The sequence below is a fragment of the Raphanus sativus genome, chromosome 2, assembly GCF_000801105.2.
Source record: "Raphanus sativus cultivar WK10039 chromosome 2, ASM80110v3, whole genome shotgun sequence".
Lineage (NCBI taxonomy): Eukaryota > Viridiplantae > Streptophyta > Magnoliopsida > Brassicales > Brassicaceae > Raphanus > Raphanus sativus.
Window position 1 is genome coordinate 9,040,793 of NC_079512.1, and position 55,842 is coordinate 9,096,634.

Genomic DNA, 55,842 nt, shown 5'->3' on the forward strand with positions numbered 1-55,842 from the left:
CATCCTGTCCAGCCCTGGAGATTTCTCCGGATTAATCGCAAAAACAGCATCTTTAATTTCCGTATCCGAGACCGGTGCCAGCAGTAAATCATTCATTTCTCCCGTCACTGTCTCTTTGACATCTCGGATACTCTCCTCATACGATGAGGGATGTGATGTTTCAAATAGGTTTGCAAAATACTCTACTGCGACCTGTTCAATCTCTTCTTCTGTTTATATCCAGTTACCCATCGAGTTTCTGAGACGCGTGATCCGGTTCCGAGCCCGCCTCTGTTTGGTCTTTGCATGAAAATATTTTGTGTTCCGGTCACCTTCTTTTAGCCATATGGCCCGGCTCTTCTGTCTCCAATAGATCTCTTTCTCTCTATATGCCGCGCATAATTTCCATTTCAGCTCAAGTTCTTCCTCGCTTGATATATTATCATCATTTTGCGCTTGATCAATCTTCTCTTTCAATTGCTCTATCAACTTCTTATTATTTGATGGATTACTTCTCTTCCAATAGGCTATAGCTTTCCGGCATCGACCTATCTTCTCCACCAGGTCTCCTTGCTGGTACCGACTATCACCTCTTCCCCATCCATTTTTCACGGTCTCAGCGAAGCCTTCTTTCCCAAACCATCTTTTGTCAAATCTGAAGTTGCGACGGGGTCTAGAGACCCGTGTCTGAATTCGAGCCAAAACCGGCCGATGATCAGATCCCCATCTCAATAAATACTCCACATTAGTGTGGGAAAATATGTCATGCCAGTCTTCATTAGCAACAGCTCGATCTAGTCTACATTGAACTCGTCCATTTCTCCTCCTACCTGCCCATGACATAGCATTACCTTTAAAGGGAAATTCGATCATACCACAATCTGCCAGCATTGTTTTGAAGGGGATAAATGATGTTTCCGATCTCTTACGGCCTCCTTTTTTCTCAGCATTACTCGTAATTTCATTAAAGTCCCCGATCATCATCCATGCTCCTGTTCTTGTGGTACTGATCCTGGTAAGTCTCTCCCACACTTTTTCGCGGTGTTCCACCACCGGATCTCCATACACAAAAGTGATATACACTTTTTGTCCTTCAATCTGCGCTTCCACATCAATCATACGATCGTTTGAATAAGCAATTTTAACCGCAGAATCCTCCATATAAAACAAAGCCAAACCACCGCTTCTACCCGAGGGTTCCACGGTGAATAATTTATCATAACCAAAATCAACTTGTAAGTCTTGCATAAAAGAAAAAGAATTTTTAGTTTCAGAAAGAAAAAGAAAACTTGGATTGTAGCAGCGAAGTAGCTCTCTCAAGTGCTGCTTAGTCAAGTAGGCGCCGGCCCCTTGACAATTCCATGCGATTGCATTCATATACGCTTACTGGGTGGTTTCTGGGACACCACCGAACCTGATACACTGGTGTTTTCCACCTCATATACGCTTACTGGGTGGTTTCTGGGACACCACCGAACCTGATACACTGGATTTTCCACAAGGAACGAGACACTTAAGTACGTAACTGCCTCGACGCCTTACTTTTCGGGGAAGATCGTCCCCGCACAGCCATTTTCTTTGACGCCGCCGAGCCTTTCACATCTGGGCTCCGAGACCCCTTTTTCCTTCTTGCTGCAGCTGCTTGTGTTCCTCCGGTGCTTACATTACCTTCCATGTTTGTCTTCTCTGCCGTGCCTGCTCGAATAGGCTGGTTTTGCTGGCTCTGGGTCGCCTTCTTCCCCAACTCTGCGATCCCACTTTCTCTTAGCTGTGACTCTCCTTGCTCTGGGAGCTTCTTCTCGCCTTCTTGTACTTTTTCCTTTGTTTTCCTTTCCAGCTCCATAGCTTGTTCTTCTTCGAGAAGATCATCTACTTCATCCACATTCAACATTTCTTCATCAGACATCTGTCTTGTATCGCTGTATAATTCCACCATCTTATCAAAATCCTCAGCGTTCATTAACTCTTCATCCTCATCTTCTATGTTTTCAATGGTTCCTGGACCTGTAGGGAGTGTCTCTGAATCCTTCCCAATCTTCACCCCATCTGTGGCAGCTCTTACCACCAATTTCTCTCCTGCCATATCCCCTACTTGAGCCGGCATATCAGAACCCTGTTCTCGAGTCTGCAAATCTCTACTCACCGGTTCACGGATAATGAGCTTCCCTCTCTCTCTCTGTTCTCTCTCAGTAGCAGGTGAGTGATCTTGAACAATGGCTTTCCCTTTTAGTCTTCTAATTCTCTCATCTTCCGTCTCTCTCATCGTCGAGTTGCCCATCTCACTCCTTTGGTCTCCAACTTGCGAGTGAGGACTTAGTTGTCTCCATTCTCTTGTGTATCGCTTTGGAGAGGAGCAAAAAATTCTCTCGTGTATTCCTCCTTACTCGGTATTGGTCTATAGGAGCAGATATCGTGCGCTGTGAATCCGGAGAGTAACATCATCGGGGACTATAACTTCTCCCACTCTGTGGCTCAACGGTGACGCTTTTGTTCTGGGAGTTCCCCTCAACTGGTTTCCAGGTTAAGTGCTGTTGTTTAGTTTGAAGCCTTCCATGAGTTATATTATCCTCCTTATAGACCTGAGTCCGCTCTCTCTGATAAGGATGGAATCTCTCCCGATCTCGGGGATAGTATACATCATTGTTCCTGTCAAGTCTGTTCCATACATTCTTGCTCTGCGTCTCTCGGCGTTCCGTTATCTTCTCTCTCAAATCGTTCCTTCTACTAACACTGCCTGAGTAATCCGTTCTTCTCGTATCATATGGAACCTCCCTTCGAAAGGATCTAGCAGGTACCGTTTTAGATACTGGAGATCTCTCTCTTCCAGGAGCTTGACGATCAGTTAGAGAGAATGTTTCTCTTGTTGCTCTTTCCTCCTTTTCCCTTTGAGCGATTCGGTCAAGCCTATTCCTCTCTTTTTGCTCTTCTGATAGCTCAGGACAGGTTCTCTCCTCGTGAGAAATCATCTTACACGTGAAGCAGTATCTATGCAGGTTCTCGTAATTTAATGAGACTCTGATAACATATCCATTCGCAGAGCCAGCCCTGCTCGTGAATTGCAGTGGCTCATCCACATTTACTTGGACTTGTACTCTTCCTCCATCTACATCAACATCTCCTACCGATCCCAGAGCTTTTCCAATGTTACGATAAGTTTCGTCTTTTTATAGTGATTTGGGACTCCAGAGATCTCTATCCAGAACATCATAGAATTAGGGAAGTCCTCACGGATCGTAGGAGTCCATCTTTCCAGGGAAAAGCTCCATTTGTTGAAGTGGCATGGTCTTCTTTGTAGAACCTTCTGAAGATCCTGTTCTGAATTAAAATCAAATTGGAATTTATTATTCCCTAAGTTTGATCCTCTGACTTTGCCTTCCATATCACATATATGTTTTTTTGGCATATGTTTGATTAGAGCATCCATGCTTCTTCCATCAATATGAAACATATGACCCACCAGCGTGAGTTTGTGTTTCTCAATAAGATATGTATAATCAAATTCTGGAATAGGGATGATCTCGTCTTCTTCACACTGTTTCCAACGAGTAGACCTTGGAGCTTCTCCGCCCCGCCGTTCTTCATACCTTCAACTCATCTAAAGCCCGAGATTCGGTAAATACCTACCACAAAACTGCTTCGAGCCTCTCTCTCAAACACCCTATTCAGGGGAAACAAGACCTTCTAGAGAATTACACGTAAATCGTTAAACTTGGGGATCACGTAAACGATTTCTAGGGTTGGGGAGTACAAACTGTTACACCACTGCAAGGGGCAGGATAAACCTTAGGCTGAGATGAGTGTAGGATAGTCTCCCTCTCTCCTAGGCCACTGGAGAACAGTAGATTTTACGCCGTCGTCGATGTCGCGGTAGCTCTGAAAATCGCCCACAATCGCCTAAACCCTAGCGCTGCACTCCTAATGTTTATTGTAAGATTAAGCGTGTTTCTATTATAAAGAATTCTATAAAAGAAGAAAGGCGAAACCGAAATTAAAAGAAAAAAATGTGCATTTATGTCTGAGAGAAATTGTCAAGTGGACATCTAATCTATAATTAGTGGGTCCTACTGATTACCATTTAATTTTGTTTTAGTTAGTAAATAGAGATAAGAGGAGATAAAGTAAAAAAAAAGTGTCTAAGGAGTTGAAAGTGACTTAGAGTGTTATTAAAACTCATAAAGTGATTTATTATGTAAATCACTTATTCCAATGTGATTTTAGTTTCTCATTTTTGTTCTCTGTTTATGTTTGTGATTTATTCAAATCAGCGCTTGTTTTTCGCAATCAAACTGAACCTATTTTTTTCTAAATCCAACGAGATAATATTTGGTTTCATTTTGTCTCTAATTATATTATAGATGTATATATAGGTAGTGAATTGTAACTTGCAAAAGGGCGGATTTCAAGTGCGTCTTTTTAAAAAACGATATTATTTACCAATCAAGCAATTTGTATTCAATTCGCGTTTTCCAAAAAGGAATATGAAACAGTTGTTTGCATTTTTCTTTGTAAAGCAATTATTCTTAGACCGCATTTTTACCAGCCCTCTACAATTATCTAGCAGAATTGCATCAATTCTGCACTGAATTGAAAATTAAATTATTATTTTTTCTTCATATTTCTTTTATTTTGTAAATTTCTTTGTTTTTTTAATTTTAAGTTAAATTAAAACTTAATATGCACGCCTGTGCCGGTATTCATTTTACTTTTTGTATATAAATATTTATATTGTATAAAATATAGTTTATAGAATAATTTTGTTTTGGTTTTCAAAACATTAACTGTATCATTCATATATTTAGAATATGAATCACGCACAAATATATTTTTATTTTTTGTATGGATCAAATTTGTAATGTATAATAAAATGGTTATACATATTATTTAAATTTGGTGTTATATATTTTATACTCTTCCTTATTTATCATATTTAATTTGCACTAGACTATTATTTATATGAAAATATACATAAAATTCTGTATTTTCGTTTATGCGGGTTTGCTTATATAAATCAATTATTTCTTTGTTTTAACTATGTTATGTATCAAAGGTATCTGAAAATGGAAATAAATATACTTGAGTGATGTATATTATCATATCTATACTATTATTTACGAAGTGATTTGATTTATGTGTCAAGTTCTCCATAGTTTTAGGTTTGGTTGTTACACGATATAGTGGTAATTTCGATGCTGAGACTTACACTATTGCGGTGCCATCGTTACAGAGGCTAACCATAGACGAGGATAGTTGCGCAGATGTAGATGGTGGCACCATCTTTGAAATACTTGAACATCCGATTTCTCAGTTTTGTTGACTTCTTTCTGATGGAGAATGCGCCACAGCTTGTGGAAGCAGAGATCTTTAACATTCCTCATATAGCCAATGAGAAAATTCTTGAATCTCTAACTTCAGCCAAGCGTCTTTCCTTATACTTATCCTAAGAGGTAAAAGTTAACAATGTTTTTTTTATCTATATTATTGTTTTGTTAGTGATAATGCTTAACCATCAACAGATTAAGTTTCCTACCGGTAGCATCTTCTATCAGCTGGTGTTTTTGGACCTACGTATGAATGAAACAAATAGGTGGAATCTACTTTCGTTAATGCTCGATAGCTCTCCTAAATTGCAATCCCTCAAACTCAACAGCGTAATCAATTACTCTTGCTTACTCTGGAGCTTCTTTTTTTCATATATTTTGATGATCTAATATCATACTAAGTGCGTTGTTGTTGTCAGCCATATCATGAAGATTGTCCGGTGGGCTGGGAATGGAATCAGCCGAAATGTGTACCAGAATGTCTGTTGCTCCATCTGGAGACGCTTGTGTTGACAAATTACAAATGCAAACGAGAAGAAGAGAAACAAGTGGCCACATACATCCTCAAGAATGCTAGACAGTTGAAGAAAGCAACTTTCTCTCCAATGTACATCGATCCAAGAGAGCTGGAACAGTTGGAAAAGAGGCGAGAGATGCTCAACGAGTTGGCTAGTGTGATCAGAGCGTCGACCTCATGTCACCTTGTGTTCGAATCCAGATGATCTCTAGAATGTTCACTGATATTTTGGCAAATTGGAAATTCTCAACTTCTTGAATCTTTCAAGAAGTCGAAGTGGATTTTTAAGTGGTAAGAGTCTGATGCATTTTGATGATTATCTACTCTATTAATTTAGAGTCCTATTTAAAATTACCATGGTATGTTTTAATTTTGGACTTATTGATCATGTTGTGTCTAATTTAAAAGACACGCTTCTTATATCCATCTTATACGTTGACCTATAAATTAAATTAATTAAATACAATTATACAACATTCTTTTAATCATCACATCTACAGCCAATAACCTAAATTTGTTTCCGTATGTTCTGTGTTTCTCTCGCCTCTGCTTCGTACAAAACTATGCCAATACCATGTATATGGTAAGATTTTTTTTTTTAATCTTCGTCTCTATCTCTTCTCCTGATCTAACTGTGATTTCCCCTGTGAGAACTCTCATGTCAACAGAAAAACCTTGAATACCGATAGTTGGTGAAATCATGTGATTCAGATTTGAGTAATGTATGTTTATAATTCAAAATTGAGTTAGGGTTATTGCTCCTTTCAATATCTACGTTTTATGAAATTTCCAAATATATATACATTAATCTGTTCACTTAATTGTTTAAATTCTCATACTGCCAATGTATTTATGCCATGTATTAAGACGGTGCTTGGAAACGTGTTTGACTTGGTTTATGGGTTTCTTGTGTGCTAAGACAGTTCGGACTTTCTGGAGACACAACATCTGGAACTGTTAAGAACCATTATAATAGGTGCTCGCTGTGTATGTCTTCATCACCACACTAGACTTTTTTTTTATGGAACCTGAAGTGATCCTCCTGGTACGTAATAGGAATCCTATTTTTGCCTCACTATATGGGTCTTCTGGTGTAACTGTTGATATTTGGACACTCTATGCTGCACGTATAATGGTTATTTCGGCTGTTATGTTCATCTTTGACCAGCTTCCGCAGATGTTGGACTCCACTTTTGGAAAACATTTGGCCGTGTTGATTGCTCTAATCCTCTCTGTTTTATGTTTATATATTACTGTGTATCATGTAAAACATAAAACTTAGAACTAAAATTCTGGAATCTAGCCACTAGACTGGTTTTGGGAAGACTTTTTGATGATGAATGACAACTTGATGAAAATGTTATTTCAACGGAAGTGACGGAGATGGCAAATTTTAAAGACTTATTTTGGTCCATTGTAGTTCTGAGGTGGATTTAGGAATGGTTGTCCAATCTCTTCGTCCCGATAAGAAAGATGGGGCACTTTGATGAGATAACAAACAAGCTTTTGTTTTACAGTTTCATATTGTGTTGTCTTTTGTTTTCACTTGAACGTGTTTATGAGTTATATTTTATATATATTTGGAAATTTCAGATTTTTGTTACATGTTACAATATATTTATAATGTTTTTAAATATTGTAACTAATTATGTGGCCATATTAAATATAGATATTTAGTTTTAAAATTATCAAATATCTAAAAATACTACTTATAAAGCCGATCACTTTATTGTCTTTTATACAAAATATTAAATTTTACCTGATTTGTTATATTTTTATCCAAAAGATCGAGATGTGATTTTGAACCAGAAAATCAGAAACCACGGCCAAATTGAGACCAAACCTAATTTTTTTTAAAAATGAAATATGAACTGAATACGAATGTCTATATATACGAGTTGATATATTTTTCAAACAAAAATAATACCGCGCTTTCAAAGCGCGGGTTGTATTCTAGTTAGACGTTATTGCGTTGTTGGTAAATGACTGTTGTGACATCTATTTAAGGTTTTGGTAATTTGGGAATGGATTATGGAACTGAGGGTTATGTAAAGTGAACATTTACACTACTAGTTATTCATATAAAACATAACAGTAACAAATAACTTTTATTTTTCAAAAGATATTCATTAATGCTCCCGTAATTATAGGCCTCTTGTTATATTTTTGGAAAGTATTTTCGTATATAAACAATTTTTTTTTTGAATAATCAGGAGGTGATCCGGCGGCCGTGGCCAACCGACTAATCCCCCTGAGCCTGGAACCAGCCTGCATCTATACCTTCAAGGGGCTTAAGTCATTCTGTGGCCAGCGCGTATCGAATCCGGGTCCATATTGGAGCCTTTGGCTTCCTCAAGACCACTAGGCCAACTTGCGCTGGTTAAGTATAAACAATGGTAAACTGATTTTCCTGAATAATAAAATAGATTAAAAAGATTAATACCGGCACATACTTTAACACGTTTGTCAATAGTTTTCATAATGATACTACCTTCATACGTGTGATTTATGATCTTTATTCTAACTGCATTTATCTAAAACATTTAATATTTATTTTATTAGTTGGTACAGTTACGTACTAATATGTATTCAAAATATTATAATTAATATATAATTAACTAAATGAAATTGGATTTCTGGATTTTTAGATTTTTAGATTCATCTTTCTTATGTCCCATTCTAACATTTTATGTATTTAAAAATAACTGTGTGATAAATATTTTATTTAATTAAAGTTTCTAACAGTTCTCACAAATAAATTCTTTTAAATTTGTTTTTAGAGGAAAAAACTTAGCATCATTTTTATAAACTACAATAATTAGTTTTAGTCAAAAGCATATTATAAAAATAGAAATTTTAATATTTAGAGTAATTAAATTTTGAACTTTTATTTCATATATATTCCAATATTAGAAATTATAAAATATATATAATATAATGACTAAACAGAAAATAGTTTAAATTATACTAATATTTTTTTTTATTAAAACCGCATTGTTCCTCTATCAAAACCGCAATACTTTTTCTTTATCAAAACCGTATTTGTCCCGTAAACCACACGAACCGCAGTTGAACCGTATCGTAATTCAATTTCGTCCTGCTTATATTATCAATTCCACCGTAACCATTCGGATTTATATGTTGATGAATACTGTATTTCTAGAACAAAATTGATGAAAATAAAGATTTAAAATATATTACATCTCATGTTATCTCTTAGACAACACTCAAATCCATTGAATGACCAATGGTCAAATTCAAATGCATAGTCTAGTAAGTCATGATTGCTAAGGGAGAGCAAAAAGAAAATCAAATTCTTTTTTTTTAATTAGCGCCTCCTTTTGGATATGCCGATACTAAGAGTTCTCTCACTACCAACCAGCAGACATCATCTGGTTGGGTCTTGTCGGTATCAACAACGAGAAAAAACAACCAAATGGAAACAGCAACTACCTATGACTCTGGGCCCAGACAACGTCCTAGGAGTAGTCGCGGGTGTCGAAAGAATGAGGGAATCAATGCTGTCAATCGGAACAACTGGTTGGGCTACTCCTTGTTTGAGGAGTTAGTTTCTTGATTATCTCCGGTATCTGCTCTAGAAAGAGTTTCAGTGCAAACTCTTCTCATACTATCAAGCCGGAATAACTCGACTGTAAGGAGAGGTTTAAATAACTCGTGAACGTGGGTTGGAGGAGAATGTATGTTATCCTTCTTGTGTTCATGTTTTTTTTTTCCTTTTTCTTTACTCTGTGATTCTCTAACTTTCTGCTATTAGGGAAGCAATATCAAAACGAATTTTATTTTCTGTTGAATGTTGTATCATTTTGTGCTTTTCATATGAATTATATGATTTGAAGATAATAAATGGATGTGATATCCTTAAGTTCTTATCCTTTAAATATAAATAAAATTTAATAAAAAATATACAAATAATTACACAGAACATTTTTCACTTCTTTCATACAAAACTAAATATTTACCTGACATTAGCGCAATTTTGCTTTTTATTTTGAGATAAAAAAATATTCATGCCCTCCTATAACTTTTTTTGTAACGGAAACTAACTACTAAACTATAGACTTTATTGAATCTGAATCTTCTATTACTATAAAGAAGGGTGTATCCCTCCCGTTGCGACAGCTAGGACGACACGTCATAAATAGAGCCTGTGCGACGCCGACACCTGTCCACCTATTGAAAACACACCGTTTCATTAATCGTTATTGATTTGGGCTTCTGGTGACTAACATTCCGACGCTTTCATGGTCTTAAGCCTAAGAGCCCAACAAAGTAAACCCTAATCGTGTTCTAGGCAAAGACATCAAAGTGTTTGTCTCTCTTCTCTGTTCAGCGGCGACCTTTGAATTTCAACACTGAATCTGAAACGGTCAGAGTTATGTGTTTTCCGTGTGGTGTTAAAGCCTTATTAATCCAATCTACCACGATGAAGTTTTGAATTCGGGCTTAGCTTTGCTGAATCGGTGACCTGCGAGTATAAATATGTCAGTTTTCCTCTTACTGAACTCATCCTCTCTTCAGGTCTTTTACTAAACTTACTAATCCGTGATATGACTACTCTCTGATTTGAAAACCGGCAGGTGTCCCGCTGTCGTCGAATTTAGGTTGCTCCTTTCTCGGAGACCAGAAATGTGAGGCGCTGTGGAGAGCTCATGTAGGTTGATCCTCTTGATAAAATGTATGAATTTAGAGAGTAGTTGTGGTGATTTAACAAGAATAGTGTGAGAATCAAAGTGATAAACCAAGAGAGAGAGAGAGAGAGAGAGAGAGTTTGCAAGATAAGAGAGAAGTGAGGAATTATATTTCCTTAAGTTAATTTGTTCATACAAATACAATATAAATAGACTCAGATCTAGATCTAAATCTGAAATTTGAATTTCAAATTTCAAACAACCCAACCACTGCTTCTTCTTCCTCCAAAACACTGTTTGGGCGAGTTACTGTTTGCTATATTTCTCAAGTCTGCCTAACTTCCCAAGTCCAGCAGTTACTTCTCAAGTCTGGCACTCAAGTCTGGCACTCAAGTCTGCCTAACTTCTCAAGTCCAGCAGTTACTTCTCAAGTCTGGCACTCAAGTCTGGCACTCAAGTCTCAAGTCTGCCAGCTTAATTCTACTTCATGTCAACACTTATTCTTACTCTTTTATTCTCTTCATGTCAACACTCCCCCTCAAGCTTGACCATATGAAACAAGTCAAGCTTGGAAGCCATGAAGCAATCCCTCATTAAAACCTTAGCTAGGCAAAACCCAATGGGATAAAATCCAAGCCGAGGAAAAAGAGTAGATCACTTCATGGAGGAGAGATCAGTGACATGAGATATCTATGAGTCCCATCCTTGGATGGATGGACTCACACACCTTAGTACTTGCTGCCTTTGTGAAGATATCAGCTAGCTGGTCTTCACTTCTTGTGTAGCATGGAAGAATCACTTGCTGCTCCACTGCTTGTCTCACCTTGTGGCAGTCTACTTCTATATGTTTTGTCCTCTCATGGAAGACTGAGTTGGATGCAATGTGTATTGCAGCCTGGTTGTCACAGTGCATAGTCATTGGTGTGTTGATCTCGATCCCCAAGTCTTTCAGCAGCCCTTTGATCCATATCAGCTCACTTGTAAGCTTCCTCATTGATCTATATTCTGCCTCAGCACTTGAACATGACACCACCTTCTGCTTCTTGCTCTTCCATGTGACCAGGTTCCCTCCAATAAAGGTGCAATAGCCTGTGGTTGATCTTCTATCAACTCTGTCTCCAGCCCAATCAGCATCACAATACCCAACCACTTCAGTGCTCTTGTTACATGCCATCCATACTCCTTGACCAGGTGCCTCTCTTAGGTATCTTAAGATCCTCTCCACCATGTTCCAGTGATGCACCTTAGGAGATCCCATGTGTTGGCTTACTTGATTCACAGCAAAGCACACATCAGGTCTGGTGATGGTTAGATATATGAGCTTGCCAACCATTCTTCTATACTTCTTGACATCTTTGAATGGAGTAGCTTCATACTCCCCCTCTCGCAGCACTTTGTAGCCCTCTTCCAATGGTGTTTTGGCTTGTCTACTTCCAAGGTTTCCTGCCTCATTTAAAATGTCAAGTGTGTACTTCCTTTGAGATAAGAAGAGCCCCTCTTTAGAGCGGCATATTTCAATCCCAAGGAAGTACTTCAATTCTCCCAAATCCTTAATATCAAAGGCATTTTTAAGAAAAGATTTAGTTGAGAGGATACCTTCCTTGTTGCTACCAGTGATGATAATATCATTAACATATACTAGGATCACCACAATACCTTGCTGGCTGGTTAGAGTGAAGAGAGTGTGATCAGCCTCTGATTTTACAAATCCTCTCCCATTGAGAGTGGTGCTCAGCTTGTGATACCAGGCTCTTGGAGATTGTTTCAAGCCATAGATGGCTTTCTTTAGTCTCAAAACATTTCCTGGTTTCACCATGTCTTCTAGGCCAGGAGGTGGTCTCATATACACTTCATCCTCCAACTCTCCTTGTAAGAAAGCATTCTTCACATCCATCTGCCACAGATCCCACTCCAAGTTGACAGCAAGTGATAGAACAACTCTTATGGTATGCAGCTTGGCCACTGGTGCAAATGTGTCTAGGTAGTCTTCACCATACACTTGAGTATATCCCCTTGCAACCAGTCTTGTTTTCCTCCTTTCTGGCTTCCCATTAGCTCCATACTTGATGGTAAACAAGAGACGACTTGTCACTGCCTTCTTGCCCTTGGGAAGTTCAGTCTCAAACCATGTATTATTCCTGATCATAGCTCCCATCTCATCACCAACTGATGCTCCCCATTCTTCATGTAGCATAGCCTCTTCATATGTCTTTGGGATGTACTCCTGATCAAGCTCACTGATAAAGACTTGATGGTCCTCTGGATATTGTGCAAGTGAGCACACGGCACTGATAGGATGAGCTACTGCCTCAGCATTGAAGTATACTCTTGGTTTCCTTACTCTTGTACTCCTTCTAGGTTGTATCTGCTCAGGTTGTACTCGTGTACTCCTTCTAGGTTGTATATGCTCAGGTTCAGCTTCATTGACTCCACTCGGCTCTCCCATTTGTACCTCAGCTTCTGATCTCTCATCTAGATCATGAGATACTGAGCTCTCTTCAGGTTGAACTTGCGTAGGCTGCTCAGTTCTATCACCCCCTTCATGATCAAGATGAGTGATCTCAACATCCTCCACTGTTTCTTCTACAGCTTGTGTTGGAACCTCTTTGACCGGGGCTGGTGAGTTTGGTAAACTGATTCCAAGCCTCTCCATAATAACTCTAAGGTTATTAGCTCTGTCTGAGGCAGATTGAGACAAATTCTTTAGTTCTTCCCAACTCCTTTCAGCATAATACCCTTTTGATTCCAGGAACTTAACATCCTTTGATACTAGGACCCTCCTTGTCTCTGGAACATAGCACTTGTATCCTTTCTGATGTGTAGAGTAGCCAATGAACATTGCCTTTGTGCTTTTAGCTTCTAGCTTGTTTCTTAGCTCTCCTGGAACAAAAACAAAACACACACACCCAAATACCCGCAAATGGTCTATAGATGGTTTGTTTTTGTTTAGTACCTCATATGGTGTGGAATCAAGAAGGACTCTTGTAGGTGTGCGGTTGATCAAGTAAGTAGCAGTAACCACTGCATCTCCCCATAATCTTTTAGGGACATTGGCGTGAAACATGATACTCCTGGCCACCTCCATAAGATGTCTATTCTTTCTTTCAGCTACACCATTTTGTTGTGGAGTGTAAGGGCAGCTAGTTTGTTGTATAATCCCATGTGCAGCTAAGTGTTGTTTGAAAGCTGTGCTAGTATATTCACCACCATTATCTGATCTAAGAATTTTCATCTTGACATTGAAATGGTTAGTAATATAATTTTGGAAATTCTTAAAAGCTTCTAGCACCCTATCTTTAGATTGTAACAATGTGATCCAAGTATACTTAGATTTTTCATCTATGAATGTCACAAAATATTTATGATGATCTCTTGATGCACATGGGGCAGTCCACACATCAGAATGTATTAAATCAAAGCAATTATCATAGATAGTCTTGGATTTAGGAAAAACACTTCTACAATGTTTTCCTAAGATACAAGCTTCACAATCACTTTTAAAATTAATACTAGGCAACATGATGTTCAAAGCATGAGAGTGAGGATGTCCTAATCTAGCATGCCACATTACATCTTTAGGAAATTCAGAAACAGAAACAAAAGCACTAGATAAATCAGAAGTTGGTCTCGTATCCTCAAGCAAGTACAAGTCTCCCTTGGTAACACCTTTTCCAAGCAACTTACTAGAATCAATATCCTGAAAATACACACTGTTAGGAGTGAAAGTAATTTGACAATTCAAATCAGTAGTGACTCTCTTAACAGATAACAGGTTTGAGGCAAATGTAGGCATGTAGAAAGCTTTAGAATCTTTATCAAATAGCCTAAGATCTCCTACACCTTTTATTGGGATTTTGTCACCATTTGCTATCATCACATTACCTATCACCGGTTCTATGTTTTTAATCAGATTCAAATCACTAATCATATGATGAGAAGCACCAGAGTCTATTATCAAAGGTTTAACTGATTTTAAAACATTTAAAATATCACCAGCAGTGTGAGAAGCATTAAGAGAGATCCCAAGGGTTCTAGAGATACCAGATTCTTTTAGGGCCTTGATGAGAGTTTCCAAGTCAGATTTCTTGAAGAATTCATCTAGGTTGGTCCTTGGTGTGGTGTACACTGATGTTGAAGCCATAGCACTTCCTCCACCATGATTGTTGTTGGAGCAGACTGAGTTTGGAGTTGTTGGCTCAACTCCATCTGCTGAGAAGTTGGCTCTTGCAGCCTGGTACTGAGTTCTTGTCTCCTTGAACTTGTTTGGCTTCAGGTGGGGATGTAGGATCCAACACTTGTCTTTTAGATGACCCTTCTTCTTGCAGTGGTCACAGATCAAGGACTTTCTATCTTCTTGTTTGTAAGCAGCTTTGTTGGCGACCACTTCTTCAGCTTGATGAGCCATGCTCAAGTCTCCCTTGCTTCCAAATAGGCTTACAGACCCCTCTTCCTTCTGGATTTGAGCACAAACATCATCTAGATCAGGAAGCTTATCAGCCCTTAGGATATGTTTGATGAGACCTCCATAGGATGAGTTGAGTGTGAGCAGCATCCCAAAGACTTTATCTTCTTCACGCCTGGCTAAGAGGATATCCGAGTCCACAGTGTGAGGTCTTAATATCTCCAGCTCTGCCCAAAGAGATCTGAACTTGCCAAAGTGGGGCTGAAACTCCACATCTCCTTGACTGAGACCATTGAGGGCTTTCTTTACTTCAAAGACCTTGGTCAGGTTAGAGACATTCCCATAAACCTTGTAGAGAGTATCCCACAGTTGCTTGGTAGTCTCACAGTATGAGTAAGACTCCATAATTGCTGGTTCAAGTGAGCTAAGGAGGACTGAAAGCACCATGAGATCTTCTTGTTCCCATTTATCTTCATCAGCTACCACCATCTTCTTTCCATCTTCTCCTTGGACATTTTGTTTTGGAGCTGCTGCTGTTGTAGCATACTTCCATAAACCTTTTCCTCCAAGGACTCTCTTCACCATCCTGGCCCAGAAGAGATAGTTAATCCCTTTCAAGGTCACAGGTATGTTGAGATGTTTGTTGTTGTTGCTGTTTTCTTCCATCTCTCTTTCAAATCACCAAGAACAGGAGAGAGAAAGTTAAGAACAGAGATGAATTGAAACAAGAACAGAGTTTGCGGAAGTAAAAATAGGTTTCAAGAGCTTTGTTGCTCTGATACCATGATAAAATGTATGAATTTAGAGAGTAGTTGTGGTGATTTAACAAGAATAGTGTGAGAATCAAAGTGATAAACCAAGAGAGAGAGAGAGAGAGAGAGAGAGAGAGTTTGCAAGATAAGAGAGAAGTGAGGAATTATATTTCCTTAAGTTAATTTGTTCATACAAATACAATATAAATAGACTCAGATCTAGATCTAAATCTGAAATTTGAATTTCAAATTTCAAACAACCCAACCACTGCTTCTTCTTCCTCCAAAACACTGTTTGGGCGAGTTACTGTTTGCTATATTTCTCAAGTCTGCCTAACTTCTCAAGTCCAGCAGTTACTTCTCAAGTCTGGCACTCAAGTCTGGCACTCAAGTCTGCCTAACTTCTCAAGTCCAGCAGTTACTTCTCAAGTCTGGCACTCAAGTCTGGCACTCAAGTCTCAAGTCTGCCAGCTTAATTCTACTTCATGTCAACACTTATTCTTACTCTTTTATTCTCTTCATGTCAACACCTCTCATGGTGGATGTAAATGTAAGTTAATTTTTCCGATCTTGACAATTGTGTATTCAAATAAATGGTCGGTTTGGGCAATCACAGGAAAAGTTCCATGGCCCCCGTTTCATTCAATACCTTATCCTCCATCAATCATCAATCATCTTCGCCACCGTTAGCTTTCAGAAGTATCTTCTGATTAGCCAATTATAGCAGTGGATCTCCCAGATTCCTTTTATCTATGTACGTTCCTATTTGTTCGTTCCCACAAATCTACTTCTACTTCCTGTCTCGATATGTTTTTGTTGATCTTACGGATCCTTTGTTAAATTATGTCATAAGGAATTGATCTTTTCTTCTTATTGAAGACATCACTAAGTATATATATTTACTATATCTTTACCAATGTGAGCACATGTATATATCTGATCTTATTGTCTTGTGTCGATCTGTTCTTATGGCTCGATTGCTAATTGAAATCCGAAACGTCACACTTTGTCCTCTTCATCTGTTGTTGTACTCTTGATCTGATCTGAGTTTATTTTTATTTTTTAGACCAATTGAAGTCGGGTTCTTTTGATGGGAAAATCAGGAACCTAGGGAGAATGAGAAGCTATATTGCCTTATACCAGCACCTAAAGAATATGTTACGCCTCTCTCTTGGCCCAAGAGTATAGATTATGTGCCTTACGCTAATGCCCCGAACAAGGCTATTCAGGGATGGATTTAGTATGAGAGGGACGTTTTTAGATTCCTGAGTGGTGGAACTCATTAAGGTGGTAGGACTGCTCTGGACACTGGTTGTGAGATAATGTCTTATGTTTGCTTCTGTTTATATTCTTCGAGTCTCATATTCTTCATTAGTGACGTTGTGGGATTATATGTTTGTAGTTGCTTTATTTCAGTTTTACCACACCTGAATTACCTGCTGAGAAGATGTATACGAAAAACAAGAGAGGGTTAACATACATGGTTCATGCGAAGCACTTATATACAGTTATGATTTCGTACCAAATAAACCACATCATAGAATAGTTTCGTTGGGCTTATTAAAATTCAAAAGTATCTATGACCGAGCTGTTGGGATTACATTGTTGAAACAAAGTTACTGTACAAAGGACCCCGTAGATCAAGATTCTCAATTTTTTTGTTTTTACTCAAACAGCTAGCAATGTATCAAAAGAAGTTACACAGTTTGTATACATCACTTGAAGCTTCTATTTCTGTTATTCTGTCTGAACTTTGATAACTATTACACAGCCATTTATACGTATTAACCAGCTGAAATATTAAATACTATATATAGATTCTCACAGTACGATGCCTTCATCCCACCAGGTCATGTGACATTACATTATATATAAAAACAAAACGACTACATAATATATAAAAACAAAACGACCCCAAAAACTAAGTTATAATATAATGAATGCATACAACAGCTACAATAGCTACAATAGCTTCAATGTTGCCAAAAAAAAAAGCTATAATTCACTTACTAAACATTACTCTCTCCGTTTTCTTTTATAAGTCGTTTTAAAATCTTACACATAGAAAAAGAAAAACATAAATTTCTTATATTTTCTAGACAAAAACATCATTAATTATTTACATAACCACAAATCAACCAATGAAAAAATAAAAGACATATTATCATTGGTCATATTGTAAAAAATAAAATATCATAAACTTTTTATATTTTATCTTCAATAGTATAAAATTTTAATTAGTATTTTATAAAAAGGATAAATTAATACTATAATCTGGATAACATTATAAAATCATATTAAATTTTATTTTCAATAGTGAATAATAATTAACAAAAATGCATATTAAAAATCTAATACTACTAAATGTATCAAACATAAAATAATTTTTTTATATTTTATTTTATAATATAGTTAAAATTATATCACAAACTAATACAAAATTTTATTAAATAAATATATTATTTTGTTATGTGCTTTTGATATTTAATAGTCTGTAATTTTGAATATAACTAATATTTTATTAATATATACATAAAATATAATATTGTTAAAACAAAAATATAAATGTAAATAAATTTTATAAAACATCAAAGTACAAAAATTTAATATCTAAATTTCACAAAATAATTATTTGTTAATCACATATAATAAAAATATAAACATTAATACTAAAATTGAAAATATCAAATAATATAATATTATTTCTGGTGTAGAATTTAGTGTTATTGTTGGAAATGACAAAAACAAATTTGATACCAAAACATTACACCAAATTTGATATCATTGTTAGAGATTCCCTAAGTGTTTCTATCTTCTGATTTTAGCCGGTCATCTTCAAATATGACATAAATAGTGTTTCTAACTTCTGGTTTTAACCGATCATTTTCAAGAATGACATAAATATCAAAAACAATAACAATTGTTAAAAACAAATAATACTGAAATTTTAAGCACTTCACTCTCCCTATATTAAATACCCCCAATCAAAAGAGCGAAACCCATAAAAATACTTAAGAAACAAAATCTCATATAAATTAGATCGATTTATGAGTGTTATAACAATATACAATAATACACAATACCGAGAATGTCCTCATATTATTTAAGCTTATTTATTTGGGATGTGGTATTGACAAAACTAATCATTTCACATACTTGCATTCACAGCCAACTGAAATAGAGATAAATTTACAATGATTTTATGTTTATATTATCGGAACACCAAATCCCGCGCGTAGCGCGGACTCGCCCTAGTTAGATATATATGATGACATAAAATTTATGGTGGATTATTTGAAGATTTTTTTTTTCAAAGTAAAAGTTCGACGAGTATAAGAACATACTAGGTTTTGACCCGCGCTTTCAAAGCGCGGGATTGTCTATTTTGAAATATATTTTCAACATATTATATTTATATCATTTTTAGTAAGAGTTTTATGTTATATGTGTAGTAGTTGTTTTATATAATGAGAATGATAAGTATTGGTATATAAATGTAATATAATATATATATTATAAATGTATTTATTTATAATTGAGAAGTTTTGAAAGAGTTCAAATATTAATTGGTTTCATTTTTTGTATATTCTCAGACAAATTTTACTATCACAACTAATAAACTAATATATGAATCAAATTTTCTAAATTTGTAATAATTAATAACTATATATGCAATTTTATAACATGTATATTATAACTATATATTTTATACTTGTAGTTGTTGAAACTAAGACAATACTATTAAATTTAAATTATTACAAACTTAATACAATAATTTCCTATTGATTTTCTTCAAAATAATTATAACTAATAACTCTTTTATAATTAACAACGTTAATGTAAGTTTTATGAATTTTAAAATCAGTGGATATTTATTTACTTATATTATAAAATGTATTGTTTCTTAAACTAATGAAATAATATAGATATAACTAATTTTAAATTAAGTTTAATTAATTATTAATGTAAATGAAATGGGCCTTTGTTAGATTTACATTCTATTAAACAATATGGGCTTTTGTTGGATCCAACAGCACAAAAAAAATTCGGCCACTTTTTCCAATTCAAATGAAAATAGAAAATGAAATGAGAAAAAAAAACAGATCCAATCTATGAGATGAAAATCGAAATCGATGGTGATATTCAGAGTTCTACAACATATATTTGAGAAAGACAAAGTCAGAATTAATAAATACAAAGGTATTGATTCCTTATTAGTTGTTTCGATTTCTTTTACAAAGAGTTGAAGTTTTTTTTTTTTTATCACAGATCCTTATGAAAAAGTTTACTTTTCACAGATGAAGAGTTTCTTAGATCTGAATTTTTTTAAAGAAAACAGACGAATTCAACTGTATCAAATGTTGGAGACTTTAAAACATCTGAAGAATGTTGGTAACCATTATCAAAGCTTCTCCTATAATTTTTATAAACTCTTGAGTTTTTGATTAATTTTCAGTAACGTCATTTAGGGTAATAAATGATTACCATCGCCGTGTTAGATTCAGAGGGAAGTTCGGATAAATCTAAGCCTGAAGGACAACTCAACCTTTTGTTAATATATTCGGCCATAATACAGTGAATATAAACCATCAAAACCACCTCCGATTAAATTTGGTATATTTATTTGTCTTGAACTAAGTTTACAATAAAATTACTAAATTAGTTGTTGTTTTGCAGTTAAATCAGACATGCAATCAAAGTTCAGATGTAATGGTGGTGCAGCACCATGGAGATACAAATAGCTGAAGAAAGAAGGTTTATACGAAGTGTAGAAAGGTTAGCAATGCTAAGAATATAAAAAATCCTAATAATTCTTATAAACCCTTTATTTATAATTCGTCAGCGCTCATGTGATTGCTTTGTATTTGACAATTAAAATCACAATATGAACATACTTGTTTTAGTTTCAGTTCTAGGTGGTTGAATGAATAAGGAATATTGATTGTATGCTTTGACTTCCAGATAGGAAGGGATTGAACGTGAACCAATCCTACCACCCAAAAAGATAAGTATCTTTTTATACTTTATAAGAATCTTTAAATATTCCAGTAACTTACTGTTATGTTCCTTTGACAGGACAATATGCGTATTACATGGTACATTTGAATTAAGAAGCAAGACAGCTACTATTAACACAACTTTCTTCTGTGCATTTACTCAGTTAGTTACTATTACTCATTTGTAATGTTTTAGAATTTAGAAATGGATGCGATTATCGGTAGTTAGGACTGAAACCGTAGTTTGATTGATTTGTGTTATTACTTGAAATAGTCAAAATATATTGCTTACCGTATTCTTTAGAACTTTAACTAAATTTCAGTTTTATAAATAAGATATAAACGACAAAGAAAACATATTTGAAAAAAATAAGTAGAAAGTTGGGATTGCTTACATTCTCATCCACCAAGATGAATTCCATAGTTTCCCCTGATAGTTGAATGTTTTTGTTTCCAATAGTGTAAAACCTTCACATGAATAAACTAATTGTTTTTCCATGGCCTCAAGTCGTTCATGCCGGTGACTTTTTCATTAGAAGCAGTTGATGTTTTGATTTACATATTAGAAGCCACTTGTTAGTTTGACGGTGTGAGTTTGATTAGGAAGGGGCGTTGTTATTTATAATAGGAAGGGGCTAGGGAGAGAAGTGTTTAGGTTTTTGGAAAAACTTGTGGCATACTCTAAATCTCACGAGATTTTCTAGTTAATATTAGGAAATTCAGTTACTAATTTGAAACCCAAGATATTCTGTGTGAGTGTATTGGACATGCAATATGATTAGATTGAATATTTGAACCGTGATTGTTGCTAAATGTATAATCTTCTTTTTCTATATATTGATTTAAATTTATTATAGGATATCAAATAGCGAATATTATGTTGTTAATATTAGGAATACTCGCTATAATCTAGGAATACCTTACGATTTTTTAAAATTGAACACGAAAATTATGGAATGAGTTAAAGAATATACTTCCAATAGAATTTGTATCCAAGCTATATATAAATTACTTGTTGTTTAAAATATAAATAGATTTTTAAAAAATATTTTGTATATATAAATTACTTCTTGTTTAAAATATAAATAGATTTTTAAAAAATATTACATAAATGGATATCTGAAATAACATATAGGTAGGTCGAATGAACTAAAAATAAGCATTTGAACATTGATTTATACATCATATTTAGTGGATAGTGACATAGTGTTTTTATAGTTTAGAATTATTATGTTATGGAATTGGGTTTGTTTAGAGTTTTAACCCCGAAACCTTTTCTTTTTCAGGTATAAGGTTAGATTATCGTGATGATCTCGATGGGCTTAACATGCTATTTGGAACTGGGCTAGTTTGGCGTTAAATTGGTCTTGTTATAGATAGGACATTAAAACAAAAGAGTTTTGATTGGTTAAAAAATCTGATCGACATTTATTTTATTTCTAAAAGGAAATAGGCAATAGCACAGGGTTGTAATTATTTTGAAAAGTCAGGGGCAGAATCATATGAGAGATTCTGCTTTAATAGTATAGATTGAGCAGGGAATCAAATACTCAAAGATGAAAAGGTGTATCTTCCAGTAAAATCGAAAAGGGTAGAGAAATTAAAAACAAGACAATTAAGTCCAATGTGGAGAACGAAATTAGGTTTAGCGTAAATTAAACTATGAAGAAAAAAATGACTCTAAACTATTAAAGATTTATGGTTAATATAAATATTTCAGATATCTAATCAGGTATCAAGTATTACCTGATTCTGATTGGATTTGGATATCCAATCTGTTGATCTAACTCAATACACATTCCGATATTTTTTATAGATAAAATCTGATTGGAATTCATGTTTCTTGGATCGTACTCAGGTTTGATTTAGAGTATGTATAAAATGTCCAGCCTAACTCAAATCATTGTCAATAATCAATATAGATAAGTGTTTTACTTATTTATGTACAAAAAATGAGTAAGGTTAAAAAAACAAAAGAATGAGTAACAAGGTTTAAAAAAAGCACGAATAAATGAGGAGATAATACTTTCCCAATCATATGCGTAAGCATTGGTTGACAAAAACGTTTAGTACCTTTGCACCTTGCCAAAAATGAATCAGTTAATTTGAATGGCGCTTAAGGTATACCAAAACCCCAAGTCCAGCGGCAAGAGCAGCCCCGGCCGCAACTGTCTTGTAAGCTACTGGCCATGACTTTGATTTATCGTACTCCATATCCTCTGTGCTTAAACCTCTCCTATGCCCTCTCGCTTCCACGTAGTCCAAGTGCAATTTCAAACCCTGCACCAATTTTAGAATTCCTTTTTTATTCTTTACCTCAAAACCAACTTAATTTTAACAGAGAATAAATATACCTTAAGATTAAAATAATGTTACTATTTCCATAACCGAAAATCTGAATCGAAACCATAACTATTCTTTAAACGGATCCAAGTATGGATTAGGTTATAGCTTTGGCTACCATATTCTAAAACCCAAACCAAAACAAGATTGACAAAATGAATGATGTAATTATTTAGTTACCTTCCAATCTATTGATTTTGCATGCTCTACGGCAGCTACAAGATCACCATCGGATGCCAAAATGACTTTGTCATTGTCTTCATCTTCATACTACATAGCACAAAAAATATTTCAAGAAAATCATAGTTTTCCTCTTCTTATTTCAAAAGCTTTCAAATAAATACAAACCATTATCTGAGGCAAGTTGTCAGGATCAATGTCATCCCCCATCCGTTGTAGTATTGCAGTTATCAGAGTTGCCAAACTATGTGTCTCTATCATTATGAATTGAAAACCGTTATGAAATGTCTCTGCTTTGGAACATATGGTGTTATATGATTAAACGTACCACACATAAATCTATGCATTCTTCCCTTTTTATCTTGTAGTTTGAAAGCAAATGTGTTGGGATATGAGAATGATTTTGTTCCTTCAATCTCCGAAGGTAGTTTAATTGATGATTCGTCTTCACTGCAAAAATTAATGATCGTCCAACAACAACAGATTGAGGAACCTAGCTTAGTGGTCAAAAGCTAAATGGTTTTAAGGAAAATAAACAAGAACCTCCTCGTTGTTTCATCTCCATCTTCATTGGGAGATAAAGCCATAGCGGCATCCCAAAAGTTTTGCATCATTGAGTTTGCTGTCTCATTATTTATTCCAGCCGTACTTCCAGCCTGCCGAAAGATGTGAGAGAATAACCAAAACACAACACTTAACTAATTTTGCTCTTCTTAAATATCGTTCTACTCTAAGATTCTTTTTACCAACCTTATCTCATGTCAATGGTGCATTGTAAAACCTTAAAAGAGAAAATAAAAAAAATGTACCGTGGTAACAGCAGCATGAGTTATGTGGATTACATCAATCACAGCGAAAACATCTCCATCTGTGTTAAAGCATTAACATTAGACCCAAATGCTGAAATTACTATGCTTCACATACTTAGATTGGTCATAGTCAGTTTTTGGAAGATCTTGCTACCTTTATCTAATACAGGAAGATGAAGAAATCTTCCATTATGCATGATATGCAAGGCGTCAACAATTGCCATATCAACTGTTGCAGATTCTGGATTTTGTGTCATAACCTATAGAATAATAGGAAATAAGCCACTAAGACTAGAAAAAACATTCATTTTAAGCAAAACTGAGATAATGACTCCTCACATATTCGAATGTAGTAACAACTGAAAAACCTACCACAAACCCAACTTATGGAGAAAAATTTACCTTCTCCACAGCAGTTGTCTCTGGAGGAAGGTTTTGGGCTATCACCCGCATTAAGATGTCCTTCGAACTAACAAAAAAAAATTAAAACTAAGAGAAAAACTCCACAACAAAAGTTTGGGATATGATTTTAGTTTATCCAGGGACATATTTTCTTTAAACAGAGAAACAAAATAAAAGCATATATTATCCAGATAAATGGAAATAAAAGCCAACCAGGAGACTTACGTGAGAATCCCTACTAATTTGTTCTCAGCCATCACCATGGCTGAGCTAGACTCATATTCAACCATCTTCATGGTTACTGCTAACACCGTCTCTTCCAATCCGACCTTTAAAACTCTGTATGTTTTCATTACCAACGAAACTCGTTAAGCATTGCGTTACTTTTAACAGAAACAACTATTCAGATCAAATGATATGAAATGTGATATATAAAAGGGATATTAATTACCCACTTTGTATCATCTGGAATTATAGTTGAAAGCAAAGGCTTGAATATTCGTTCTCTAAGTGTTTCCATAAAAGTGTTTGGTCCTGTATTTCAACAAAACACCATCAGCCACAGTCATTTCTATTTAAACACAAGCAAGACAATATTCAAGCAGGTAGAGAACTAAAATCTGTTTGAGACAATATTTGTAACATACCAGCGATAGATGTCCCCCAATTCTTTTCAACACCTTCAACAGCTGCAGCGATGGCCTTACCCTTCTCAACTGATCTTTCCATACGGGCAATTGCATCATATAAACACTTTGCTATATCAAGAAGTGCAATAACTTCCCCATTCTCCACCACTGGCAGATGTCTAAACTTGCCTACAATTGAAATTTCAAGAATTTATATAAAACAAATAAACAACGAGAGAGCAAAAAAAAAAGTGTGGTTTCAAAAAATTTAAAAACCTTGCACCATCTTCTGAAGGGCGTCCACAGCGATGGTGTTGGACAAAACAAAGACAGGGTTCTTGGTCATAACTTTAGAAACAGGAGTTTCTTCAAGGTTGAGTTCTTTAGCAATAACTCTTGTTGCTATGTCCTTTAACCAATAAAAATGAACGGATCAATTCAAGCAAAAGAAAAAAAAAACGGAACAATATTTTGAAGCGAAAATGGTCATGTAAAATTTTACCCTGTCCGTAAGGATCCCACAAAGTAAAGCATTAGAATTAGTGAGCAGTAACGCATCAACACGACGTGCAGCCATCCTCCGACATGCTTCATGTAAAGTTGTGCTATCCGGTACGGTAAGTGCCTTACACAATCTAAGTCGTTTTACAGTTCTCTCTCCACTCCTTTCGCCACTCAAGCTCCTACAACGACATGAATAATAAGGAATTGCGCAAAACAAAACAAAATAAATAAATAAATACCAAGAAGCCTAGCTAACACGAGTCTTAAGATTCCCTTTATAAAAATTAAACATTTATAACAATTAATGTGTAATATGATGGAACATTAAATGAGAAGTTGGGTCGAGGGTGATATTACATGGAAGAACGAGAAGAGGTGAGAGATCTCCGTGGGAGGTCAGAGCTTCCTCCTTCATTGTTTTCAGGAGGTTTCTTCTTCCCTTGAAATGATTGACCAGAGAAGGATAGACTTTTCCTTGACGAACCACCTTGATTAGCCATCTCAAATGATCCGATCTCGTTCAATATCTGAATTTATATCAGACAAACAATCATCATCAAATCAGACGCAGATTTTGTCCTTTTCCAGAAGCAAGAAAAAAAAAATACTCCACGCATCATCCACAAAAATACGTAAAGATTCCCGTTAAACGAATATACACAACGAGTGATGATCATATCACAAATAATCCAAAGAGCGAAATGTTACGGTTCAGAAGATAACAAAACCAGCTAGATAATAATCATACGAATGCTATCTGTGCGCAAGGACGCGATTCAACAATTTTCGAATTTCCTTATGCTTTGAGCCAGAGAAAAAACACAATCGGCCACGAAATGCCGTTCAAGGAAACTGAAAATTTCAGGTGAGCCAATCAATGAGCACCCTGGAGAGAGAAAAAAAAATCGAACGAGAGGGAAAGCCAGAGCCAGAGGAAATGAAATAGTTGACTTATTAAAAAAACAAAAAGAAAAAAAAAGGTTTGTTATTCAAAGCAAGAGTTAGGATCGGGTAAGCTCCCAAGTAACCTTTGCCAATAACCTCTAATCTTATTTGGCTCCTCCCCTTTTGTTTAGAAAATAAAACACACACTTCTCATTTTGCATTATCAAATATTTTATTATAAGTCTGAAGTGTTTTTGTACAGATATGAGTATTCATTAGACATGTCAAATATGGTCCAAACCCGCAGCCCGAATCTGCCTGACCCTAAAAGTTACCCGGTTTGGTCTTAGTTTTATAAGCTTAAAATAAATCGGGTCTTTCAGACTAAGCTCATTTTAGCTTTAGATATTTTGAGCTTAAACCCGTCTGGGTTAGGACCGACCCAAAAACCCGAAACTTTGTATTTTACTTTAAATATTATCATTCCTGCAATCAAAATATTTATTAGTATTAACATATTATTTTACTATTTTTAGTCCAAACTCTAATAAAAATATAAATGTTGGTAATGCATCTTATTGTTTAATTATTACAAATGTCATATTTTAAAATTTGCAAATGTAACTTTTTTTTGATAACATAGTTTTTTCAACATACAAAGTCTGAAACGTTTAATCTTATTTATCATAAATTTTGTTCTTTTATATGTTTAGTTTAAATTTATATTTGATTATTTAAATTTTATTATATTCGGTTAGTTTATAATTTTTTTTAAGCATACGAAAAAGTAAAATATTTTTGAAAGAGAAGAAAAATTTAAACTCACTTTACATTTTATTTTAAATGTTCAAAATGTTTTTTTTATAAAATTCATAAATATTAAAACTCTAGAAATAATAATGACAAATTATTTTTTGAAAAGCTAAAAACTTAAAAAACTTTGTAACCCTATAAAGACCGGAATGGACTTTGAATTCTAAGTCCAACATATTTCCGGATTGAATCGGGACGGATTCAAATATTGACGGATTTAGCAGGTTGGACCGAACCTGCCCAAATTGATACCCCTAGTATTCATGACAGCAAACGAGACCGTCTCAATTTATTTAATTTTCAGTCACAGTTCCTTTTGTGGCTTTCACGTCTTTTGATTATAGAATATCAGTGGTTGGTCATGTCTTCAAAAAAAGATTTTATTTATAATTTACTTCTATTTTAATGATTTGATTATAGATTGTGTATGAAATATTATTTTCAGATTTTTGATTTGATTTTATTTTTATATTTTTCGGTTGAAGTTACTCACCTTCATTCTCGTTGAGGTTAATCAAAAACTTCATAGTTTTTTTTAATCAAATTTCATAGTTAAAGAAGTTTAGTGAAGAAATTTTCATTTTAGCGGTGTATATATTTGGATATATTTGTTTTATTTTATATGAGAAAGTTCTTGTAACACCTCTCTACTTCACTCTCTACAATGGCGTATTACTTACGATAAAACACCGAATTAGACCAAATTATGAAAGTTGAATATAATACTAAAATGTTAAATAAAATAAATTTGAAAGAAATATGTGTTTAAATTTAATTATAAAAATAACTCAAATAAATCTCATTGAAAAGTTGAGTAAACCCCGAAATTAAGAAAAAAAAACATCCCAAGACAATACTACACCGTCTGTATATTCAATTATTTGTCATGCTTACTTGTAAGAGAAAGAAGAAAGGGTGAGTTACATTTGAATCACTAAATGAGCTATGAAATACTACCATCTATACGAATAAGTGCAAAGATTGCTTGGGATTACCACATTAGAAGGCATAGATAATTATTTGGGGATTCAAAAAGTTTAGGAGGCTCAAAGACACAAATATTTGGTTATTTCAGTGACAAAGTCAATAATAAAGTGAATTGTTGGACTGTTTGGTTTCTAAGACTATGTGCAGTGGTCTACCACTTCAACATCCTCATTTTTTTTTATTTTTTAACATTATACATCATCTTTTCTTTCTTCCACCTATTAATTCAACATCCATTTTATTTTCATATGTTAGAATGATCTTGTTTAATAAAGTTCAACATCCTATATAATTATTTACTTATTGAAATCATTAAAGAATTTAAAGGTCAAAACTATTATTAATATTTATTTTGCTTAAAGTTTTCAAAAATATAAATTTATTAAAATCTGTTAAAAATTCAAACTAAATTTATCAAATAGTACTAACAAAATATATTAAAATTGGTGGTTTTGTTTTGTATCCAAATTAAATAAAACAAATCTCTATTTATAGAGTATAAGAAATTAAAATTGTGATATGGAATAAAATAAAAATTAAATTTATTTAGTATATAAAGGATCATTACAAACAATTATGATGAAAAACTATATACAAAAAATAAAATAGCCAATACCATAGCATCACTTGTTATTGTCTCTCTCCTCTTTAGATGATTCAACACCTTGAATAAATTCAACACAGATTAATCCACCTAAGTTTCAACACTCTACATTGCATTCAATTTTGTTTTGAATACCCCCTGTTCTAAAATGCGCCCGCGGAGACCGTATAATCGGCGATTAAACGTGAATCGGTAAGCTACCGTGGCGTTTTGACCCAATTCGCCCAAAAACTCGGTTCCTTCACAAAAAGTTCGATCTAATTTTTAAGCTTAAAATCATAAGATTCGTTGTGAATCTATCATAACTAGGCATAAACATCAGAAAAATCAGTGAAAACGTGGAAGAATCGTGAAAAAAAAATGTTAGAAACCCAGAAATTAGGGTTCTTGTGCGACAGATAAAAGGAAGAAGACGAGGGTATTCTGGTAAATTTGTATTTATTAAAGAAAACCCGTGTCCTCTGCTTAAATATCAGGCACTTGAAACAACAGACTAACGTAACTTCTTGGTATGATAACACATTTACTAATATATATACGATAACCACATAAAATTAATCTCCGCTTATTCTCCACTTAATCCTCGCTTAATTTCCGAGTTTTTTACAACTCGCTAAGCCCGGAGTTACCGCACGGATAGCGTGTAGCGAATTTATGAACAGGGTGAATACCCCATTGTAGGTGGTCAAACGAAAGGAGTAAGAAAGTATTTATCAAATCAATGACATCACCTATGTCCACTAATGTTATGTCATGTTTTTTTCTGCCAAATACAGCAACGAAATTTTGAAAAGTGTAGTTGCACATTTTTGGTGGAATAGTAAAAATTATAAAGATATTATTGGCTTTTTTAGGATATGATATGCAGGACAATGAGAATGGTTTTCAGGATTTATAAGATTTTAATACTGCTTTATTAGCAAAACAACTATGAAAATTAATGGACAAACATGATTCTTTTTTCATGAAACTTTTAAAGGAAGATATTATCGGAAATCATATCTTTTTATCCAATTAAATTATATTCCCACTCCCTTAGATGGAGGAGTATAATATAGATTTTTATAAAGTTTTATTTTTAATTTATAAAGATTACAAAGTTTTATATTTATTTAAATGTTTTACAAAGTTTTATTTTTTTATTAAAAATGTTTCATAAAGTTCTATTTTATTTATTTACAAACATTTTTAAACACGTTAAAATTAAAAAGTTTATTAAAAAGGAAAAAACTTTTTTTTTATAACACTTACTTCATTAATATTACGTTGAATGTACATAGTCATAGTGGAGTTCATTTGATAAAAATCTAGGAACATAGAAATAAAATCTGAAATAAACATTGTCTTCCATTTGATGCTTCACCAATTTGTCAGCCACCTTGTTGCCTTCACGTCCTATCCACTGGAATGTTACCCCTTTCATTCGATTTCTCCACCAGAGAATCTCACGTTTCCAATTGTAGCTATCAAAATGTAGAATTTTTCCATTTAATATATCCACCACCTTCTTACTATCAGACTCAATACAGAGGTTAGAAAAACCTCTACTCCATGCATGTTGGATAGCCATTAAAATGGCTTGCAGTTCAGATTCAAGAGGAGTATTAACTATTTTGCCTACAGCTTGTACTCCTCCATGATAAACTCCCAAAAGATCACGATAAACCCATCCAGCTCTGCTTCTCTCTGTATTATTTTGGAAGCCTCCATCAACATTGATCTTCATCCAATTTCCTGATTGTTTCTTCCAGTGCACCACTCTGCTACGTCTTGTTGAGTAATTTGTACTTTGATAATTTGTATCCATATCCCGAGAATTCTCATGCCACTCTTTTGCATCAGTGATACTCTGTTGAAGTACAATTCTCCAAGGAATAACCTTCCTACGAAAAATGAGCATATTTCTGCTTTTCCAAATCCTCCATAAGAGCCAGATAGGATGGTCTTGTAAGTGAGCTAATGATGAAGCAGAACAGCACCTGATACATTCCTCAATTTTCTCCTCAAGAGTTGTGGTAGAGTTGTTAATGATAGTGTTTGCTAACCCCGACGCTCGCCAGATCATTTTAGCATACGGACATTCAAATAACAGGTGTACTTCAGTTTCCTCTTCTTGATAGCATCTCTTACAAACTGCATCTTGTAATATATGCCTACGCTTCAGATTGGAACCCACAGGAAGACTTCTTGATAGTATTTTCCAGAGAAAATGTTTTAACTTCGGAGGTGTCTTCAGTTTCCATAGCCGTTTTTTGATTTCAATACTCCCTGGTATTACTGGTATGACAGCAAGGTCTGCTTGATGTGAACTGACTATGCAGACTTGACTGAGTAGATGCCATCCTCATTATAGTGCCAACCCATCAAATCTTGGTGCGCCTTAGAACTAATCTTAATAGCCAATATTTTATCAATATCTTCAGGGACAACAAATTGTCTTAGCTTCTCTGCATCCCAATGGTTACGATCTGGAAGAAAAAAACTCGTTAACTTTACAGGAGATAGGTGTAGAAGTTAAAGCTCTAGGGGCCCTTGGTGGATGTTCTGAAAACCAAGGATCAGACCACATATCAATCAATTCTCCATTACCAATAACAAATCTCATTCCTTTCTTAACCAAGTCTCTTCCATAGAGAATTGATTTCCACGCATATGAAGATTTCTTCGGTAGATTGGCGTTTAATATATTACCCTCTGGAAAGTAACGAGCTCTTAGTATCCTTGCCATCAAACATTCTGGATTTTGCATAATTCTCCATACTTGCTTTCCAAGTAAAGCTTGATTGAAGCTTTCTAAGTCACGAAAACCCAAACCCCCTTCTCTCTTAGGCCGACTCATTCGCTGCCAAGAGAACCAGTGTATCCCCTTCTTCTCTCCAGAGCTCCACCAAAATCTTGCAAGTATACTATTTATCTCTTCACAGATTTCTTTTGTTAATCTGAAGACATTCATAGTATAAATTGGCATTGCCAATGCAATGGCTTTTAGAAGCACTTCTTTACCTCCAGGAGAAAGAAACTTTTGGTGCCATCCTTGTGTGACTTTCTTAACTTTCTCAACAATATATCGAAACATTTCACTTTTCTTTCTTCCAAATTGCTCTGGCAAACCCAAATACTTCCCCATTCCTCCATCATTATGTATACCGAGAATGTGTCTCATCGTTGTCTTCTGAACATCAGATACTCTAGAACCAAAAGTGATGGAAGATTTAGTTAAATTAACAGCCTGACCCGATACCGCTTCATAATCTTCCAAGATCTTTTTAAGCTTCTTTGCTGCTCGAACATTAGCCAAAGCGAAGAACAGAGAATCATCAGCAAAGAGTAGATGATTAACTGCTGGAGCTTGAACTGCTATCTTAATTCCACGAAGTGATCTATCTGCCATTGCCGTATTCATCATATGGGAGAGTACCTCAGCACACAAAATAAAGAGATAAGGGGAGAGAGGGTCTCCTTTGTCTTATGCCTCTTTCAGGGACAATATGACCCTCTGGAGATCCATTCACTAAGACCGAGTATGTAACTAGAGAAATACAAGTCATGATCCAGTCAATCCACTTCCTTGCAAAGCCCATATTCTTCATTGTTTCTTCCAGAAAATCCCATTGAAGTCGATCATAAGCTTTTGTAATATCAGTCTTGATAGCCATATAAGAAGTTGATTGCCTCTTCCGTACCTTTAAACTATGAAAGATCTCATGAGCTATTATTACATTGTCTGTGATCATGCGCCCAGGAATAAAAGCAGCTTGATTTTCACTGATCATACCACTGAGATGTTGCTTCAATCTATTCACCAAGATTTTAGAAATGACTTTATAAGCAACATTGCATAATGCAATAGGCCTAAACTCAGTCATTCCTGTAGGTGGATACACTTTAGGTATCAAGCATAGATTGGTGTGATTAAGCAGAGGATCCAAAATACCTTCGTCAAAGAATTTTTGAACTTCAGCAACTATTTCCGGTTGGATATCTTCCCAATATTGATGATAGAAAATTGCAGAAAAACCATCTGGCCCAGGTGCTTTATGAGCTCCAATATCAAATAGTGCTGCTTGAATTTCCTCTATAGTAACATCCTTAGTCAGATCAGCATTCATCTCGTCTGTAACACGACGTTGGAAAGTCCCAAAAATATCAGCATATAGTTGAGAATTATCTTCTGTATTTCGAAACAGAGTTTGAAAATATTCTTGTGCCACAAGAGCTATCTGTTTCTGACCACGATGAATAACTCCATTGCTGTCTTGAATAGATGAAAGATGCATACGATTTCTTTTCATCTTTGTAATGGAGTGAAAATATTTGGTATTTTTATCACCAGCACGCAACCACATTACTCTGCTTCTCTGTTTCCAGAAAATTTCTTCTTCCAAATATGCTTGATTCAACTCATCTTTTAAAACTGCAACATCTTGAGTAGTTGCAGAATTAGAGACAATGGCTTGGTCTAGTCTTCCACGCAATGTGTGTATAAGCTCTTCTGTATTACTTCTGTTATGTCTCTTCCAAACTGATATCTGGTGTCGGCATTGCTTTAGTCTTTGTGCTAGTGGTTTCTGTAACATCTGCATCTGTCCTAAACCCTTCCATCCTCGATATACAGACTCACGAAACCCATCTTTATGTGACATTCTACTATTAAACCGGAACATTCTTTTTGGCTCATCTTGCTCATGTGAAATAAAAGTAACCAAAGGTCTATGATCAGATTCACCAATTTCCAAAAACTATGTTACTGAAGCAGGATATTCAGAACCATGCCCCATTTGCCATCGTTCTATCAAGACAGCATTGAACCTTGTGAGTACCTCTCTGTCCCACCCAAGAGAATCTATTACCAATAGATTTGAGGTCAAGAAGATTATTGTTTCTGACCATGTTTCTGAAGTCTTGAAAAGAGATTGCCGGTCTCTCTCGTCCTCCAATTTTCTCATGATTGCCTAAGATTTCATTGAAATCTCCCAGTAAGAGCCAAGCTTCATTTCTTCTACTCATACCAATCCGTTCTATCCTTTCCCAAACATAAGAACGTGATGCTTGGTTTGGATGGCCATAGACAAACGAGAAATAGAAAGAACTGCTTCCATTAATACTGACTTTACAATAAAAGGAAATTTTTTTTATTTTGATATTTTGACAAAGGAAATCGATCAAAACACGTTTTAAGAAATTAGAATTTTTTTAAAATATTTTTCTTAACTACAATTTTTTAATTTTCGCAAAACATATTATTTTATCCGTAGAAGGCACTTTCTATACTGTGTAGAACCATGATAAAAATCATGAATACAACTTCTACCTCATATAGACGTTTGAATAGTGTCTAGATTTCGCTTTCCAGAAATTTTAGAATATACTTCGTAAAAGTAGAAATTGTATTCGACATGAAAGTAGTTATCTTTACAATTAGTAGAATTCACATTTTCCATATTTATAATTTTAATTTAAAGTAGATGGTTCATTCTAAAAAAGTAGATGAAAATGTTTAATCTAAAATTCGTTTTCTACTAAGTCATTTTCCATAGAAGACGAAATATACTTTTTGTAGAATGTAATTTAAAAATTTTATTTATCAAAATTTTCAACAAAAAAAAAGTTTGTGTTATATGAGTGTTTTATTTATTTTTATATTTTTGATAATTTTTTTAATTCATAAAACTATTTATTTAATTAAGTTTCAGAAATGAAAAGGGTAAAATGGAGACAAAATAAACAAAAGTTATTTTTACCAAATGGACAACCATGTTAAAATTTTATACTGTTTTGCAATTTCCCTTATTTTAAATGTTTTTACAATAACAATGTATATAATTTACATATATATACTGTATATAGTATGTACCCATTTATTATTATCTCACATTAGGAATTTTACCAAAAACAAAATCTTTGTTATTGAGATTGTACATGTCATAATAAAAAAATGTCATATCTCCGATTTTTAAGTCTTATCATATTTAAAAAAAAAATTACTTTTCAAATAATACGTAAGAGATTTTATATTTTTGGACTATTTGTGCAACTGTAATTTTAGAAGATAATACCCAACCCCCAGAAATAATCTTGTAGGGAACAACTATTTTTTTTTATTGACAGAAAATAGAATATTATTTTGGTTAAAGTGAATCTTCCCACTTTCGTGAAAAAAAAAATGGTGACAATTCGACATTTGTTCCATGGCTCAAAAGCTAAATACTATTTAAGAAATTCTAGGTGTGTTACCAATGGAATTGTTGGATGATTAATGATGGATCATATCTTGAGAGAGGATAAATCTCGTTGAACATACACACCTCTATGTAATTGTTACATATATGATATACTTATGAAACACAATGTACCCATGCCTTTTATGGTATGTGGAGGAATCCAAGAAGTGAGCTGAGTGATATGATTTTAAGACCACATACTTTTCGCAGAGGCGATGAAAGCATTAACAAGGCGGAACCATGCTCGATTCCAAGGACAATCAAAGTACATAAGTGCAACAATGCCTATCAGTGCAGCCACATAAGTTGAAGATGTACTCCAATAGAAGACAGACATGTCAATAGCATCTTCATCTTTGTCTTCTTTTCCTTTTCTTCCATTATCTGCTTCCTCTGAACTAGTGTTGTTCCCTGATCTATTGAAGGAAGTAGGAAACTGCAGCAGCGGATTTCCAAGAAAAGATGTTTTCTCAAAAGTTGAAAGTTGTCCCGTCACCGGAATCACACCAGAAATGAGAGGGTTGTAGGAGATGTTGAACGTACTCAGCTCATTCAAGTCATTCAAACTCTTTGGAAAGGTTCCTGAGAAATTGTTCCAAGACAGATCAAGATTCCGCAGGCACTTAAGATTTCCTACTTGTTGCGGAAGCTGGCCTGAGAAATTATTATGCGTAAGGTTGAGGAAAGATAGCGGCAATTTCCCAATCTCTGGAGGCAGACTCCCTTCAAACTCATTGAAACCCAAATGAAGCATACTCAACCTCTTCATCTGAGAGATGCTTGCAGGTATCTCACCTGATATCTTATTTCCACTGAGCTGAAGATAAGCTGGTATTTCAAGTGTGTGTGCCATGAGACCAGCAGCGCAGCCAGGAAACAGACCCTCCCCTTCAAGAATATGGCGCCATAGGCTTCTACAATTCTTTTTTGTAAGAATTGCGAATATAAACAGGAACGGAGGGGACTTCACAGGAAGCCATCTCATCAATTCCAAGCATTCCCCAGTTGCAGCAATTATGATATCATTGCTCTGCCTATTCACTTCAAAGGTTGGAAAAGGATTGCTACCCATATTACTTAATTGAGGATGAAATCCGCCAGAGAGCAGGTTGTTTGCCACGTTAAACCACAAAAGGCTCGTGCAGTTTCCAATCTCTTTAGGGATTTCTCCTGACAGAGAGTTACTGTCAAGCATTAACCACAGAAGAGATGTCAGCTTTCCAAATGAAGCTGGTATCGAACCGGTCAGCCTGTTAAAGGAGAGATCAAGTACTTGAAGCCCCAACATGTTCCCATACTCATGTGGTATACCACCGCTGAAGTTATTATAAGCAAGAATCAAGAACTTTAAACTCTTGATCTGGGAAATTTCAGCAGGTAACTTGCCCGAAAAGTTGTTGAAGCTAAGATCTAGCCTGAAAAGATTATGCAACTTGAAAATCTTGGAAGAATAGATGCCTCCAACGTATGAGTTTCCATGCAGAACTAGATACTTTACTTGAGTGAAACTCCCTAATATTTTTTGTATATCTCCCCCAAAACCGTTTCTACTCAAATCAAGAAACACCAAGTTGCTCAACTTCAGGAGAGTTTCCGGTATGTCTCGAGAAAATTTATTGTTCCCCAAGTACAAACCTCTGAGAGAGGATATGAAGCCTATCTCGGCTGGTATGCTCCCGGTGAAGTTGTTTCCCCACAGATTCAATACACTCAGATCCTGACACTCTGAAATTTTTCCTGGAAATTCCCCTACGAAACCATTCTCAGACAAATCCAACACTCGCAAAGTGCAGTTCCCCCTGAACATTGATCCTGAGATATTCCCGGAGAGAAAATTCTCAGAAACTGACAACTCCACCAGCTTTCCCAAACCAGCCCCTATCTCTCCACTGAATCTACTGGTACTGAAGTCGACGTACTTCAGATACCGGCATCCACTAAAGATCTTGTCGATTCTACCCATTAATTTGTTTGTCGACAGATTTGCAACAACCAAGCTGTTGCAGAACAACGGGAAGCTAGAGTGAATACTGCCTGCAATCCTATTCGTTGATAGATCAAGAACCTCAAGATTTGATAACCCAGTTAAGTTAAGCTCCCCTTCAATGATATTATGAGAAAGATTCAGATGCTTTAGCTTTTGACAACGGCTCAGGTCATCTGGTATCGGACCTCCAATAGTGTTCCTAGATAAATCGAGATATGTGAGCTGCGTTAAAGCGGAGAAATTACCAAATAGACCACCTGCGATGAGGGACTCGCTTAGATGGATCCCTGTGACTCTACTTCTCTGAGGCGTACATGTGATGCCTGGCCATTGACACACATCGTGCTCCTCGATTTTCCACGCCGTGTAAATTCCACCGTTGGTTGGGTTATGAGATTCGAGGTACACTTTTAGGTCTATTAAGACTTCTCTATCACTGTCCAGAGAACCTCCCGCCACAGATATGGCTGCCACCCAAGAAAATAAAAGCACACAAAAAAGAAACAAATTCGTTAGATTGTTATAGTAAATGCAAAAGGATCATAAAAAATGTCATTCTTGTTCGTATAGAATTTCTAGAAGTCCTTGACATGTTCGTCAAACAAAGCCAAAACTGAGAGTCTGAGACAATTTTTCATAATGTTTTTAAAACTTGATTTGAAACTAAACCGAATAACAATTTAAGTACTGATATAGGACAATTTTCCTAAATAGACATTTTTAGCACAAATTTTCTTATATAGACTTTTTATGTTTTTGTCATAAAAATAGTTTCAAAGAAGAAAATGAGCAAAATATTTCATTTAATAGACAAAGGATTTTTATACTTTCGCTATATGAATACAAATAAAAATAATAAATAATACAAAAATAAAAAAACATATAAATAAAGAAAAAATTTATAGCTTCAAATTATATATTTTCAAATTTGAACTTTTTTATTAATCATTTTTTGTTCGAAATCTTTTATTTTTCAAAGACTTTTTCAATCTTTTTTGAAATTCAAAAATGCTTTTGAAAATATTTTAATTTTTTTTTATTTTCAGATTTTTAGTATTTATTTTTATTTTATAAATTTTAAACCTCAATCCCAAAACTTCATTCCTTCACTTTAAACCCTAAGTTTTATATTAGTTAATCCTAAAAATATAAATGTGTATTTACCTCTTTAATAAAACTTTTTAGTTATTTTGTTCGTTAGAAGCTATATTTGTGAAACGGAGAAGCTTAGGCAACTGGCAGAGAGAAGAGAGAGAAAAGAGAGAAAAGAAGATCTGAAATTGGTTCCGGCGTTCGGCCGGCGCGTGAGCGTCCGTGCCGTCGCCGGAGCCGGTCTGTCATGCAGTAAAGATAGTGGGCCTTCGTCTCTTCCATGTCTCCCCCGTCTTCTGCCTGTCGGAGCTCTGGTCAGTCGCCGAAGGAGGTGTTCCTGTTCGTGAAGTCACGACGCGGTTGCGGAAAGGATGGTTTGGTGAAGAGACCAGTAGTTTGAGTTTTATCTCCGGGAGACGGAAGCTTTCACAGATCCGTCGCCGCCGGTCTTTTGTCACCGTGAGGAGGATTCTTCGACAGATCCGCCGTGTCGGTTTTAGTCACCGGGAGGTGAGGGCTTACACAGCCTTATCTCGCTGGGTTATGGTCCCTAGGTTTTTAGGGTTTCGTCTTTCATCATGTTTTAGTTTTTAGTTTGCGTTTTGTGTTCTTGGTTGGTGTTCTCGTCGGTGGAGGAGGAAGCTCCACGGCGGTAAAAGCGATGTGGCTCGTGAAACTATCTTCTGGGTCTTGTGCGAGAAACGGTGGTGGATGAGATCTCGCCACGGTGGCGATTGATTCTCTTCGGTTTTAGAGACCCACGGTGGTCAAGAGGCTTGTCGGGAAGATCGACGGAGACATGATGATCCGGTGTGTTCCGGTGTGTCGTTGGTCGAGTCTTCCGGCGATGAAGAGTCGAGAAGCGGTGCCGGCGAGATGCTCTCACGACACGTGTCCCCTTGAAGCCGAGGATGGCAACACGTGTCCAAGCTTGGATCAGTTCGATTTGCGAGGCGGCTGCAGACTCGTGGAGAGGTTCTAGGGTTTGTTTCAAGTTGGGCCGTGTGGTTTAGGCCCAATTGAGCAACTTTTGTGGCCCGGTAGTGGTTGGGCTTTGATTGTAATGGGTATATGTATGGGCTTGGCCCTCTTTTTTATTATTAATGAAATCTCATTGACGGAAAAAAAAAAAAAAGCTATATTTGTGACAACAATGTTTTCAGGGATACCCTAGGGAGGTTCGCTTAAATATACTCTGTCCGCGCCAAGACTATTTTACAAAATATAAATTAATTGTCTTTCAGATAATAGTATAATTTTAGAAGTAAATATTATTCATAATTAATATATATATATATACTAGGTGATTCTTCCGTGCTCATACACGGGAATAAACATTTACAAATAAGTATTTTAATTTGTTTGTTTATATGTTTTAAGTAATTTTTTATTTGTATGTATAAAAAAATGTATTAAGTATCTTTATGCTTCTATCTTAATTAAATATGTAATTTTAAGTATGATATTTTTTATTATTTCAACTATTCATTTTGGTATTTTTAGTTGTATATATTCTGTTAAATAAATGATGATATTTTCATCAGCTTAAAATTATCTTATTAGTAGGTAATTCAATTTATCCTATTATATTTGTAAATATGTTTCATAAAATTTTGTATAATTTGATATATCTTGTTTTAGAAAAATAGAAAAAAATAAAAATAAATCAGATATGCATTTAATAAACATAACTTGTAATATATTGAAAATTTATTCACATATATGAATATATATAAAATAGATATGTCGTAATAATTGGTTTATTTAATTTTCATATTTTGATTGGTTTCGTTATTTGTATTTTGGTATATTGGACTATATCATTTTAATCATAATGTTTTGGTTATAACTAGACTAAATTAAAATCATTTTGCTGATTAATTTTTTTTCTCTAGTTTTCCTTAGGTTCATAAATATATTTATTCATAATTTATATATGTTTTCAAGAAAATATATAAGTCTATATTTTTAAATTTGATAGATATTTCTGTTTTTTTATATTTTTGGACAAATATGAATAAAAATACAAATAATTTTCTTTTATGTATAATCAATCTTTTATATTCTATAAATATTTAATTCTATTTTAATGTGCCATTATAAAAATGTGATTAAAGTTTTTCTTTTTTTGAAAAAGGAAATTTAAGTTAAAAAGAAATTTAACTTTTATTAAAAAGGAAAACAAAATCATTATCAATAATGGTGTTTAGGTATAAAATTTAGTTCATTAAGATTACCTATAAATGTAATTAAATTTTGTACAAAATATGATATTAGATGGATGAGTTTATGTTTTTAAATTATTTTCTTATTAATAATTTGATAAAACGTCCATAATAAAATATTATTATCTTATAGAAAAAATGTCTAAATTATTTTATTTTTTTCAATTTGTTTTGTGAATTTTTTTTTATAAATATAAGTAAATATTTTTTTAGATGACAAAAAATTAAATAATTTAAAAACAAAACTAGATTTTTATGTTCTTTGTGAAAAGATAAACGGCAAGAAAATTAAACATGGTTTCATATAAATAAACTACATTTTAAAACATTCCTTTTCTTATTTTTGTGTGCTTTTGTAAAAAGGAAAATTTAATTAAAAAGTTTTTTTAAGTTTTATTAAGGAAAAATAGTTGTTATTAATGACAATCATATATAATATTTTTGTTTTTTTAAGGGTAACTAAGTAATTAACCGTCATGAGAATTAACGTGAGCACGACAAATATAAAACTGACTTCTCAAATAATATTATAAAGATATATGAGATAAAATTTTAAATAAATTATATTTTTACATACTTATCTAAAATAAATTATATCCAATAAATATTAAAATAACCATAATTATCTAATGGAATAATATTAAAAACCTTAATTATAATGAATACTTGTCTAAAAATATCACACAAGATTTGTTAAAATCACAACTATAATTCATTTAAAGACAAATATATCATAACTATATAATGAATTAAATTAATTTAAAATTTAATAGAACACTCTCATATATGTGTGTGTATATATATATATATATATCAGAAGATATTTTAAAAGTGTATGTTTATCGGTAAAAATAGAATTTAGAAATGAAATTTTAAACAAAAAAATTTAGGAAAAAAGAATCTTGAAAAAAGAGTTATTTTTGGGTTCACCCCCTAGGATGAACCTTTAGGTTCACCAACCAATAGTATTCTGTTATTTTAGATTTAATATCTTTTATAAAAGGAAATAAAGTAAATGCAAGTTATATTATGTTTTTTAAATATAGAAAAAATTGTAATTGATAAAAAAACGAATTTTTAAAAATAAATTTAATAACTTTTAAACCGTAAAAAAAATACTAAACCCTAAACCCTAAATCCTAAATCCTAAACTCTAAACCCTTGGGTAAATCCTAAACCCTTGGATAAATCTTAATCTCTAAATTATAAACACTAGACACTAAATCTTAAAACACTAAACTCTAAACCATAAACCCTAAATCCTAAACCCTAAACCCTAAACCCTTGGATAAACCCTAAACCCTTGGATAAATTTTAATTTCTAAATTATAAACCCTAGGGGGTGAACCTAAGAAAGAGTCTGAAAAAAATGTCTTGGAACCCAAATTGAATCTGTTTTTTTTTTGGAAATAACCTAAATTGAATCTGCTTTTGGAAATATTTTTTAATCAATTTTAAAAAATATTTTCAAATTTTAAATATACACTAATTTAATTTTGGATAATTTTCAAAATACCATATTTAGGATTTTAAATTTGAAAAATATATTGCCTTTAATATTATTGAAAAGTATACTTATTCATATATAGTAAGACTTTTTGCCCATGTTTTAATAAATAAAGTTAAAATTTGAAGCCACAAATAAATTTATTAGTTTACTAGAGGTGATATATTTAATCCTTCAATATTTAAAAATTTAATTATTAAATTTTTTAAATATATAAATCTCTTTTAATTATGGAAAGAAATTAATAATGTATTTATTCTATTCATTTGTTTGGAGCTTCTAATTTATCTGATGCAGATCCACAGAAAGAAAATATACTGGTGACATCCGCTTTCGTATCAGCTAAAATGACTTCTGACTATCACACACAGCTAATGACTTAGCTACATAATATTCATATTAAATCAAATGTTACAAAATGTTACGATTTTGTCATCAAAGACTGAGTCAGGCAGAACAGAGGGTTGAAAAGGAGACATTCTAACTCAAATGTTACAGATGGTTAAGTCCAGGGCCAGGCTGCCACATGTAGAAGTCATTAAATCATCTTTTTCATGTCTCGAAGACCGGAATAGGAATATTACTTAGCTAGGATAAGATCCGCACCTTTCCCGGAACGAAGTTGTTATTTTATTATGTTTTGAAAAATGAAACAAAAAAATCATTTATGAAAAAAAACATTATATATATTTAAATAAAAGAATAAAAAATGAAAAGGCTTATATCATCTAATAAAATAATCAAATCTAAAATTAATATCAAAGCTCTAAATTTTGAAAAAAAAAAATAGAAGCATGAAAGAAAAAAATTATATTCTTCCATGTTTAGTGTTCATCAAATTAATATGTTTTCGATTGAACACAACTTTGTTTGTTTAAAGATAACAAAAGTTGTAAAGAATTTCACATAATTGTTGTCCATCAAATTTATAATCTTTATTTCAAAAGATCGAAAAGACTAAAAAAATAAAAAGCATCAATTGCAATAAATTGTTACTTAATTATAATTCAAGTGATTCAAGTGATTTACAAAATATAATTATAGTTCAACTCATGTAACATATAGATATTTATGCGTCATTATAAATATATACATATTTACATGTTTCAATTTAATCGGTTATAAATCAAATCATATCTAAATCCTACAGTTTTTATAAAATCACATCCATTCGGTTTGTATGGTATATACCAAAACAAAATCATATTATCGATTGTTTAATATATTTTAATAATATAAAATTAAAAAAAAGAACTAAGATACAAAAATTGTTATCAGATATTTATTGTTCATAATAATTAATTTTTCATATATACGTTAATCATATTAGGTAATTTCGTAGTTTTTATTTAAGGAAAGTGCGAGATTGTTTTTTTGTACATTATTTATCAATTCGATAATTAGTTTAATAAAAAGTGTAATATAAGTTAAGATGGACCAACCTATTTTTCTAAGAATAGTATATTTTATATATAGTATATTTTATATAGTTATTTATTAAATGATATTTTATAATCATACGGTTCTATGATCATTCATATCGTTTTATAACAAAATATCTAAATCATTGATAACAAAATTTTCAATGTTAAAAATTTATTAAGTTTATAATTTATAAATGTTCTTGAAAGTTCATTGAACTTTTTGAAATTAAAATATTCATGTGATCTTATATGGCATATAGTTTAATCTATATATATATATATATATATTTGTTTTATAATGATACTTTTTACTCATATGGTTTTGAAATCATAAGTATCTTTTTATGATAAAAATGTTAAACCATTGATCATTAATTTTTAACATAATAATTTTAATAGTTTTAGTCATTTATTGTCGTTTTCTTAAATTCAAAATATAACATATACGAAAAAATCTAAAATTTAATCTTATAGCTAATTTGATTATTTAATTTATTTTAATAATATAAAATTAAACAAAAATGATTGAGGAGATATAAATTGTTATCAAATCTTTATTATTAGAATCATTAATTGTCATATATATATTATTCATTTATGGTAATTCCGTAGGTTTTATTTAAAGAAAAAAAGATAGTAATTATATATAGCTGAACAATCATAAATGCTTCTATCGTAAATATCATATCATATCATCATCATATCATATAGTTTGACCAACGAATGTATCTAACGACATATAAAAATCGAATGTTGACCTACTTGTTTTTCAATTGAATGTAATTGAATATCTAATTGAGTGACACCTAAGCATGAGATCTTTTTTAATTATTACAAAATTTATGTTACAATTTTTCAAATGTTTCTTCTTTAATATATAGGGGATCATATCTCTATCAGTTTTGACTCTCCAAAATAAATGGTTCCACATTTAGAATCTCTTACGTATGGGTAAGGATATGCTACAATTCCATATTATTGATTCACTTTTTTTTTTTTTGCCATCTAATCTAATCTATTAATTTAGGGTCCTATTTTTTATCTACTGATACAAGTTGTTATTAACTTTTGGACCCTTTTAAAAATGTTACAATCTAATTAATGCTACTTAAAAGTTTCATTAAAACTAAACCAAGGTGGTGGTAGAAATTCTTCTATAATGTCTCTATATGGTTATTACTAAACCAACGACACTAAACGCTGATACGGTTATTACTAAACCAACGCCTTATTAAATTAGATTAGGCCTGGTCAAATAATACACGACTCTGATTATAGAAATTCTTCTATAATGTCTCTATATGGACATCAGGTTGGTAACTGGTATACAAAATTGTATTTGCTTATCATCAGCTCATATCGATACATTTTCATCCATTAATATCATGTTCTTCTCTTCTTTATAGTGACACATTTGTATTTGTAATATGGCATCCAAACCAAAATCAATTTCTCTTCTGTTATAATTACATTAAACTTCCATCACTAAAACAATGTTCTTTTCTCTGGTAAAATTGTAAATTTCTAAAATTTATTAAGAATATAAAAATATTGTATAGGTTAATTTTCTTATAAGCCAAACCAATTAACTACTACACATTAAACATTATACATTGTACAAAGTAATGTTATGTACAACACATATTAAACAAAAATTAATTATTTACATGTAAATAAAATAATATATATATATATGTCAAAGAGAAAACAAAACGATATTGTATCCACATATTATATAACACAAATTATAAACCATAAATCTGAATTATATAATCCAATCTCAGTTATATATTTTGAAGATTAGTCGCCAAATAATATCCGCGCTTTAGCGCGGGTACCTATCTAGTATGATATTATTAAAAGGACCAAGTCCAACTGGACTGGGCCCAACCGATATTACAAACTGAGGCCCATAACCAGACCCATGCCAAAAGAACTAAAACTACAAAGCCCACTAAACTAAAAGGCTACAGCGGCCACGACTAAAACACTTGTTTTACCCTCGACAATGAGGAAAACACGTGTCACTCAAACCGATCCCTCTCCACCGCCAACGAACCAAACGACGGTCCGCCAGACACTTCACCAGAATCCTGCATCTTCCACGGCCGTGCTCCATTAGCGGAGAGCTTCGAAGCGAATAACATCGCGGTCTCCTCCAGAGCCACCAAGCCACCAAACACTAGATTGAAGATGACTCGAACTTCCTTTCCGGTCAACTTCCTCGACATGGCTTCAAATTCGGAGAGCTTCATCGATCAGTTCGAGATCTCCTCCAAACTGTCACCGCGAGAAGTCTGACCACCCAAACCCGAAATAACACCTCCTGACCACACCGATTGAAACCCTGAAGCCGGAGACGCAAGGCTGTGAAAACCTCTACCTCCCGGAGTCTAAGCTGGCGGTGAGAGAACTGACGAAGCTTCTCACTCCAGAGTCAAAAGCGAAGGAGAAAACCGATTACTCCCCTCCGTGATATACATGCAAAGCAAAATAAAAGAAAAAAAAAACAGTGGCCGGATCGACGGCGGCTGAGAGAACCGGCCCCGTCGGCCGGAGAAGCAGAACACGGCGGTGAGAACTTTTCTTGTTTTTTCTTAGAAAGAAGGCAGAGCTAGAGGAAAGAGAAATTCTTTTTAACCGTTTGTAGCCTTCTTTACTAAAACGATTTTTATTATTGATTCACTTTACCAGCTGCGTAACAAATATCAGTAAAATTCAATATTCTAAAAAAAATAATAAAAGTTTATCATTTGCAAAAAAAAAAAAGAATAAAAAGATAAGTTTGTGGCTTCCACCTAAGAAAAGACTACACCAAATCAAACCAACGAATCTTGGGAATACTAAATAAGCGACCACGGAAATTTGACATGATAACAAGATAGATAAATAGGACCACTGTGAATCAATCGGAGTAGATAGATGCAAAAGTAAAATGAGACTCTAGAATTCTCTTGATTGGTATGAGACAGAGTTTTGTACAAAATTTAAAACATGGAAATGTTGAATTTTAAATATAAATTTCAATTTTAGATTAAAATTATTATAAATATCTAATTAGGTTTCTCTAGTCAGTTCCCTTATAGATAAGTGTAGTTTTCAAAATAATAATAATCAGTGTATTTTTCAAAATACAATTTCATTTGAATGTATTTTCCAAATTTTCCTTATTTTAATATATATTTTTTAAAAAATATTTTATTATATATATTTTCATTATGGATGAATTAATTTTTTAATGAATGATATATTTTAGTTTTATATGTTATTTTGTGATATCAATTTGTCTTAATATATGCTATATATTATTAATTTTGGTGCTACCCAAGGATAGTTCTTTTTTTTCTTTTGTTAAAAAGCCTTCAAGGATAATTATTTTTTTTACACGAGGATAATTCTGAAATGTACATAATAAGTTGAAATGAAAATTTTTAAGAAAATAATGTAAATATTTTAAATTTAACGATACTCAGTACATCACCATTTTCACTTAATATATCACTCTAAAACAGAGTTTGAAGTAAAAAAATAATAATTTTGCCCTACTTCATGGATTTACTCTATAAAATAGAGTAGTTTTTTCATTACTCTATTTTTATTTTAAAATTGATTGAAATAAAACTCAACTCTATGATTTTATAAAATGAGTTAACTGTTTTGTTTTGTTTTTCAGTTTAAAAGAAAATTTAAGTTTGAGTGAAACCTAACCCGGTCACATGTGGTCCGACATCTGGGATGGTCGGGCTTTAAACATATTGTATAACCCAGAATAACGAGAATTTAAATTCATAATGAAACATAATGAAGTAAACATGCATGAAAAAAAAACAGATGCCAGAAGAGAAGAAGCAGATAACAAAGCAGGGCGCACAATATGAACAAAATACTAAAAGGAAGTGAAGATTACCGGTGATCAAAACAAGGAGTAGGAAAGAAACCAAGCTAAGTGATTCACAATCATGATCTGCCATTATCAAACGGGTTACTATCTTCATTATCTTCCAGTTTGGTATATGTACCTCAGCAAGAAATAGTTGTATATATATAATGCTTGTGAGAGAGGAAATTTCGAGGGACATCTCTCTGAGAAGATACTTTAAAAAATTGTATCTATGCCTAATATTTATTGGCTACAGTGTTTTTTTCTTGACAACGAAATGATATTCTATTACTGAAACTTGAAGTGGTCTGGGTAATCAGATCGGAACAGAACAACCAATAAAATGTAGCTTTTTATGAGAAGATCTCGCGGTCCTAGCAAAAAAATCTGTAATTTGATTTTGTGCTCGTGGTATTGAGTAATCTTGAATTCCGTGAAGCATATTTATAGAGTTTGCTATCCTTTCCGATTCTATCGAAAAGTTTGGCCAAGCATGGGATTTCTCGATCATAACAATCAAATTTTTACAATCCATTCCAAAGTTTTGACAAGTCGAATATTGCAACATACTCTCCGTCGCCATCTTAGTGCTTAAAGTTCTGAATGAAAAGCAGTCTCTTTTCGAATATAATTACGTGTCCCCATAAGCTGAGCTTTCCCGAAGCTATCCATCAAAGCCCATCCACACCCGCTAAACTGTGCTACTGATGTTCAAGACCCGTCTATCAGACAAATATTACCCAAGCTTAAGACTTGAGGTTCATCAATACTATGGTCTTGAGGGATTTCTGGCACCATCTCGTTTGCAGAGTACCATGCTTGACACTTACTTTCTACATATCGAACCAGCTCCAAAGGATTCCGGTCAATTCCTCTAAAGAGTTTATCATTTCTGACCTTCCATATATACCAGATTATCCAGGGATAAGTGTATCTATCTAAATCTGGACGTGCAATGATATTCTTCCTCCAGAAGAGAATCCATATTCGCATAGATACTCGAGAGAGGAAAGATATTCGGATATGTTAGCGTCAAAGACAAAGCCCCGACTTGTAAAGCTGGTGGACACTCAAAGATTGCATGAGTAACAGATTCTTCTGGCTCTCCGCATCTTGGACAATAATTAGCACATCTCATATTACGCTTTATGAGATTCTTTGTTACTGCCACATGACCTATTATCAATTGCCATATAAGTTGACATATTTTTTGTGGAGCTTTTATCTTCCAAGCAAAGGCTTGGAGCTTTGTAACACTAGGCTCTAATATCTCCTTCTCATCCTCATGCTTCAATATATTGCGAGCTACCCAATAACCTGATTTGACTGTGTAATGGCCATTCTTCGTGTAGTTCCAACAGAAAGTCACGGCGATGAGCTGAGATTATGGCCAAACTCCTTATGAAAGGTATATCTTCAGAGGCCACATAATTCTCTAGGAGCCCAACATCTCACTCCTTTGAGTCTTGGTTAATGAAATTGCTGACTCTCATGTTTGGATTTAAGTCCGGGGCTAATGGGCGGGCTGTTCTAGCTGGTGTTGTCGGGATCCAAGGATCCTCCTAAACTTTGACATCATATCCTGAGTGTATCTTCTGCATGATTCCCAATAACAATAATTTCCTAGCTGCTGAGATATTGGTCCACACATATGAAGGACTACTTACAGAAATTGTTTGTAATGGCGAACTCATTCTGTAGTATCTTCCCCGCAATATTCTAGCCACCAGTGAATCGGGGTGCTGTACTAACCTCCATAGTTGTTTTGCTAATAGAACCAGATTAAACTCGTGGATCATTCGGAAACCAATCCCACCCTCCTCTCTGGGTAAATAGACTTTTTCCCACTTTGCCCAATGGATTTTTCTCTTTGATGGATTTGAATTCTATTAGAATTATACAAAAGCACTTGCTAAATTTTCACAGATCTCCAAAGGGAACAAAAAAGTAGACATAACATATATCGGGAGAGCTAATAGGATTGATTTGATCAACACTTTATTTCCTCCTTTCGAAAGCCATCTACCGGTTCAACCATTTATCTTATGCATTAGCTTCTTCTTCTTCTTCTTCTTCTTCAGTTAAATTAGTATTACATGCACTTAATTCTTTTTCCTAGTTTTACATTCCATTTAGACTGTCTACACATGTTTCTGAGTGTTTTACGCAATAAAAATTTATCAAACTATATTTTGTAGCTTTTCATCTTAAGTTGTCAATTATTTTACAATGTGACTTAAAAATATGTGTAGTATGTTATGTAAATTATTTGATTATAAGCTAATATGATATATTTTGCTTTGACCAGCTAAATTTTTGTTTTCTTAGTCTTACAGTCAATGTAAGTCGATTAACATGTGTTTCCAGTTGTAATGTACGACTAGTTTATAAGAAACAAAATAAAAAATAGTTTTAGCAATACTAATCTTACCTTCTTTTTTTTTTTTTGTCAACTTTATAATATTAAATGGCTATAAGCCCAAAGTTTACAAGTGATTTGCACTCATTAAACCCAATACAGAAGCCCAAAATTACTCAACAAGTTTAGATAAACACAAAAAACACGTGTCTTGATCTTCTTATTCAACGTAGAGGCAACGTGTCATTCTTGGAAATTGTTGAGATGAGCCACCGTTTCTTCATCGGAGATCTCGCCGTCTACTCCTCCGCCAGATGAAAGAGAATCCAAATCATTAAGCAAAGGCAAGATCTTCCGGATTCAAACCACTTGGATGAGATTGCCTTTCACTAAAGCCGTGACTACATAGGCAGAGAGGTTTTGGTTCACCGGGAAGTACATCAGTGGAAGCATGAGTCTGGTTGAAGGTAGACTCTTTGTCGGACCGCTACGAAGGCGCCAACTCTTCTGAATCCGCTTCAAATAAAACTCAATAGATCCATCAAACTTGATCTTCATTCATCCAAGATGCTCTGCCATAACAGCCACTAAAGGCTTTAAGAAAGCAGAGACTGATACTTTTAAGAAAGAGATTCAAGTGAACGGTGAAGAAAAACATCTGACATATAATTGAACGGGATGAAAATAAAAACTGAGTGAAAGACTTTGATTTAAAACTTTATTCATTTCAAACTCAATCGAGAGCAGAAGATGAAAAACTCTTGAACACCAACTCGACTGAAGATTGAAAAACACAACAAAAGTCGCCTTGCGAAATTTTAATCCAAATCGCCAACGCGAAAGAAAGGATTCGCCAAGCGAAGTATATACATCAAAAAAACAAAAAGAAAATGGTAACCGGCGGTGATAACCACCGGTCACCGAACACGGATATTGTTTTGTGAAGTTTCTAGTGAGATGTCAGAGAGAATAGAGAGAGACTCGTATAATCTTCCGAATCCAGATCCAATACTAATCTTACCTAGTATTCATATAAATACTAGTATTACACAGAGAAAAACAAGTTTTCAATAGTTGTTCAAATAAAACAAAATTAAAATTTCAAATCCCATAAGGCATATTCAGAGTGGAGAGACCACATGGATGCAAGATGTCGAATTGGAGAAAGATAAACTTGAAAAAAGAAAGTTTATGCTTTGATGAAGTTGTCGATGTCAGCGGCCGCTGACGTAGTTAGTGTCACAGTGTTCTAGTAAGCGTGTATAGTGGGGGAACCATATGGATGCACTATGCTGTGCTGGATTAGGGTAAAATCGAGAAGAAAGTTACCGCTTAAGAGATCATGGGTAAAAATATAAACTTGAAGGGAAAGTTTATCCCTTGAAACAAAAAATAGTACAATTCCAAAAAAAAAACTGTATATACTTCCTCTGTATCATTTTAAGTGGTTTTTAAGGTTTTTACACATAGATTAAGAAAATACAAATTTCTATACAATTTATGTTGGTTACATAAAACTATCATTAACGAAACTAATTCAAGCAATAAAAAAAAGATTCAATATTTTGTAATTGGTCACAAAGTTCAAATGATATTAAATTTTATCTAAAACAATGAAAACTCAATTATTTTGAAACAGAAAATTTTCCCCTAAACACCACTTAAAATGATATGGAGGAAATGTGAAAATTGTTCATGAATCTCTTTGAAGATCATTGGATTTTTGGGAACTTATAGATCACTATAAAGTAACCGAGAGGTCCATGAAAAATCGAGAAGACAGCTTTCCGTATCATTTTAAGTGGTGTTTAGAAGAAAATTTTATAAAAGTGTTGACCAAAGAAAACAGTTAAAGCTGATTTTATAAAAGAAAAGTAAAAAATCTGTTGAAAGTGTTCTTGTGATCATCTTGAGTTAGATGTTGATGTAGCAAGCGACGAAGAAACATAAGTTGGATATCTTAGAAATCTTTCATTATTGATTGTTAGGGTGTTATAAGAATCAAGTAAAGCTAATTAAACAAATCTTACAAATATTATTTAAGTGATTTCTAATAAAGTAGAAAGTGTTTATTTATATCCATTGATTTACATTAAGTTACGTTTTATTTTATTATTGTGTTGTATCTTGCACTTAGAGATGGCAATAGTGGACCTGGACCACGGGTCTGGTCGGTAAAAGAATATTGTGGGATGAGATTGGGCCGAGATTTTCTAAGACCGCAAATTAGCGGACCTCGCGGGACGGGTTATTGTGGGACTGGGTCTTTTACGAAATGGGACGAAGCGGGCCATGCGGGATTACATGGACCCGCATTTTTTTCTTCATTTCATGTTTTATCTGAAAACAATATAAGAGAGCGAGTGAAAAGAAGGTGATTCGTGTAACTTCCCCTGAAAAAATGAAGGGAGTTACGGTGATAACAATTCGAGCTCCGACAATTACTATTCGAACTCCAGCGATGATGGTTTGAACTCCGCTGATGACGATTTGAGTTCTAGTGGTTTTGTAAAAAAATATATTATACTTATTAAAGTATGAAATACCTGTTTTCCGTTCGTCTTTGATATGCACCTATGAAAATTCAACAAACACAACTCACTTTTGTTCTTTCGCAGCTGCGCAATGCGCAAAGACCTTATTAATGGAGAACATATGTCTTTTTGTCTTATTGTCTTCTTCTACTGATTCTTGGTTTTCCATTAAAGCGACTAGGTAACAAAGCTGGAGAAACAGCTCAAGAATATTAAATTTTTCTATTTGAATTTTTTTTTTCATTCATATCCTTATATCATCATCATGTTTTATTAGATAGGTCATGTAGTTGAAGGAACAGCTCAAAATTGCCTTTAAAAAAACTCAGATTGTGTCTTTCAGAGGAAGAAGGTAGAACATGCAAATAAAACAATCGACCCGCAAAGGCTTACATTTTTTCAGGACGGGTTTGGTCGGCCATTTTGAGGACTGCGGTCCGCGCGTACCTGACTTGCTTGAAGATGAGCCCGTGCGGTACGGGACGGGATGGGACGGGACAACTTGAAGATGAGCACTTATCAGGCAACTAATTTTCTATGTAAGTTTCGGTCTTTTCTTTCTTGTTGAACATTTTTATTTTTCTATTCAAGTGTGTTTGGCAGATTCCAAAGGTTTAATTTTAAATATTGAATTATTTCTTGGTATATACTTACGCCTGGAATAGAAATATGTGGTTCTTTACTCAGCATATTTGTTTTCTAGTAAGCAATTTCCTACTATATATGGCTATTGGGTCGAAGTAAAAGACACATGATATTTCCAACGATTAGAAATAATTTCTGGAAAGACTTTGGCTTTGTATGCCTGACCAAGTGTACTACGACTCAAAAGTCTTCAAAGTAAACGATAAAGGATTGTCACGACTTAAAGTGTTGTTATTGAGTGGAACTTTGACTTTGTATATGTAGGAGCTGGAAAATTAAATTGAAATTCACGATCAGTATGTAAATGTTCGTAAGTAAATAGATAAGTAGAAAGTTATGTTGAAAACATTTTCGTAGACAACCATGAAGTCACGATATATGATATTTATTTCTGTAACTTTTGAAATCACTTCTAATAAAATGGGATTTTTTTTGACTGAAATAAAATGGGATTTTCCGAACCAGATTTCCAGAGTAAAACCATTTTAAACTGTTTATGCATCACTAGATAATAGAGTCAATATTCTTCGAACACTTTGAACGACTAACTTTGAAAATAGATAAGAGAGATCGATAGTGTTTTCTATGGAAAAGTTGACAGATTAGGAAAATGATAGCTTGTCCTTTGTTTATAAAATGGTGAAATAGCGTAATACAGATAGCAGCTGAAAAAATTGATCAACTAACTATATAATAAATTGGTTTGAGATGTGATAATTCCAGGCAAAAATGAATCAATTTCTCCTTCTCCGCAGTGCCGTCCCAATGTATTCAGTGGCCTGAAGCATATTAACAAATTTGTGGTTATGTCTACATAATTTATTTTAAAACATATATATATATATATATATATATATATATATATATATATATAAGATGATTTCTTAAAAATATAAATTATGTATCAGTATAGAAGTCATCAATAAAATTTTAACTAAAACTAGATTTTGACCCGCCCTTCAAAGGGCGGGTATATTTTTTGTTTTACTTTTTTTTTTGAAAAATTATTTGTTTGTATTTGATTTATTTTATAATCATATTTCTGTTAGTTACTAATTTAATTTGATATAATAGTCTTTTAAATAAATGAAATATATAGATGGATCCAATATGTCACATTTATTGGGTTTTTAACCAAAGATTTAGACATAAGTAATTTTATGTTAAATTTAGATACTTGTTCATGTATTACAAAATTTATATGTGATTTGTTCTTTTTATTTTTAATTTGAAATTTATATATTTTAGTTTATAGAATTTTATATGATTTAAACGGATAGTCAAACCCAAACTAAAACCCATAAAATATGAATTGAAACAAAAATTTGAATTCTGAATAGACTTAAACCAAAATCTCATCATATAATTAAACTTCTTAATTTATTAATAATAAATATTAAAATATCAACAACTTAAAATATTTGTGTTCAAATATTAATAACATAAACAATTTTTCGACCCCACACTTGAAAGCACCATATATTTTATGATGTAAAATTTCATTAATAATTTTACAAAAATTATGTAAATTCGTAAAGATTTTGTCTATTTTGAAACAGGAAAATTTGGATATGTTTTCAAATCTATAGATCTAGTGATTCAATATGTAATCCGGTTTGGATTTCAAGAGATATTCATCAACTAAAATTTTGATAAAACCCACAAAAACCGTTAAAACCAGAGGATGCATGTTGAACCTATAGGTGATTGATATAATTCAATTTTATTTAAATTGTTATTTTTATAAATTTAAAATTTAATTTCAATGTTTTAATTAGATATTTAGATAATTATTAATTGATAAAAGTCATGTCCAACATAAGTATTTTTATCTCCTATTGGTATAGGTGAACATATGAACACGACCTATTGACCTATACCAAACATAACAAAACTTATACCCGCGGATCTTAAAACATGAACATGACCTATTGATATAAGTGTGGTCCAACTATTTAATAAAATAGATTAAAAACTATTAACTATTTAGAAGAAATATTATACAAAAAAACACAGTTTTTTTTTAAATATAAAACAAAAAATATACCCGCCCTTTTAAGAGGGGATCAGAATCTATTTGTATTTGAATTATATAGCGTAACTCTAATTTGTTGTAGAAAATGTTTAAATTATATTTTATGTGAAATGAAATATAAATAATTTAAATTTTAAAAAATTCTAAATTTTTAAAAATTACTTTTTAATACTGATATATTTATAAAATATATTATTAAATTAGAAAAATGACCTATTAATAGTCCAGCTATTTTATAAAATTATTAAAACTTTTTACTAATCAGTTAAGAAAAATATTCTACACAAATATGATTACAAAGAAAAACACAAATATAATTAAAAAGATACAAATATAAAAATTGAATTTCTAGAAAATGTAAAACAAAAAATATACTCACTCTTTGAAATGTTGATCAGAATCTAAATTGTATTATATTATCTTAATTAAACCACATTTCATTTCCATTAATTTTTATAGTGGACATAATATTTATTAATGTAAAGTATCAATATTATTGTTTCCAAATGATATAATTTTTATTTATTGAACTACGTAAGGTTGTCCACAGTTTGTAATAAGTAGTGAACCACTAATATTTTGGAATTAAAGGGTGACTTTACAAAATATGCATACATCTTAGAAGCATTACAAAATTATTTTATGAATAATAATAATTACTGGAACTGAATTTATTCTGATGGATCCCAAAAGAAAAAAATAACCGCATATTACGTAACATATAGGTGGAAGTTACAGATTTAGGAAACCAACGTGGAAGTTACAATTTTTTTAATAAAGGTAATTACATAATATATCTAGATAATTATTTAGATGTATTATATTTTATGTTGGACACAACCTTTAATCAATTGGACATGTTGAAGAATTAATAGAATAGATGACAATGAACATATTAAAAAGAAAGGAAAAATCACCACAATATTGAAAAACAAGACTCAAACTCAGAATAAGAAATCAGATTTATGTTTCTCTAACCATTTGACACTAATTATTTCTAAGTGTAAATAATTCGTGGTCTGAAGCTTAAGCATCACGAGCTTTATAGAAGGGACGGCCCTGCTTCTCCGCATGTGTGTCAATCTAGTTTATGCAATGAGAAACTTAAAAATTATATTATATATGTTAGATCAATAATGTAGAATAAATCATTTGTACCAATT

General features: G+C 33.3%; 3 protein-coding genes, 3 long non-coding RNA genes and 1 pseudogene across 11 annotated transcripts; 3 read left to right on the plus strand and 4 right to left on the minus strand.

Moving 5' to 3' along the window:
- The first annotated feature begins 5,010 nt into the window (after positions 1 to 5,010).
- LOC108833159 (FBD-associated F-box protein At3g49020-like) lies at positions 5,011 to 6,057 on the plus strand (annotated as a pseudogene).
- Positions 6,058 to 16,152: 10,095 nt separating this feature from the next.
- LOC108841342 (uncharacterized) lies at positions 16,153 to 17,114 on the plus strand. The gene is made up of 2 exons (XR_008942873.1): positions 16,153 to 16,371; positions 16,684 to 17,114. It is a non-coding gene; the product is annotated as an uncharacterized LOC108841342 (long non-coding RNA).
- Positions 17,115 to 19,660: 2,546 nt separating this feature from the next.
- On the plus strand, positions 19,661 to 22,140 carry LOC108840603 (uncharacterized). Of its 6 annotated transcripts, none has more exons than XR_001947926.2 (6): positions 19,661 to 19,817; positions 19,916 to 20,009; positions 20,087 to 20,231; positions 20,295 to 20,393; positions 20,580 to 20,777; positions 21,901 to 22,140. It is a non-coding gene; the product is annotated as an uncharacterized LOC108840603 (long non-coding RNA). The 6 variants fall into 6 exon arrangements; XR_008940356.1 differs by having other exon boundaries at positions 19,916 to 20,005; positions 20,074 to 20,231; XR_001947925.2 differs by having other exon boundaries at positions 19,916 to 20,005; positions 20,522 to 20,777.
- A 359-nt stretch (positions 22,141 to 22,499) lies between these two features.
- LOC108840024 (CBS domain-containing protein CBSCBSPB5) lies at positions 22,500 to 26,497 on the minus strand. Its single transcript, XM_018612836.2, has 15 exons — positions 26,230 to 26,497; positions 25,839 to 26,008; positions 25,480 to 25,660; positions 25,254 to 25,386; positions 24,996 to 25,166; positions 24,804 to 24,882; positions 24,574 to 24,687; positions 24,349 to 24,415; positions 24,101 to 24,206; positions 23,947 to 24,005; positions 23,681 to 23,793; positions 23,466 to 23,587; positions 23,306 to 23,391; positions 23,138 to 23,227; positions 22,500 to 22,894 (listed from the first exon to the last, which is right to left on the minus strand). The coding sequence occupies exons 2-15, from the start codon at positions 25,979 to 25,981 to the stop codon at positions 22,715 to 22,717; spliced, it is 1,644 nt and encodes a 547-aa protein (XP_018468338.2). The 5' UTR covers positions 25,982 to 26,008; positions 26,230 to 26,497; the 3' UTR covers positions 22,500 to 22,714.
- A 3,534-nt stretch (positions 26,498 to 30,031) lies between these two features.
- LOC130508510 (uncharacterized) lies at positions 30,032 to 30,835 on the minus strand. The gene has a single exon (XM_057004060.1). It carries the CDS (start codon positions 30,833 to 30,835, stop codon positions 30,032 to 30,034), a length of 804 nt encoding a protein of 267 aa, XP_056860040.1.
- A 3,950-nt stretch (positions 30,836 to 34,785) lies between these two features.
- On the minus strand, positions 34,786 to 47,301 carry LOC108829572 (probable LRR receptor-like serine/threonine-protein kinase At1g74360). The gene is made up of 2 exons (XM_018603206.2): positions 47,134 to 47,301; positions 34,786 to 37,445 (listed from the first exon to the last, which is right to left on the minus strand). Exons 1-2 carry the CDS (start codon positions 47,219 to 47,221, stop codon positions 35,179 to 35,181), a joined length of 2,355 nt encoding a protein of 784 aa, XP_018458708.2. The 5' UTR covers positions 47,222 to 47,301; the 3' UTR covers positions 34,786 to 35,178.
- A 2,215-nt stretch (positions 47,302 to 49,516) lies between these two features.
- On the minus strand, positions 49,517 to 52,594 carry LOC130502637 (uncharacterized). Its single transcript, XR_008940360.1, has 2 exons — positions 52,393 to 52,594; positions 49,517 to 52,189 (listed from the first exon to the last, which is right to left on the minus strand). It is a non-coding gene; the product is annotated as an uncharacterized LOC130502637 (long non-coding RNA).
- Between the last annotated feature and the right edge of the window lie 3,248 nt (positions 52,595 to 55,842).

What these genes read in the sequence shown, in the direction of transcription:
- LOC108840024 (XM_018612836.2), bottom strand. Translation starts at nt 25,981, where the DNA reads ATGGCTAATCAAGGTGGTTCGTCAAGGAAAAGTCTATCCTTCTCTGGT. An exon ending in GTGGGATCCTTACGGACAGG is followed by an intron (nt 25,387 to 25,479) that starts GTAAAATTTTAC and finishes TATTGGTTAAAG; the next exon opens with GACATAGCAACAAGAGTTAT. An exon ending in AAATTAGTAGGGATTCTCAC is followed by an intron (nt 24,416 to 24,573) that starts GTAAGTCTCCTG and finishes TTTTTTTGTTAG; the next exon opens with TTCGAAGGACATCTTAATGC.
- LOC108829572 (XM_018603206.2), bottom strand. Translation starts at nt 47,221, where the DNA reads ATGAAGATAGTAACCCGTTTGATAATGGCAGATCATGATTGTGAATCA. An exon ending in ACTCCTTGTTTTGATCACCG is followed by an intron (nt 37,446 to 47,133) that starts GTAATCTTCACT and finishes CTTGGGTGGCAG; the next exon opens with CCATATCTGTGGCGGGAGGT.
- LOC130508510 (XM_057004060.1), bottom strand. Translation starts at nt 30,835, where the DNA reads ATGATCTGGCGAGCGTCGGGGTTAGCAAACACTATCATTAACAACTCT.